The following is a 72,089-nucleotide window of genomic DNA, read 5'->3' as shown; positions in this document are numbered from 1 at the left end:
AGATGGAAGTTCTTCCCTGTCATCTACACCTGCATTGGTCTGTCCCCTCATGAATCCATCGTGGTCTATCCTGCCCTATTGAATATGTCCTCTGTTAGACCTTCCACTCCATCCTCTGTGATCTTCACCTACACTGGTGTGCCCCCGCCCAATTTATTCCTTATGTGTGTCCCCTCCCAACCCATGCTTGTGAGTCCCCACATGTGTGTGTCTTGTACCTTTGTCATTTTGCCTCTGAAGAAGAACTTGTTAAGTTCGCTACCTCAGGCCGCGTTAATTTTGTAGATAGAATTTGAAGTTTTTGCATGAAGTAGAATCTACAGGGAAAGGCGTTGCATTTCCCCCCTGTAAAATGACTATGTTCAACAAGAGAAGTAATTCGGAGAATTTGAGCTGTCCATTGTACATTTCGGTCTGCAGGCATGCTCTTCTCTGATCTCAATGTTATATTTTTTTCTGGTGATTTTTGTTTTAAGATCACACTGATTTAGGCGTCCAGCTGTCACCTTTGGTTTTCTAGCCTTCTACTTTCAGATACAGTCAATCCACGATCATATTGTATCCTCAAAAATCTCTCCCGGTTGATTTTAATATTTCGCAGAATCACAGATCGACTATACAACAACACTTCATTCCTACATTGATCCATTAAGTGTTCGTGTCATCTCGGTAAATACTGATTTTTTTTTCCCCACCTCAAGCGGTATAGCATTCAAACCAACAATACTTGAGATATCGGATTTCTGCTTTCATCAGCCGTTACCATCAGACCGTGTCACTCGCAGATTTGTCTGGATTCCAAACCCATTAACCGTCCATCCTTCTCCCTTTAGCCACTGCTTCTAAAAACGCCGTTTAAGCTGCATACGTGCACGAGTTGTTTTTTCGAGGAATCAGATTTCTGAATGTTGTGGTACGCTTTGCCACGGCTCTTGCCGGCCGGCCCGCAGCGCGCGCGCGCGCTTACCGATGCATTTCCCGCCTTGCGACCTGAGTGTTCTCCATACAGAGGCACCCTGACCTATATTCTCTCGAGTATTTATAGAAGAGATGCACATAGGACGAATATTAGCACCAAAGTTAATCAGTATTGCCCCTGTTGCGGAATGCATGACGAGACAGATATGTGACTTTTTTGAGTCACAGTCTTGTTGAATTGAATTTAACTAATCATGAAGATGATTTTATTGTTCAAGTGAAATAATGGTGTGTGGTTTTGTGACGTCACATGGATTGAGTGCGCATGCGCCAACCTCCTATAGAGGTTTCATGTTTGGTGCAGTCACGGAGCATTTAAGAGTAATTTGACATTTTTAAATGTTGTCGGCGAAACCTCGATGTTAAATACATGTACATGATACCAAAGACATTTCAAACACAGATAGCAGTATAGGCCTAGTTCTGATATATATGGAAATAAAACCGTTTGACACATCATTAACAATCATGTATGTGTTACGACTGTATAACATCAGACAAACAGAAGACAGAATTTAGGTCCGGGCATAAAATGCAGAAATTACTTTCGAATTACTAATTCCTTTCAGTACAAACTGATCAGAACATGCATTACACGATACTATCAGACCCCCAAAATAGCAAGATTTGATATACAAAGGCCATGTATTAATATAGTCTGGAGTTACCTGCTCTGCTTAAAAATGACTGAGAGCCCACGCAATCCTACATTAGTTGCAATTATTGTGCCTATTTCTTATCTTTTTCTTTCTTATTTCAGTCCCATTCAGTGTGGAATGCACTTCGTAAATTATACAACCTAATAGCTTGCCTCCCTCGGCGAAAGTATTCCCGTAATGTCGGTCGCAATGGGAGGACTACGTATCAGTTATCGCTTCGATCAAAACTACTTATCCAAAAAAAACAGCCAGTGAGTTATTGCAACAGTTGAAAATGTCTAAATGGATGCCAGTAAATTGATACATTATACGATCGATGTGTTTCAGTGTAGGAGGCGGTAACGCGGATGAAATTCCCGTAGGCAATAAATATTATCTCAATCGACTTTAAAGTAAGATATTGCACTTGTGTGAAATGTAATGCTCAGCCCTACTCAATACAGAAGTATACCGATATCTTTTTGACGATTCCATTACTTTCATGGCTCACAATCCATGGTATGCATTTATAAAACAACGGTGCCTGCTCTTACTGTTTACACTGCACTGCGTTGTGAATAATGTGTCCCCGTGCGGTGCTGGAGTTTTAACAAATTCAACACAAGACCGTTGAACTAACACCAATGTCAGTATTCTACCAATTAAGATTTCCAACTTTAGTGCCATCGTTCCACAAAAGTCAGGAAGTATCTTCACAATTTGTCGACATTAAAGGGTCCATTAATTTGTTTAATGCAATTCCTTTATGTCCCATTAAACCTCATTTTCAATTTTCGTTTTGCCATTTTCAAGGGTATTTTGGCGGTTTTTGTTTTTTATGTTAATACCAATTTCGATATTCATGAACAAAAGTGTGATGTCATTTCAGGAAGAAACCTAAATGTTACAGCTATTTCAGCACCAAAAGTTGCCAGGATTTTGTAATTCGTTGTTGTGTCAGTACATGGCAGTAATCCATGAGCAAACTTTGCTCACAAATGTTATCAATGAGCAAATTGTGGGTTTACAAATGGAACAGAAAACCCCTAAACTGAACAGTGTCCTCCTGAAATGACATCACAGAAACAGCGCCATCGGTTGTCAGGAAAAGTACGGAAATTTTTCAATAACGAAGTGCACGCTTCAATAAAATTAACTGAAAAGAGGTTTCAAATAGATTTCTTAAAGAGGAGTAGAAGGTTGCACAAAATATGTTCCTAAATTCATGTCATGGGCCCTTTAAAGGGTCGCAGATTTTTTATCCAACGTTTCAGTCACCATCCTCGGATTATGTTCACAAGAATAGCCCTATCGGAGACATCACACGCCTATACTTCCGTATAATCAACAATCCTGTTCATTCCAGAGTCGTTTACCACGCATTAAATCTCATGTTACATCGTTGGATTTAGTGGGTAAAGCAAAGCGAAAAGGTCGGACGGAGTTCAAATGGTTGAGAGATTGCAATCTGGCATAAACACACGCAAGGCGAGTAAACACCAGCACGGCCTGCGAGCGTCTAAATTTTGGAATGATTGTGATGTTGTCGCCCCAACTAATACCTTTTTTTTTTAGGATGCACATTAATGTTCTGAAAGCTTTCAGTTATGATGCGGACAGTTTGGAGCGCTTTTCCGCGGTTTGTCGCGGCTGACTAAATTAAGGGAGCATTGTCGCTCAAAGCAGCCGGCTTTTAGCCGCGAACGACTGATTGCACAGCATAATTCAATAGTTACTGCCAGTTATTGCTGAAATGTCCTTGCATTATTTTAGCAAACACTGCACATTCAGGTTTTGGCCTCAATAGGCCGCTGCTCCTCTGAGTCGTTAAGGCAACTCATCAGCCGAATTAAGACCATCATCAAGGCTGATTTTTTTTTGGGGGGGGATTTTTGGTTTTTGTTTGTTTTACAATTTTCATGTTGATGTTTGGTAGCTCATTTGTATAGTACTTTTCACTGGTAGTAGGCCTATCAAGTGTTGTGCAAGGAGCAAACGTGGTTCTTACATTTGTACGGTCGTTGGTAAGAACAAAGAATAATAATTTTACAATATGGCATTTTTCAATTTAACTTCAAGCTTGAAACGGTACAAATCCCGTCAGTTTTACCTTATTGTGTCCTTGATCAATAATTGAATCACTTCAACCTTGAGAACTATTGATGGATTTTTATAGAAGTAGGGCATTACATGGCAACTAATGCAGTCGTGTTTATCTCACTTCAAATTCACAATCACTGCCGCCAATGCGGTGAAGCTTTAGATGTGGAGCAGAACCAATTTGCAATTAATTTTTTAGGTCTTTCCTTGTAACCGTGTCACAATAGTGTTTGATTAAAAATGTATTTATTTTATATATCACCTTACCTGCTTCACTTGGAATCTGTAGATCTGTTCTTGTATCCAGTATTGTACTTCGTGCCAACTAAACCTGGCCACAAGTATAAGTCCAAGTCCATCGAGAGATCAGCTTTCCAGACTAATCTTGTGTGACATAATAGTCGTTCTGTTTTAGTCGGCAACCAAGCTGAAAGTGGTAGAAATTCTCCAGGCATCTGTCTTTTAAAGGTAAAAGGAATTACCAGCCTTGCTCCAGTGCTGTCTAACCCGTTTAAAAACCCTTTGTCCCGTCACGATTATAACTAAATAGTCACCATCATTTCTGCCCATTACGTGGCACCAATTTCGTTGTGTTCACATAAAAAATCTCAATTACATCTCTGTAAAGAGAACACTTATCTTACACAGCGTGCATTTACAATGTAAACAAGGGTCCACCCTTCCTATAATTTTCTCTCAAACAAATGAAAGCCAAAAAAAAAAATAAGTACTCGATGTTGAAAGCATCCATTAGTCCGGGCGAGTTCTACAGACTGAAATCAAATGCTCGTGTTAATCAAATAAAAACCGTTTTTCAACCGTAGCCCATTTTGATTATGTCGCATTGCCTTTTGTATTGTCACGAAAGATATGGGTCGCGAGAGATTCACTTTAAGATGGTATCTAAGTTCTGGAACCAGTGTAAAATGCTACGTTACCTCATAGCTAAATATCGATATCAATACCACTCCCTGGTATTATGCCCTAAGAGCACTAGGTCCAGTTTTCGAAAAGTTACACACCCGCAAAATGTGTCAAGAACAATTTGGAGCAACTGTGAGCTATACAACTAAAAAGGGATGAGGACGGCGTTGTACTGTTAAAAATTTGTAGCTCACGATCGATAGAAGCTACTCGACCAGGAAATAGTTTTTCCCGCAAGATATGGCTGTCCAGGTGTTCCCAACAGAAGACCTGAAGGGTTTACACGCACCGTTCTTGTCAACATCTTCAACCCTTGCCTTTACCAAGTAAATTTATTTCATACTTACTACTGACCAGTATTATCTTGTTTCATCGTGTTTAGCTTTTGCCCATTCGGATGAAAATATAACACCATTGAACTCAGACACCTTACACCTGTTTTCTTTTCATCAGTATGGATAAAAAGCTATAGCCTTTTTTTTAAATTCCAATTATAAAACGTACTTTGGGAGTTACGTCTTGACTATGCCTATACATGTCTAAATTGACTGTATTAAATATTTGGTGAAGGAATCATGGGTCATATATGGGCTTGAGTAAGGACTTCGTCATTGTCCTCAGTTGGCCTTGACCAATTTGGACCCAAGTAGACTTCCTTTATTTTATTGCCTGTCACTCGACAACAGCATTAACTGTTATATGACTTGATAATTACTGTTTTGGGGGGTCAGGCTTTTGTAGAGTGATGAAGGTTTAGCAATCATCAAGCCGTACGTCATTCAATCTGGCATCTAGGATCCTCTTCTGCTCAAGGTTTCAAGTCATTGAACTGTCAAGTCGTATTAATAGGGTCCATTCCTTGTACATCAATTACATCTTCGATCCATCGTACGTTCTGCAGCGCGCGCAGTTATTCGAACAACCCCAGGAATGGCCTGTGAATCTCCGAAAGCTGTTGTCCATCAGACTGCTCAGAAAGTGCGGCCTAGTAGTAACCGCCGGTCAAGCAGTCGCGAATGAAGTGTTACGTGCTAAAGTTCACATCCCCAAGGTACCTAAGCATGGGCTATTTGCCAGTTCCAGCGCGTCAAGACGACATTCTATATACCCTGCAAACCCGCAATATACTCTATCGAATATCCACGTCATTAGCTTCTGACGAGAACGGTTTTTCTCGAGCAGATCTGCTCGACGAGCCGCGCGGAATCGTAAGAGTCGGATCCGAATTAATTCCGCAGCGAGCAGACAGTAACATTTAACATGAAATCATTCGCCTCGCATACTGTAACCGCAGTTGTCCGTTTGCAAGCGAAGCGTGTTTCCCGTAGACGTGAAGCTTTCGCTATTATTAAGCATGAGTAGCTTAATAAAAGGCGATTTAAAAGTCGTTCATGTTTTTTTTTATGCACATTTTGCCCTGAACAAGGCTAAAAAACCACTCCAAGTACAGGGCTGTACAAGAGAAATTATACGAGGAGAATAGGTACTTAGGAAAACTGAATGTATGAATTAACATTCCTCTTAAAACAGGACAGATCATAGGTTGGAGGCAAACAAGCACCAGGCAAGGAATTCCAAAGAGATGCAGCACGTGGAACAAACCCAGAACAACCAGAGAAGTTGTTTTGTGCCGTTCTGAGATAAAAAAAAAAAAAACGGTGCTAGAGCACCAATGACGCCAACAGCCTTTCCCCTTTATATTTGGAGTCACATGGACATCAAGTCCATAGTTTTGGCTATTATTTTAGCAAATATAATTAGCCACGTGGATCTCCCAAAGGGACAAGTCCCGGAGCTGCATCAAATGGGACTTGTTTCCTTGCATAAAGCTATTCAATTCAAATATCATTAGTTGTGCAGATTAGTGGATGAATAATTGACACAAGGATTTTTTTATTAGCTACAAGTCATGCAAACAAGTGCACTGATTTGTGTTGACCAACGCCTCCGCAACAAGACCCATCGCCCCATGCGGCTGAAGGCTGCCCTTTGCAAGTTTGCAGTGAGTTATCACCCAATCAGACCTAGTTGCTCAGCTTAAATTCATCCCACCGCCGACCTGCATCCTCATGCATTTGTTTTACCGGCTGAGTTCCTAATGGGTCACCCATGGGAGGTAGATCCTCGAGAAATTAGGGCGTGACCAAAGCACCTGTCCATAATGCCAGCATTATAATGTACACGTCACGATATGAAATTCATGAATTACTTTCCGAATCTACAGACCTGATTTCTATATTTTCTATGAATAATTGACCTGAAAGTGCAAGAGGAATGGGATTTATTTTTCATTTTGAAGTGAACGACAAACATATTTGTAAAGGGCTTTTACGAAAAAGCCCATAGATCATGTAAATAGGACGTGAGCGACCCTCGTTCGTTTATCAAACTGATTAAAGATTATACAGGGTCTAAGTGCGTTAGCGTTGCTTGGTTCGATATAGGACAATTGTACAATAAGGTACACAATATTTGGCACAGATCGAGTGCGTGTTTTAGAAGAAAAGAATCTCCACGTTGAGGCAAAAAGTATCGAGTTCTGGATGCAAGTTATGTGACGTGCCGATTACTTTAGTGATTTGAAAGAGGAATACAGGTGACGTAATTGATACGCAATGCAGTTTTTATGTGACGTCAATAACTGTCAAAAATTGTCGAGACGATACTTCAGGGTGGTCCCAAAACAAGTTTACACTTTTTCAGAGGCAGATTTCTCACTTGGGGAGGCATGTTGAAATTGTTTTAAGATATTCCTAAACTATACAAGATCTTGGTGATAAATGGTGAACAAGGCGTTGAAAATAAATCCTTAATTAAGAAATGGTCAAAAACAAGTTGCCCACTCCTGTGTTTGTGTACGAGATACCGTCATTGTTATTGCAGTTCTTTGTGCACGCGGTGCCATTGATTGGACCATGTCTCATAGACGTGCGTGTGGACAAAGTGGTTTTTGACCATTTTCTGTAAATGACCGTCATTATTAATTAACGCTGTTTTCACCAAGATCTTGTAGTTTAGGAATATTTTAAAACAATTTCAACATGTTTCCCCAATTTTGAGAAATCTGCATCTAAAGAAGAGTAAACTTGCTTTTGGATCACCCTGTATGCGTTGTTGGCAACAACGGTTGTTACAAACACCCCATATGATCGTTTTGAAAGTCACAGAAATTGCAGTATCCAAGACATGTAACAATGTACGGTATATTAGCCCCTTGGTGTTAATTTGATCGAACCGACCTTAAACGCGGACTGGTACCCGCAGAGTCCCAAAAGTGAAACGGTGTCGGGGGCTATCAACGCCAGGTGCGCCGTCACTAAAGACCGATACGACTTGTCAGAAAGAAGATCTTGCCCATCCTTCCGCCGAGCGGTACGGCTTACGGCACCGCCTTAAACAAGACTACGCCACGGTCTTCTCTCCGTACGATATCTAATCCGTCTGGACGATGAAAGATATCCCCCTAACGCTCTCGTGATGGGAGCCTTTCACCTGGTTGGAGGATCAATTTTCATTCCCGCTCCTTTCTCCCACTTGTATCATTTTGAGGCCTGTTTGGACAGCGAAAAACTTATCTGGGCCAATTATTCTCACCGCGTCCGCGGACGGAAAGGAGGAAATTGAATTTTGCGAGGGAGATCTTGTCAAATTTAGGCTAAGGAGTTTTGTTTGGTTTTGGTTAAATCTTTCCTGGTTATTTGAGAGTCGTCTAAGCTTTGTGGGTCTTGCGTCGCGCTCGGTGTGTTTGTCCAGTGCTTGTATTTTGTGCACAGGCCGGTGAATATCAAGTGTGTATCTAGCCAAGAGTAACACAATGAATTGCAGGTCCATTACATTTGTGCACAATAATGCTCCGCAAATGTTAAATAATTGTTCAGTGACAACAGCCTGGTAAAGTTATTCAGAAAAAGCTAAGTAACAACACATACGACGCACAAGTTCACAAATGCCTAGTTTTGAAAAGAAAGGAAACTGCAACTCACCTCTTGAATATCTTGCTTGCGGGCTTCCTGGCGTTATGTTTCGTGCGATATTAGTTTGGTTTTATTAATATTCTTGATTCAAAACAGTGTGTCGTGATATCCAGGCAACAGATAGGTATTTTTAGATGTTATTTCAGATGTGCTTTCCCAGACAAATGTACTTCACCATCGAACCTATATGCCATCGCACACCATGAGACATTGGCATGTCATTCAGTGTTCATCATTCGTCTTTTTCCGCCAAATAACTCGTGAAGCATAGTGGTACACCTAGTTCTATGACTGATACAATGTTTTGAGGTTGTTTTTTTTTTCCTACAGCGATTGCCGCCTCCTTCAATCAAATTTGTCACCCGTGACGGAATCACTGTTTGGGGAGCAATTTCGGCGAGTTTACCGAGACTGTTTCTTCATTTTCTGGGGTTGACTGCGAAAATAACGAGCCTCTTTGACAAAAGACCCTCATATCCCGGGGATTGTTTGCCCATTCGCCGGTGGAGTGACCGGGGACCACGGCCAAACACCTCGAGTGTTTTCCCCGGTCAAACATCATCAACTCCGCTTCAACAAGCCGGGGGAAATGTTAGTCATCTTTTATTACTTTTACGGGTTTTTTTCCCCCTCGTCTCTCGAAAAGAAAATCAACATGTTTTTCTTATTTCGTTTTCCAAACAAACGTCCATTGTCTATTTTGGGATACGACATCCAATCACTGTTATTCACATTAATTTGTAATCCCAAAAAACAACACATACGCGATTTACGAAAACATGTTTTATTTGACTCATCGTAGCAAACAACATACCAATTATTTTTCGCGCGGTGCCAGGCATCTGTCATTTTCAACACATCTCTTTAGGGGTTTGAGTTACAAATAATTACATTTTAATATATCTGCGTTTGTGATTTGAGTTAAGTGAGAGTCATTGTAAACCTTGTATATACGCATATCCGTCACCAACTGAGCCTCGTGAAAACATGTTTTTGAAATTTGAAAAGCTGTGTGTTTTTAATGTATGAGGAACGTTTTTTTTATGCTTCACCTATCATAATCCCTTAGCGCAGCAAACAAAACAGGGAATGTTTTGAACCATAGATAAATTAGCAACTAACATCTTCAGGGAAAGAAATTTGGGTTTCTTAATTGATGGGGCCCTGAAACCCTGTTGAAAATACCAGTGAATGTTGACGAATTCGAAGAGTTCTCCATAAAAATCAGTTTATGTAAATCAGCAGAAAGCTCACCCATTCCTCACGAAAGCATGCAAACTTTGCACCTATCACAATTCGTCCTTGCCTAGGCATCCCCAACTCCCAAATCGTCCGATAAGATAACCCTCACCTTTCGAGAAAAAACCTCCCTTTTATTTCATCCGGTTCCAAATTCCACCAAAGTTAATCAATCTTATCCATTTTATGTGTGTGGGCCCGAGCTTTCCTTGTGTCCAATCCTGAATAGTCCACCGTCCCCCGGAGACATTTTGTGTTTGTGCAATTTCATGGCCACGCTTCGATGGCGATATAGGTGTGCCCCAGGGCACGAGGTTGAAATTACGCGCCTTCTCGTCGTCTCGGTTTTCTGTCCGATGAATTGGAAGCAGTTCCCGCGGGATCTCGTCTCCCAACAGCCCCAATTCCCGGCTAATTTCGTTACTGGGTTCATTATTAGTTTAGCGAGCGAATTAGCATGCATCTCAATAGCCTCATCAGAATGTATCCTTGGCTTTTCAGGGGATATGACTTGCTAAGGTTTTTCTGAATTTCTTAATGACTATCTTGCGTTGATTTCGCCTGATTGGGTAAATCGAACTCCCACCTTGAAGGTCGCCGGTTCAAATCCACATTCCCAGCGGCCATTTGATGTGTACGTTACGTTTCATCTGTCACGCCAGGCAACTTTATTAAATAGATACCAATGCTGTTCTTTTCTAAGTACCAAACAACTGAAAGGGGGAATAGACTTTCAGTGAAAACAGTTCAGTGCCTGAAATTCTTTACTTCATTTTTGAAGAAAAAAAATCCACCAGACAATTTTCAGATAACCGCATTATAAAAAAAGATATACTACTTACATTCCTTAAAAGCTTGCTCATGTTTTGTTTTCTTGGAGATTGCTTCGATCAAGCTGCTTTGAAACACATGAGGACAGAATAGTTCATTAGAGTGTGTACGTCCAAGGGAAAACGCGTACGCTTGATATGTCGCGTTGATAACGTACCCAAGCTTTGATGCGTCGGTTTGGCTGGACATTTATGACTTTTTCCCTCGACCCTGAAAGCTTCATTTTGGCTTGAGGTAATTAAGTGAAGGTTCCGTCGCCCGCTACGGTCAACGCTTTCCGTAAGTACCCCTTCCGCCCGCCCGGCTTGCGAGTCCGTATCAAACACGTCGTAGACGTAGGGCGCATAACTCAACACGTTGTTTTGTCGCTCATCACAGGGCGATGTGTGTCAGAGCGCGTTAAACACTGATGTCCACGTTTTAAGGGAGTCATCTCCTGTAATTGCCCGGCTGTCTGACCTGCTAAAGTGGCAATTTTCCCGGCTGCTTGAGGAAAAAGACCTGCTTGGGGCTACCTTAAGACTATCAACACCCCGCCCGTTATTGCCTTGATGAATTCGCAGACAACGAACTTTAGGAATAGATTGCGACGTTCATTCTGTTTTGACGTAGGTAGATCTGGCATTACAGACCGATCGACACTAAAGGCGATGTAACATGTGTTTCCCCTTCACTGCACCACTTTACACCATATCATTCCACCTGTGGAGCCTATATGCGCTCATTGTTTACCTGGTAATTTGCATTATTTAAATTTAGATAAAATTTGCCACAGCTAGAAACTGTCGCCCTTCGACACAGCTACCAGCAGAACACTGCCTTAAGCGTCAAAATGACGAATTTAATTTTCATGCCCACTTTGAGGTAGAAATTGCACCATTTCTTGCCCGAACAGCCCACTTTTCCTTCCAATTGTGCAGTTTTTCGTAGTGAGCCGATGATCCAGATTTACAATATCGATTTACAAAAATATCACCGGCTTTCGAGCCCAAACCGTGTGCGTCATTTTGCTCTACCGCCGTCCACTTTCTTGTATGCATTTCGTCCGCAGGTTCCGCTAAGCGCAATTTGATACCAAGTCTGTGGAACGGTGTTGACCTTTGCTGAGGCAACATTGCCATTTATACCTCTGCGCCGAAACGTGAAAAAGTGATGGACTTAATTGCATTATTCTCTTCTCTGATGGTTGTCTTTGAATATGCAATAGCTTAAATTAATGCGACTGTTTGTCATACTATCCTGGTGTACAAAGTCCATTACCACACAGTCATGAAGCAGCAACATGTCAATGACAACCGTAAGAGTGATCGTCCTTTGCTTCGGGTGCAGGTGTGAAGTGTACGAGATTATATTAAACGCTTATGATATAATGCTTCGTCTGTGTTTGTCGTCTGGCTGTGTAAAGTCCTCAAGAGAGACGCTCCTGGCGGCTGTTCAAATTGACTAATTTCGGTTCAGTTGATCTTGCACGATGCTTTTAATTAGTGATGTCGCCATCAGCGATGTTTATTTTACAAGTGCACATCTTGTGCTTTGTTCCCACGCGGTTCCTCTTGTTGAATATTCCTCCAGCTTATCAACAACAGGGCGCCGTTTTTTGGGTGATACATGGCTGAATTCGCATTTTTCAACTTAGCTGCTCACTTGTCCTTTTAGGTAACTTTAGCCTAAATACTTTGCTCCAACAGATTTCTTGCAGGCCAAACGTTGTAATATAAACCAAAAAAATCAAAAGCTACCTTTATGTAAATATTAAAATCTTGATTCCCTTTAGCTTTGCATTGCTATAGTAACACACGTACCAAACCAACCTGTCTTCATGTGAGCTCACACGGTGCCTTACATAGTGTGATCTGAAACCATCGAGTCGATGCTGTAAATATGTCTTGTTTAAAAGTTAGGTGACGGGCAGTTGGCAAAGGGCCAACGTCGTGCAGCTCTTCCGCACATGAACCTGCTAGCTCAGAAATGCTCGGCACCATTCATTAAGTAAATACGTTAATTGCTTATTACAAGACTTGTGGCATGCTCCCTGACGTTTTGCTAATCACATGATCTTGCTAAGCATGTTTTTTAATCGTTTAGCAGTGGCTAGAACTTAAACCTACTAGTAGATTATCTGTAAGAACTTAGAAAACAAAACCAGGTTGCTTGTAAGAGAAAAAGTGAACGGATATACTACGACGTATGGATAACCCATTGAGAAGGTTTCATGGCCTTTAATTAACTGGGTGGATTGACATGTACCTAACTGATCCGGCAATTTCAGCGAGGCTTTTCCTTTGTCAGGAACGCGTCCGGTCCGTCGCTTTCAAATCCTATTTGATCGTATTTAAGCTTTGTCTTTTATACTTCAATACTGTTTGATTACATCGCGCCTCGGCCGAGGATTTCTACAAGACATTGTCTGATCGTCCTCTTTGATTGCCGTGTCTCTTAAATTACGAGAGCCGCGAACCAAGGGACTGTTCGCCCGGATATGCCGTCTCAAAGTCCTCGCTAGCTCGTTGTCTGGGGACGAAGAAACTCCCAAACTCGCGGCCGCCACGCTCGACAGTTTTTTTTCTTCGTTCACAGTTGTCATAAAAATCTCGATGGTTATCGGCGATGAAACCATGAGACACCCGTCTAGTGACGGGACAACAATCCCGGGCATGATCGTAAGGGACTCACAAACATCAGATGGTTGTCACGTTGATTTTGGCGTGATTAAATTGACGCAAAGAACATTCAGGCGCAATCAGAAAAGCCAATTACCTCCAGTTGCACTGTGTTATTAATAACAACCGCAAAGACAGTTTGTGGCATTTCCATAGACCTGTGTAACTTCACAACATAACTTCACGAAATTAGCGACTCTGCTGTGCTGTGATGGAATCCACACTCGAGAGTTGGCTCGTTACCCTATCAACATTTGGCGATCATGAGGGACATGCGGTATCCTCCTTCAAACCAGGAAGATGAAAAAGATAAAGTTATGAAATGAGCACGAGTAATATGTAAGGGAATAAATGTGTGCTTGGCCGGTTTTAAACACTCTGTTTAAAACCGGTTGAAGTCTGGATGATGATAATCACCCGAGCCGAATGCAAGGTACATTATCAGCATCCAGACTTCAACCGGTCTCAAATATAGTGTTTAATACCGGCCAAGCACATATTTATTCCCATTCACGAAGACCTTTTCGGTCAAAAAAAATCAAAACATTTCGGTCCAAAAAGTCAAAACAAATCAAAAATTATAAAATTCCAACGATTTTGTTATAACACTTGCACGATGCGGCGCAGAACGCAGCTGTGCGGTATATTGTGAATTTAGGACTATGAAATACTGACTCACTTGTAGTGTTGTGCAGTTCATGTTACACTGGAAAAGTGTTTAAGACCAGCCAGTGGTCTTTATCAACCATTTCAAACCGGCCACGTGACGGGCTCTCGAGCAATAGGAATGGGTGAACTGTCAAAGGCATTTATGAATATAAGATAACAATGTATATTTTCGTCCAGAAATTTGCCATCCATTATTTTCCAGTTTCCCTTATAGAACCTCCTCCCTGTCTTATCTGTCCGATTTCTTGATTTGAAATTATCCTGGCTTGGCAATGTTCATTAGCCGTACGTAACAAAGTCCAATCATTCTTTGCAATGGTTGAGCTAAAACGCCGGTGATAAATCGTCTTCAATTGACTGCTTCCTATACAAATAGAAAGTTTTACTCTACCAATTAATTTATTTGGGCTCATCAATTACAATTTATCTTCGTTTCACAACACTGCGGATGGCACCCTGGTGTTGAAATTGATAATATCTTGCTGGTTCCCGCGTAGGGGTTTATTTATCTTGAGGCGGACGTCATGCAGGGGGGATCCGCATTTCAGCACGCAGTCACAGCTGCTGTGTGTTCCAGGGAGAGGGTAGATAGTAGTTGGGCAGAAAGTAATCGAGCAAATCGCATCCATCCACAAGATTTCCCAGCCCAAATTCGACCAGTTTCACTTCGACGTGTAAATATTTGTAGAATCGATTCTGGTGATCGATGACGATGTTTTCAGTGGAGACTTTTTTGGGGGCCCGCTGGGAGTGTATTTTGGTAACAGCTTCAGTATCGACTCCACCCGCGCCTAAATGGACGAGCTTATGCTGAAGGAAAACACAGTGTATCGAACGATTCGACTAGAATTGAAATAGCGCAGCTCGGTGAAATGTTTGACAGGCGTATACAGGTGAAACTGCCGAACTGCGCATCGCAGAGATGAATTTGGCATCCTTCGATACCGACCTCCGAAGACACGCTAATTGACGCCAATTAGTCGATTACTTATCAAGTGTGACATATCGCGCATGCCAGGTTTGAGCTGTTGTCCGTACCCTAAGTGTCTCTGTCAGACATTGCAGCTGAGGGAAAGGTTACAGTGTAAAGCATTTGGTTCGCTAAACATTTTAAAGGTAAGATGAGTTTGCAATATTTATTTCTGCTTTAAGAGTACTGTAGAGGGAATTCCGTTTTGCCCTAAAGAATCTGCATCATTTTCAAAATTTTGTAAGACATTTCTTAAAATTGTGTGAGCCATATCAGTAAAAGATACTTCACCCGCACAGACAGTGAAATTGTCATATGTATCGCTATTCTTTCATTAGAAACTTTGAGAGCAATAGTGAATTCTAAAGATGTTTTGTCATAAAATTATGAATTAATTTACTTGAAGTTGTCTGCTTTAATCTCCGTATCTTCATCTTACCTTTTAACTGGGATTCTTCTTGGACTTTGTAGTCTCTGAAATCTTGTGTTTTGATATTAATATCCTAGGTCTTTTACACATGCCTTTAATATCCAGTAAAGATATGAATGAATATTAAAAAAAAAAAAATTGATTTTCACTTCGCCTCTGTCGATTCACGGTGTAACAAGACGTTTGCACCTTTGCGCAATATGAATTGTAAAGATAATCTAATTCGTGTGAAACTATAAATGAGCACTGGAGGATTGGATTAGAATTATTCTACCAAACCCGTCAACGTGTAATTGCAATGTGTGGGAGGTATTTAAGCGTGCAGGCTGCAAAAAAGTGAGTTGACTGCGGCGTAGTGTCAATTCGCCCTGTTGGTTGCATAAAGGTGTGAACATTTCATATCAGCAGGTCCGACTTGTTGAATATTTTATAAGGTGTGCACTTGTTCCCTTGTCATTGGCTCTGGTGGTATTAAAAGGCCCCGGAAACTCGTCATTTATTATCCCATTGCAAAATTGATCGCAGTGCCGTTTGGCTAATATGCCCTCGTTGTCATTGCTTCTAATGTGATTAATGACGGTTATTTTGTACGTCTGGTAATGAGTCTACTTCTCACTGAAATGGTTCATGAGGTATCATTCCGTTGTGACGATGTAATAAGGACTAATGGATCTTCTCATTATTCGTGATTATGACCTGTTAAGAGTAACGTGGCGCTGTTATTACTCATTTTATGAAAGGATTGCAAGGTAAGAATGTTTTTATGACTTCGTATGGATTCAAGGCACATTTGTCTTGCTCGTCTTCCTACCTTGCGATCACTTGTGCCTGTCGCCCTCTTCTAACCTTACATTTGCCCTTTATTTCAGCATTTCCTGAACAAACGGAAGTCTCAGAAGTAAACTTTGTTTCATATTTGAAATGACTAGACTAATTTTGTAGTGGAGGTATACAATAATTTACGGCAACACTGCAGTTCCCTCCGAGTTTGTTCTGTATTGTTTTAAGGTGGCAGCAAGCTTGTTTCTCCTAGTATTCCCGGCAATTCCTGCATGTGTTTGGCCTTTTCCAAGTATACATTTTAAACTTCTTGGCCACAACATCCGTGTAGGCCTGTTTGGTGATTGGCTCCATCACCGATTTCAGTTCGCAGTATTTATGGCTCGCTAACGTTGTTATGACGACACCAATTGCCTCCCTTCTCTCTCCCCTCCCGGCTTCTTTCTAGCAAGGTGGGACCAAATGTCGTCAATTGAGACTTTTTGAACCTTGCAGATCATGGACTGCGAGAAAAGGGGGCTAATGGCCCAGACGCCCTGGGCCATATGCCTCCTCGGTGCGCGGTATTAAAAGTCACAATGGTGGAAAGGCCGTAGATCGATCTACCTAGATCCCTAGATTCTGCACCAAAGGGGACTTGTTCTATTTCTTTTTTGTTTGCTCCAATTCAACCGAAAACCAGATAACATATTCAGCCAGATACCTGCAGGTGTCGATGTAATAACAAGGTGTTAGTGCAGTGAAGATCTTGTACTATTCGATACAGCCCTTTTCTATGTGTGACATTGCGATTTATGTGATGGCTCCCTTGAGGAATTTGACACCATCCGATACTTTTTACCTGGATAGATATAAAATGCTAGTTAAAGGTTCATATTTTTTTTCACGGCTTTGCATCTGCCGTTATATTGTGTATGCGCTGCTTTAATAGTTTAGGCGAGACCGCAAGTTCTCTTAAATCGTGGTAGCCGGAAAAGGCATTGGGAGATCATGTGGTCGAGTTCCGAGGAGTCGATTGTCGTACACTCTTAATTTGCTTGTAAATAGTGTGTCTTATATTTCGGCGCCCAATACGGTGTGACATTTTAGCCAAATGTAATTTTACAAACCAATCGTATATTTGTGAGTCATTGGCGGAGATTTAAATCATCATTCTGCAATCTGTCATCATCTTAAGTTTTTTAGTCATCTTGGTGAAAAATTTAAATCTGTCAGACGTACAGCTATGTGCATTCTAAAATGAAATTCCTGGTTTGATTGTTCTCGGTCATAATGTGGCAATTATGGAATCGAATGTGTTGCGGTGAGGCTCAAAACAATTAAAGAGAAGCATTTGGCCTTGGGGTAGATAATTGAATCATCTGCTCAAATCACCTGCTGAATGGTTTACAGCAGTGATACAATGAGTCAATAATTGAGTTTTAGACGACAGGTGGAGGAAACAATATCATTCCGACCATTATATAACACTGGCCATCGATGAAACGTCTCGCGACTGCGATGTCATTGACCTTTCAAGTGAGACCTGAAGAACACAATTCTCGCGAACATTTTCACGAGAAAGCCGGTGCAACTTTTTTTTTTCAGCAAAACAACCAAACATTTCATTGTGAATTTAACGTGTTTGTTTTCATCTATCGGACATTTTTAGTATCTTCTGTTCTGCAAGCGAGCGTATCCAAATTTAGCGGAACAGCGTAGCATTTCAGAGCTTATAAAGAATATCGGATTATTTCATAAATCCACTATATATGAATGTCTTAATCCGGCCGGATCAGCTACCGTGCCCGTCATCCGTGTTTGTTTACAAATGTCATGGTGTTTGATCCCTGGAGACTGCACCTTATGGAGTAAAATGCCTCGGGCATGGTCCCTGGATACGTCAAGAGCACAAAGCTTATTATCCGCTAATGCGATTAAAGTTGTTCCAAACAAGACGCCTGTAGACTCAAATCATTTTTTTGGGCATCTCTCAGAAGCTTCAAAAGTTAAGTGCATCGTGTGTACGCTATGTCAATCGGGACAGACTCTCATGTGATAAATGAATCGTAGTTGTTTTGGAAAGGAAACGATAGTGTTATGATGCTGGGAATTCGAGAGTATTGTCATGGGCGAATGAAAATGTGTTTTGTCAGTGGCGATAGGTAGGATTTGTTTTCCTTGTGGAAACTTGGGTTGTGTAGAAGTGCTTGGATACTCCCCAGCTATCAGAAGTATTCCATCCTTTCGATGAGGCAAAGGAAGTTGTGAAGCGAAGAGCTGAACCGAGACTACGCAGGAGATTGAACTGGAGGCAAGTAAGAAGGCAAAATTTTCTCCTAGGATGCGTGGATTGAGCTGTGTTGTTTAGAGGAACATGTTTGTTTCTACAACAGTCGCACTTGATTAAGCAGAAGAAACCGGGAGGTAAATTAGCGAAGGGCTCATACACTTCGGTAGATAGTGGCGGGATTCGAAGCCGCAGATGCGGGATGTTTCTCCTGTAAATGTATGAGTTGGTCTCTCTGGATTCTCCAGACGTATGTGACCTGAACCAACATCAAGCGATCGGAAATCAATCGAGTACAGTCAGGATTGAGACGCACTATCCATGGCATTTACCTTGACTTTGTGACCTTTAGGTATCACATCTAACCATTCTTCACATGGTTTAACTATACAACCCTTTCAGACCTGGTACATCTCACTACTTCAAGTCATGTATGTTGCCCGCAGGCGGGATCTCCTACGGCGACTCCAGTCTCTCTTAGCCATTTATGCCGGCAGCCAGCTCTGCCGTGGTCTCCACCCCAGCATCCCTCTTACTGACGTAGCTCGGCCTCTATCTCGTATCTCAGCTTTTACATTTTACTGAGCATTTTGCTCAGCTCAAATAGGTAACCATTGCAAAACCGGTGTTGGTAGTGTTTGCACGCGACTGGTTCTCAGCCAGATGCTCTCCTACAAAACGGCTAAGCATTTAGTCCTAAGCTGAAGGAGGCTGTTAATAGTATCACCAAGGCTATGGCTAAGATGTCCCTGGCTACAAGGAGGTAAATTAACCTTGGTCAGGGATGCTGCTTAACAGGCGAGATTGATGACATCGGGTGCGAAGATTTCGTCCGGCCAATACCTCCCTTTCTCCTTATATACTTTAAGTTGATCCTTTCCACCTCGTTGCATGCCGCCTTTTCCCAGCAAATCCGGGGTGAGTTCTTGGCCTTCTTCGTGAAGTACGGGCAGCTGTGATGTGAGTTATCAGCAGAAGGTGAAGATACCCTGATTAGAAGGGGACAAGGTCGGGTCTGGTGCAATGCAGAATGTGTTAAGGGGAGGATTTCAGATTTGTGAGGTGTAATTCGATGTCGTCGTTGATGCGGGATTTGCTGATTTGAACTTTTCCCCCGCTATTGTTGTTGTTGTTGCTTTTTTTGCGGTTGCCACACCCTTATATGCAGCTTCTGATGTTGCTACAAGTGTCACTAAACAAGAGCCTTTGATGTTTTGTTTATTTGATATTCCTGCACAGTTTTTTTCTAGCTTCAGCTGCTGCTGTTGCTGCTTCTGTTGCTGCTTCTGTTGTTATTGCTGTTGTTGCTGCTGCTGATTTGATGCTGTTGTTCTTGTTGTTGTTGTTGCTGCTGTTGCTGCTGTATATACGCTGTAAGTTTGTGTGCTGCTGCCGCTTCGGCTGCTGTTGTTGTTGCTATACAGCAGATTAAGCTTAATCTGCTGTTAAGTTTTACCCTATTACAGCAAACAAACTAATTGCTGCTTCGTCCGTCTTTTCAGAGCTCTTTTGGGTTTCACTGTGCTCCTAATGTGAAAAACTGCGATGTGATTATTTTTGTTGGCGCTATTTAAAAAAAATACTCCCGTCTGCCAGCCCCTCACTGAGTAAATAAGCCGACTGCCTGATCCTGTTATCAACTTACCAGCTCTGCGCACAATATAATATCACCATATGCATCGCTGATCTGACCTGACTGTGAACTAAGCCAACTCAAACAGATCGATGTAGCCGGGGACGTATGGCACCCGTCTGATGGCGTCTGGCACCCCACCTCAACTGACCCAGCTCCAAATCGTTTTCCGTAAAAGCCGTATCATATTCATATCATATTCAATTCGGGTTTTTTTCTCATACAAAAATAAGTGGAGCTGGATAGATGCATATTTTAAAAGGAATTGGCAGTTGGACCCATGCCCGATCATGTCGGTGTGAAATGCGGTGAAAAGGTTTAAAGAGTGCACGTATTACGTTATAACTCAGATAAAAAGGGATGCTTCAGTGCTGCACGCCATTTTATGCACATGCATATCGGAAGTGTGCAGTAAAGATATGCATGGGTGAAGACCTGCAAATCGACTCCCATCGATCTCAGTGATTCATTACGCGTAATTCCGAAAATTATTAAAAACACTCACAACTCTCCAAGGTATTTGAGACACCCATCAAATTAAAGCTTAATTTATCATCTTTCATGTTCTGTTAAATTTTTGTTCAATTACCCGATGGCTAATTTTGAGAGAAAATTCCATCCAGAGGTGATCACCCCGAAAAGTAGTCCTAGTGGCCCATCGCCATTTTGAAAAATTATGCATGTGCTCTATTGCAAAAAAAGAGCAAATTATATGGCCTAATTTCATCCGAATTTCACAGAAATACGAGCTCGAACTCCTGTGCACGGCTTCTGGCACAGGAGTGTTTTTTTTTTTTTTTTTTTTTACAAACCCTCAAGTTCATGACCCACAGAATAGCAAAGAATTCGAGGGCATACAAATCGTGATTTGGCAGGCGTAGGAAATTCTGGGCCTATTTACAGGTCCGCACCCACATGTGTATATAATTGCAATGCATGCATTGTAGGAAATTTTGCGCCGACAGACAGATTATGCGCAATGTAAACTCCCACAATGCATAGAGCAATTAACATACTCCCTCTCTAAACATTTCCGGTGTCGTATAAAAATCGGACCCCTGTGAAAACCGGACTCCTTTACCCTATTATTGGTTAAAGTCTCTCACGTGACCGGCCCTCTCCTACTTATCATACTTACGCATGCGCAATACTACCAATGAGTCCGTATTTTCATAGAGTCCTAAATTCACGCTACATCGGTGAACATTAACGCCATCTGTTACTATAGTGTGTGAATTCTCCCTTCGAGTCCTTGCATTGTCGTCATTTACCATATCAGATTTATCGCTTATAGGTCCACGCGGGAGGCGACGGTCGAAATGCACAAGCACGTGTCCACTCGAGGCAAATATCTGGCATTTTGTAGAAGACGAAGAGAAAAAAATGAAATCCTGAGGCTATCGCGTAAACGTCGATGATAAAGTTTTAGCTAATATTGGCTGTTTGCGCGTTTAAATGAACACACTCTGGCGCGACTAATATGCAATTGCTTAAGGGGATAAAGACAATTTATGCCTGGCAAAAAAGAGGACGGCAATATTTCCGTCTCGATCGATAAGCTCTTACGCAAAATTGATCCGCGTAGAGGAGACAAAATCACTGCAGGTAGTGAGGCTGTTTCCTGGGGTTGTTCAAAGTATGAATAGTTAATTTAATTTAAGTGGCTATAATAAGCTGCATGGACTGTGCATTTATGCCTCATGACCAAAACTTCAAACACTCAACGAGGTATCGTTCGAAATATTACTCCAGAAATATTACTCCAGAAGTGATGAAATTTACTTTAAATACAGCAATTCCGGCAGTCATGGATGACTGAACAAGGCTAATCACCTCTTTCCAACTTAGAGTTGTTGTAACGGATGTATTCTTATTACATGTATGTAAACACCGCAAAAAAGTCCACACTCATTGGAGGGGTCATAGTTTTGAATCTGGTCGTCTTATGATGACGTCATTTATATAGACCTTTAGGGAATTTAGTTAGCTACATTTTGATACCCCGTTTGCTACCAAAGACTGTAAATCGTCTGAGATTGACAACGGTTTATGAAAACAGAGTGATGCAGTTTGAAATGTTGCAAATTGAAAGAGTACGCGAGGAGAAATTGATAAGCGCAAACACACACGCCCGTAACTGGTCCCCATCGGGGACCACAGTCACTGTGCCCGAACGAAGCGCGGGTAATTCAATTCACGTGCTCCCATGCATTCAAGCACTGTGCGATCGGTATTCCCTGCCGTTCGTTTCGGGCAGTGTATAACATTGTCACGCAACAATTTCCACTCGCGTACTCTTTAAGTTTCAATTGTAACTTTTGAAAGTGCATTATTGTTCATAAGCCGTTGTCAAGGTTGGACGATATACAGTCTTAGGTAAAAAACGGGGTATAATGTAGCTAACAAAATGCCCCAAAGGTCTATATACATGACGCTAACATGAGACGATCAGATTGAAAATTATGACCCCTCCAATTCGTGTGGACTTTCTTTTACGCGGTGTTTACACACATTGTAATGTTAACGACTGCAAAGCCATTCCCATACAAACAGCTTCAGCCTGCCTCTTCTTTTTGATGCTCATTGACAACGCCAAAGCCAGTTCTCTCAGATGCCGAATGGGGATTCAATTGGTATCGATTGTAAGACATGATAGACATTTCATTCATTTAATACTTCCACTGCATTGTCAATGCAAACATATTGCCAAACCCGTCCAAAATGCACAGCTAACGTTGGAGCTGTATCTAGCATTGATCGTTGGTGGATGCCCCGCCGGAGCTTCCCACGCCGAATCGATCAGTTGAAAATCAAAATTTCAAGCAGAGGTAATTTCATTTACCTGTGAATCGATACATGAACATCCAAGACATGGGTCATTGTCATTCAGCGAAGCACGCACATTGCAGGCAGTGCCGTTTAATAACAGTGGTGTGACCACGCCTGCCACATAGCTTGCGCTGTTTTCCACATCTCGCCTGAAACCGAAAAGTACAAAAAGGCACAACTTAATCTGATAATCTCCCGTCTAAATTGTTGATTCAGACAACGTTACTTTTTCCCTCCTCCAAAACAGGCGGGAAAATTAGACACGTGTACACCTCCCAGATCTGATCAAACATGGAGATTTGTTAATGTGGCCTGTCCCTTGCGACGAATAACTCAATTTCTGATCGCAGGGCGTTACGGGTAGGCATGTCTTTAATAGAAACCAAATTGGATTGTTGTCCGAACGCTCTGCGGCGGGCTAAGATGCAATCAATGCTGGCCCGTGCTCATTTGCAAGGCATTGATTAAATTATCTGATTTAAGCAGACAGCGTCATGCTTATGGTTATCACTACAAAGACACTAACACGCAACACGATAAGGAAACCAGTCTCCTAAAGTTTGATTTTGCAAAAGAGAAAGAACTTTTCGTATGATTCTTCAGAAGGAATGCCAAAAGTTTAATTAAAAAAAAAAAATTACAAAAATACATTCTATAAGAAGGAATTTTGTTTTGGCATTTGTATTTTCACATTTCTGACAACGACTTGCCAAAAACACGATAGGCTAACTCGCCTGTAGAAACCTCTTGAGAGAAGTCGAAGTAGAAAGAACCAATTTGACAGGTGTTGGGAGCTGGCTCCCTTGATACGTATTCCAGTGTGTACAGAAACGGAAATTACTGAGGAAAGAACTGAATACCCAATACATGCGGCAGCACTAATCGAAAGAACTGAATACCTGATACATGTTGCAGGAAGGAACTGAATACCCGACATGTGGCAGGAAAGAACTGAATACCCAATAGGGCCTACATGTGGCAGCCCTAAGCGAACAAACTAAATACCCAATACACGTGGCAGCACTAAGCGAAAGAACTGAATACCCATACATGTCGCAGGAAAGAACTGAATACTCAATACATGTGGCAGCCCTGAGCGAAAGAACTGAATACCCAATACATGTGGCAGCCCTAAGCGAAAGAACTGAATACCCAATACATGTGGCAGCCCTAAGCGGAATTCTGTAAAGTTGAGTGGCAAACGTTCTTTCAAACTACCGCGATAGTACAGTCTTCAGTCACTCGGAAGTGTTTCTTTTTAACTGTAACGAAATCTAGTATGACACAATTTTTTTTTTTAAATTCCGCCATGCTTAATTGCAGTCATAAAGGGATGTGTTTATGCCATCACGGTGAATTGATCGTTACCACAAATTAAGCTTCTAAGAAATTAATGACTATTTGCATACAGTGCAATGATCTTTCTACCTAAACGTGTAGTTCGTTATTGATTGCAACCTCCTCTACGCTGATGACTAGGCTATATACATGCACATGGTTAACTCCTTAATTGTGGACACCCGGATTAAAGAGATGTTAGTGGGATAGTTTAGCATGGTAATTATTTGAAATAAATAGTAAACTATAAGATTGCTTTGTATCCAAGGGTGTAATTTACTTTTAATGGTTGTAAAGGCATATTACTGACTTTATTTCAACGCGGCAATTGGTATAAAAAAGGACAAAAGTCGTAAATACGTTAAGGTCGACTTGTATCACAAACGATTCCGCTGATAAGACCATCAAGTGCTGTTATTATTAAGACATCGACTCCCCAACATGTTTCATGTTAAGTACAAATCCATTATTTAATGTTGAATACAGCATTGTAAGCAATCAAACAATTTTTTTGTAAATATGGAACAACTTACGTCACAAAACCAAATCGCATTATTTACCATGACAACGGCTTTATCGATGATATCAATTGGACATGTTTACATGTCCAATTGTTTACATGTTCAATAGTGATTTACATGTCCTGAATAGAAGATGATTCTTCTAAGGTTAGGCCTACCTAGTAAAAAAAAAAGACGTATGCTTTTCTAGGGAGGAGAATATTAAACTGTGTTTCCGGTCAAAAAATATTTCAGAAACAGAGCAAAGTTTCTCCTACCATATGTTTACCGAATCGTGTTCACGGATCGCCAAAAAGTCCTACGAAATCGAAGAGGACTCGAGTCAAATCTTGTTTGCTCGTTGTCCAAACATCAGCTGTTGACACTCAATGGTGCGACCGACGAGCACGTAGCCATATGAGCGTCATTACCGAACATACCAAGTGTGCCTCGAACCCGTACGTTTACGCTGGAGCCCCTGGAGGTTGCCTTACCAGCTGATTGGAAAACTGCCAAATTATGTTGGCTTGTGATTCGCAATGGGGTTGTACTTTTTGGGGAACATATTTGTTTGTGTCTATTGACAAAGTGAAGGTTTTTTTTTAATATAGTCTACGACGCAGACAGGTGGTAACTGATGGTTGCAGACATTCCCCGACCGTCGCAAGCGGTATTTGGGATAGCTTGCAACAGTCTGCGACTACGTGATCTTTTTCTGAGACGGCATGGACTTGATATAGATTAAAATAACTTGGCTTCAGTAGTCATCGGAAGTATTATTTCTGGAACAGTGAAACTAAAGAGATAAGATAATACAAGAGAAGACACTCAAGGATCATAAAAAAAACGTTATACGGGACATGGGTATAAGCAACCATTTGCCTATATATTATTGAATGAGCAACTCAGTGACGTCACAATCAAAGCCTCCGTTAATTGAGTTCTGCATTCAGCCTAAAGTGGCACCAACACATCATCCCATTGGTCAGCGTTGCGGTCCAATAAGATTCATCCGTTTTTTGTTTGGTATCCCATTGAAATAAATTGATACCTTGGTAAATAATCTTCTAAAATAATAATCCGGTATTTGTCTGAAAGTGTTGCAGGCCTACACCGGGGAAAAAAAACAAGAGAATATTTTAAGAGTATTTTGTGAGAGTGTAGAGACACCGGATTAAGTAAGCTCTATGAGGGAAGTTGAGAACTTAAACCCGGACAAACATGGAATTACGCCGTAGGCTCTGGCTGACTTACCCGGGAGCACGCACTAGGGTTTTATCGAAGCTCAACGGCGATATGTTTGCATATACCTTTCTCGTCGCATACGTGTCTTAAGAAAACAGTCACTATACCAAGTGAAGAATATGGAAGGTAGAAGGTTTTGGAGAGAGAGAGTAAAGAAGATCTGTCAAGGGGATTACTGTATCAACACCTGATTTTCCACTAAAACAGAACTGTCAACTTTGACATTAAATGTGGGACTAGATTGTAGATCAGCTACTCCCTCTCATACCTCTATGCATATATAGATACATCCTCCGTTGTTGTGCAAGGCTGCTGACGTGGTCGCTGTTCTAGTGGATAGCACTATTTTCAAGCGCGAGATATTTAAATGTATTCAACTTGATAAGCGCGAGATATTTAAATGTATTTAACTTGATGTTTACTTCTATATACGCTGCAATCTCAACCGATTTAAATTGTGTCCCCTGTTTAAAAATTCTATATGCTGCAATCTCAAATATTTTAAATTGTGTCCCTTATTCCCCCCCCCCCCAAAAAAAAAAGATTTATCGAAAACGAGAATAACTTGCCGGGGAAAAAAATACAAGAGGCCCACTTTGACGCACTCTTGCGACTGGCTCTTGCCTATACCGCACATTAGATATAAGATAACCTACATTCGCGCATAAGATATAAGATAACCTACATTCGCGCATACATCAGCCTTTTCACTGTGATTTCATCTTTAAAATAAGCTTGGCCTTGGCGAGGGATGAACGAGCACAGATTGATCCTTCGTCGATTGAGATTATCATGGTACCTTAATCTATCTCCTAAGGGCAATGTAACGTGTGTAGCTTAATTTGAATTTCTGGTTTGCTCATCATTAGGTTATGTGAACTAGGAGGGATACAAAAGGTGAATATTTTAGTCATTTTTGTTCACTTTTTTTTTTAAATTAAAATGGCATTGGTGTGCTCACTTAGTAACAGAATAGGAAGTGATTTTCGAGATTGTTTGAAGTTGTAAGGGTTACCTATTCCCTGTACATGTAATCAGAATAAAGAAAACATTATTGAAAAATATTTATAAACACGAAGGGAAATGAAATAAATAGGTACTACGGTGCAGCATGTTGGAAGCAGCTTTTTACAGGGGCCGTGAAGTGAATTTTTCTTAGGAACATATCGTGTGCAACATTCTACTCCTCTTACATGTATGAAAATATTTGACTTCCTTTTCGGTGGATTTTATGGAAAGTGCACTTCTTTAAGCATCTAAAAAAATGTTCCATGCTTTTTCGGATAACTGAGGGCGCTTTTGCTTGCTATGATGTCATTTCAGGAACACACTGTTCAGTATTGGGTTTTCTGTTCAAATTGTGAACTCATGCACTGACACAACAACGAATCACCAAAGAAAAGAAAAAAAATATTAAATATCAAAATCTGGCAACTTTTGGTGTTGAAATAGCTGTAACATTGAGGTTTCTGCCTGAAATGACATCACACTTTTGCCCATGAATATAGAAATTCACATCAGCATAAAAGCCAAACGTCACCAAAATACCCATGAAAATGGCATCAAGACGAACATTGAAAAGAGGGTTTAATGGGACACAAAGTCGCATTTACAAGGATTGCACCTTGCATGGGTCCTTTAAACATGTAGTTCATCATGTGAGTTGAACGAATGACATGAACACGCCTTCACATTATGAGAACTGCATGAAAAGAGACACGGTATAAAACTGGGGGAAAAATCGATAGCTCGACATTTTACTAACAATTGTCATGGCCACCGAGTCAGGTAGGGACCTCTCATCGGGCCGTCTCTGCCAACACAAAATCAATACATGTACATCACCAGTCAACGGTTTACCACAGTTGTGACATTAATTTCATTTTTTTCCCGTCAAATTTTGTTTTTCTTGGAACACTACATGATATAATCAGTTTACCCTTAAGCTTGAAGGCATGCATGTGACGCATATGGATTTCAGGGTGAAGATGGATATGAATAGCTGTCTCGGTTACCAGTCAATATTACTGTTTATTTTGAAGATTGCTTGCATTGTAATATCACAAACAATTTTCCTTTTTCCAATTTTCCAAGCTATTATTTTTTATATTTTGGTAATAGTGGTGCTTTGACGTGGGTCATTGTCACCTTGCAATTTTGGAAAATGCCCTTGTTTCATTTCGAGTTCTGACGTCAGTGATTTCTTTGGTCTGGTAGCCTAGACGCCATCCAGTGATTGGAAGTAATAGGAGCATAGACGAGAAGTCCGGCCAGCCTAATGAAAGCAAACGAGCTCCGTTTATTGAAGGGGGTTTTGCAGCTAAATGTCTTGATTTGGACACAGAGGTAAACGGAGAGCTTATTTTTGCCCAATATTATTTTTTGGCAGCGGGCTTAGTGTAAGATTAGAAGAAGGGGAAGAGCACTTAAATGGTTGTCAGCGGAAGGAAATTATTTGTAGAAGACCTATAAAAGCTATCAAATGTCCGTGATGCAGTCAGAGGGTTAATAACCCCGTCATCGTCTTGGGAAATAACAATTTCGATTTTGCCTCATTTTTTAGTTGTCCCAAGCGCTGAAGTTTCAAGTTCTCTTACAGACACCTGAAGCTTTTCTGGTTGTATCAACTTCATCCAATAAATCAAAAGTCTGGTGTTTTTGCCTCCTTGCTGTTATTTTGCTAAGGATATTGATTCCTCCCCATGTCTCGTCTGAGTTTGCATCCTCCTGTTTTTACAGTAAGATCCCTGTGGGGAGTAAGATTTCAACAAAATAATGCGCTTTAATCAATATCAACCTGTCTCGAGCGGAACGGCACGGTACTCCGCGGTCGCTCAGAACACAGAAAGGGCTGAAATAGGTAGGGCCTGAACGAAAATAGGATAACTAAAAAGAAAAAAAACAAGTCTTCCCCACCGGTAATAGTTACCATCTCTGTATCCAATTTTTCAGGGACATGACATACCCTGGGGAGAATGTTCTGAGGGTATTTGCAAGTTCTTTGTATACGAGTGCCGTCTGCTCGCATCGTGCTTAGAATTTCTCGTACGAACCTGTGGGGCTGTAATTGCAAGACATGCTGATATCGACCCCAGTTGATATTTGATATGGATTCTGAATATCCGTTTTTAATGGTTTCAAAATAGGGTGGCAAAGAGTTCTTTGTGAAAGAAACTTTAAATTTTTCGTCACCAGGATCCTTTAGATTACGTCAAAAGAAAGCTGATAAAAAAAATCCACCAAATACTTTCTGGACATTAACAAGAATATTGGGTTGAAGTAACATGTCCTGAAAAACATTATTATATTCAAGCTATAACAATTATTCAAGTTTCTTATCTTGTCTACGACTGTAAAGATAAGACTTATACGTGCGTTTTACTGGCCAAGTACCTTGTGACGTCATGTCACAGGCAACCGACGGGCAACTAACACATTTCATAATATTTTACATGTTTTTAATTTTTAAACAATTAATGTCACATGGTCTATAGGTTTACAATGTTTTGTAAAGTTAAGATTTTTTGCCTATTCATCTGACAAGTAATTCATATCATCTGCATTAGGTTTTACTTAAAATGCACCATAACACATGGTTTTGTAATTACAAAGTAACTTTTTAATCAGTCAATATTCCCCATCATCGAGAATCGAAGATGTCGTCACGTCGTTAAATTATTGCCTGCATTATAGTTTTTGTACTTGTTTTTCCAGCAATTAGTCCGTCACAGGTCGGTTTTGGGTTGCAATTAAGCCCAGGAAATACTTCACAAGACGGGCTTGTTACAGAACAATATTGGGTTTTAATGACTTCCCCCGGACCTCGTATACCGAAATAGCAGGCCATCATTAAGTGTGACCTCGGTCAATCAGGACCAAAGTGTGCCTATTTGTTGCGCAACGTGAACTAATAGCTAGTTTCGTAAGCCTCTCTGGACACATTTACTACCGGTATTCCTTGCACTAATGAGAGTTTTGGATCGTTGTTGTTCTATTTGCGTCGACATTTCAAGGGAAAATACGTCAGACTGGTTTATTTGCTTCTTGGATTTGATTTGACTGACATGTCCTGCGGAAATGACAGGTGGCGTGTGTGACGCGCACAGTGTCGTAGCCACGAGGGGGGGGGGAACCTGGAGGCATGTGCCCCCCCCCCCACACACCCACACACATTTTCCGTGCCCCAATACCCCCCCCCCTCAACATTCTGATAATGCCCCTTTTTCTTCCCCAACTAAAAAGTGTTTTTGTAAGTTGGATTTTTTCAGTTAGCCAAAGGCTTACTGTTTACAATTTCTTATGTCAATGGATATCGCGAGGCATTATGGGGCCCAAACTGCAATAGGATGTTTGCGCGGCGATGTGTGCCCATCATGATATTCTGATTACCCCCCCCCCCCCCGTGCTCAACCCCCCCCCCCCCCCCCCCCTCATTAAAAAAATCCTAGCTACGCCACTGGACGTACAGTTGCTTTGGGGATTTACTATAGGAGTCTAATTAATATTGTGAAAAGTTTGTACAGAGGACGGTTTTGGTAGAAGTTTGTACAGAGGACGGTTTTGGTAGATAAGATTTTGTTGCCATATTTAGCTTTCTCAATGATGCAGTGTTTTCTTTCATAATCATGGAATATCATGTAAAATCTGAATGTTACAAAAGAACAACAAAACGTTTGGTTAATGCCATGCTAAAAGTACAAGAGCAAACAGCGGTTTGATTTTTTACAAAAACCTCCGGGACATTATTTTGAAAGGGTTACTCCTCGATAGTCCGAAGGCTCGATGGTCCGAAGGTTTGTTAGTCCGAAGGTTCGATTTCCGAAGCGTTCAGTTAGTCTGAAAACAGACTAGATAAAATAATCCGAAGGTTCGAAGTCCGAATAGACGATAAAGTCCGATAGTAAGTCCGAATCGACAAAAGGTTCAACAGTTCGAATTGGCAACATTGAACATTATTGCAAATTCTGACTATTGAGCCTAGTGTGCTTTCGGATTAACGAATCTTCGAACTATGGCACCTTATTCTAAATTTGGACTATCGAATCTTCGGACTATCGAACCTTCGACGAACCATCGAACCTTCGACGAACCTTCGGACTATCGCATCAAATGCTCAAACTGAACCTTGCATAATTTTCGGACCAATGAACCCCGTGTATGGGAAATTTGTGCGTTCGGATTATTGAACCTTCGGAACAATAAACCTTCGGACTATTGAACCTTTGGAGTATTGAGCGGACCCCTTTGAATGAAGTTGAGGCAATCCTGTAATGGTCGTACCGTCAATTTTCGAGAGAGAAAAAAAAACATTATTTCGCCGTGATTATAAACTGAACGATTGCAGAGCGCGCTGTAGAACATAATTAGCCGCTTGTAATAATAAAACAGGAAAGTAGATTCCCCTTCTCTGATAATTCTACCCTGGATTTATCGGTTCAGCTGTAAAAACCCAATAACGCGATTCGCCGATTGGCCCAATAATGTAAACAGACGCAAGGAAATGTTGGTGCCAGTTGAACGCGACTGTTTTTACTCAAAACAAGATCTTCGAGAATTTCAAGGCAATTAGATTTCACGAAACCCACGTGGCGGCTTGGGGCAAAATCGAGTTACATTTTAAATTGTATCTAAATGGTCTATTTATAGTGATTTATGTTTTTGTAATGTTTTTAAAATTGTTCAATCTTCCCGAACTCCGTATTCATTCTTCCTTTTCTTTCAGAAATAATTTCAACTGCAAAGAAATGCTGTTGAAATGCCAATATGGATATGGAAATGGATAAATCAGGAATAAACCACTCTTGAATCTACGCCAATTTGCGTGTTAATTGAGAATAAGAACTTGTGGCAAAATAATGACGAAATTTGAAATGCATCCACTGTCTCCTGCTTATCTAAAAAAAAAACAAATTAAAATAATTATAATCCTGTACTTGTCTCCATTATCTATCGGGACATATTTTAAAATTGGATCTCTAGGACAACACGATTTCCAAACGAACTCCAAGACGCGTACTTTGGGGGAAAATATCCGTAAGAAATATGCATCAAGAAAAAAATCTTGAAAAATCCAACACCAAAGAAACTGAAATTTAAAATGTTTTTCAGGAATACAGTCTCCCTGACCTCGCCGACATCACCCCGCCCTCTACCGAACAGAATCCCCGCTTACGTCGCCGCTGATTACAAATAATCCCATCCAATTATTTCCACAAATCCGGCGGGAAATCACCAAAAACACACACACAAATATGCCATGATCTCCAATACCAGCTCTACATAATTTATTTCATACCAATTTAAAGAAGACATCGCGCACGCCAAAGAAGAGATACAAGTCTCGTTCCAGATGAGATTCCCCGGGGATGAGGATTTTATTCGCTCTCACCTCCTCGACAGTTATACAAGACAGTCACTGTAAAAGCCTCATCGATCAAGCGAATTCCGCGTTTCTGGCATCGCTATACGTCTTGAACAACCTTTGCATTTTCAAAACAACATGCATGCATAATTCATTGTATTCTACAATCCCCCTCAATCATGATCACGTTGTCATAAAAGTCAAGATATCTCGAAGACATGATTTTTAATCCTTGCATTACGACACAAGCCGTTATGTTTCTTATAGAAAAATTTAGATGAAACATTGCGTGTATAATAGGAACTTCAGGTAAATTACTTATGTTTCATCTATCACGAAAGATTAAACGGTGGTTTAATTCCAGTTGATTAGTAACGAATTTCAGAAAAAGATACAGTTGCTCTAACGTATTGGCCCGAATGGTTTTCTAAATTTCTAGACTACATTAATCGGCTTACTCTGATGAAATGGGTCCTGATACTTTAGGGTGGGGGAGTGCCCCAATGGAATATATATAATACGTCTGCTACGACACTTTCTATTAGATCATTTTACAACTTGTAAAACAAAAGTGAAAATCAACGGACAGAATTGATTGCAAAAAAAAAATCTACAAGTGAACATTACTACTCCCTTTTTTAAACAAGTATTGAAATCAACAGAGCATCTTGTTTAAACTCCATTATCGCTCCACAACTACTGTCAGCCAGGATCATCCGTACAATTTATTTTCCCCGTGACATCTCCGACAAACAACGTCCCAATCGGCATATCTCGATCCGATTTTGTTCCCCACGGTTGCACGTACCCGGTGATATTTTTCTTCCGATGATCCGGTTTCACCTTTTTTGTGATTGGGAGCACGTTCGGCTCACTTTTATGTCGCCATTTTAATTTGATTCGGCCGGGAGAACAAATCCTTTTTTATTTCTGCCTGGTCGTGTTGAGATCATGTGAAGACATGTCATCTTCGCACGGGTAGTGGATTACGGTCCATGGGTTCTCCAGATGGGAAAAAAAGATGTGGATTACAGCCCTGGAATTGTCCAGTGGAAAACAAAATGCAAAATGTGTCCTGTCGATTGTTGAACAGGGTATAAGTCTCACTCAAGGTTTGGGTGTCTCGTTCTTTCTATTTTGCACCGTCACCGTTTTTTTGTTTTTTGGTTTTTTTTGACAATTTCAAAGAGCGGCATCGTCACATCGTCGGTTGTAGAGTACAGTTTAGGAATTGTGCAGATGGAAATATGTGTTATGCGTCATGTTGAATGTTGAATTTAAATGAGAAGTCTCGGTCTAAATTTTGTTGGTGTCTTGTTTTGTCTATTTTGCGTTGTCGTTCATACCGACAAGAACACTGCTTTAACTGTTACTTTAAAGAGGTTGTATGGCCACTGGAGGGCGCCCTCCTTCCGATAAAATTTGCATTATATCCTGTTTTAATGCGATGCATACGATGCATAACGTGAGATTAGCGATTATGACACCGCGTACTGACTCGGTACAGCGGTCTGGTTTGACCTCAGAAACACCTCCAGGGCTCGGACAGGCTGACCAGGATCACTGCCCGTTTGCACTTTTCTACTACAAGTATCTCTAAATTGGTTTGAGCAAAATTACCTAATCTGGTACTAGCTTCAGCTTGTATCTTTACAGTGTCACTAAATTTCCTGCGGCAATAGTCCTCGCTCTATCTAAACGAAGAATAAGTTGCCTGTTGCCTTATCAAGCAAATTGTTTTCCGAATTCTTCTCTGTCATGGACCTTTCTCAGGCAGTCGATTTGTAATGAATGCGACGCGCTCTGTCAAACTGAGGTCTAATTCAGTTAGGATCTCGTCATTTTTTAATTTAATAAAGATCTCTTTTATTCCAAAGTTTGTTTACTTCTATCATAGAGCTATGCTTCTATCCCGTTGTAATGGCATGTTTGCCTACGCAGAGGAATCCAATGACGTGACGACAAAAGAATGATGCATGATTTCTGTCTTTCAACCTCGGAAAACGCATCCGTCAAAATGGCTTTTGGTTGAGGCCTGTCTTCGGTCTCAACTGGCTCCAATTAATATGAAATCATAGATCACACTATTGCATAAAGTGGATTCCATACCGGCAGGGGATACGTCCTATTACACTCGATCAATCTTATTTTACGACTGCCCCATTTACCCCTATTTGTCCCACGTCATTCAACGGGGCTGGCGCCTCTTTTTCCCCCGGTTACAGTCGGCATGTGCTTGGTGAATCTATCCGGAAGACCGATACGTTTTTCGTTGAGCCGTTCATTCAACTTTCTGGCACGTCGGCGGAATGGGTTGTCATTTCTAATCTTCATTTACCCAAAGCGATTAATCACTCTGACAGTGCAGGGTCGTATCTCACAATACCCGTTGGGTTCTTACACTTGTCCTTCCTGTATCGTATGGGTTCTGGGAAAGGAATACATACGCACGCGCACCCACTTTTGTTTATGGTGTAAATCGAGGAATTTCTTGTTCCTCTTCCCTTTTCCTTTGTTTATACTCTTTTTGCAACAGCTCTCATTGATTTTGTACACGATTTACACCCTTAATAAACGCACTTCGTATGAGAACCCGTCGTTTCTCAGCTTGCTAGGAGGAAAGTTAGTTTTTTTCAGTTACGATATATCATTTTGTTTGCGCGTTCACTCGTACGAGATTTAAAAGACAAGATGCTCTTCGGTGAACTTTAAAGCAGGAAATTAAATCTGAGATGCAGTGACCGAATTGAATACAATTCGCATTTGTGGGTACAACAATTATGCAATCAGAATTTCTTACCCATGTCTCGCTTGAAAAGCAGCGTGTAGTGTGTGAACCGAGCCTACTTTTTTTGTCCTAACCGGCATGACCCAAGCCGATCTGTACGGAGCTAACTCAAACATTGAGGTGTTGCATTACATTGGATGTCCCTTCCAAAAAATAATACGGTCCATATTGACACTAAGGTCAGTGCTTTAATAGAAAAATCTCTTATTTGCAATTTAAAGGGATATCGAAGATCCTCTCTTAGATTTGCAATAGTCAGAAACATGATGACCCCAGAGGGTGAACAACGGTAAGTAAATAGGCCTAAATCCATTCGCCGAGCTCATGAATAAAAGTTATACCTTCAAAATATTCTATCTAGGCCTAAGAGAGTTCTGAGAGCCATAAAATTGGAGAATTGAAGATGTACGGCAATGAACCTCTGGCCCCGGACTTGGGGCTCTAATGCTGAGCATTTTGGATGCAGTTGGGCTCGAAAGTGGCGCTATTTTGCCATGTTGTGAAGGGATCGTTTTTCAAGATGGCTGCTTTTCCGCTTTGGGGAAAATAGGGGTCGTCATCTTTGGATGAGATTATCTCGATAAGTCAATGGTCGATCAACCCACCAAAAAATGAAAAGAAATTGAAAGATGACATGTCATGTTGATCATCATTTTTCTGTGCAGCTTAAATTGCTGTGAGAGTTCTGAGTATTTTTAAAAGAATTTTGAAGTATGGGCATTTAGCACTGGTGTCTATGGAAATTTTACTACAGGGTTGCATCCCTGAAGTTAGATACAAACGTGCAACAACACTGATATTCACGTCAGGATACCTGACGTTCAATTTATGAGATGCTAATTGGACAGTTGTATGCACGTTACACTGACTGCGCATGCGGATTATCTATTATTCCGTGCGCCCTCTAATGGTCCGAATCTAGGCTTAAACAAATTCTACCACGTGATCTATGTAGTTTTTGTCCGTAACACTATGACAGCTTCAATTGACCAAAAGCCACAATGACACAGCAAAATTGCCGTGTCCTCAGTCCTCACCTTATACAACCATGATGACTGTGATCGATTGCGTAAAAGTATACTTGTTTTACTTTGTCTTTGAACCAGACCCTTATAGGGACAGGGCCTATTGGAGAATTTAAGGCAAAATTATTTTGAAAGTCACGGTATTCCGTCTGAAAGGGAGTAAAATTCAAACTCCGGACGAGATTGCGCCTATGCCAGTTCCTGTCCCTCAGGGATTATAGGGCATTGTACGGCCGCACAAGCTTCATTTGCTGTACGGTATTTCGAGAGGACACTTATGAAAGAACTAATCGCGTTGACAATTACTGCCTTTGTGGCGTCCCACCGTTGTACCAATCGTCATTTTTAAGGTGTCTCACCCGCAGTCGAAAAAGGGAGCGATTTATAATGTTGATTTGGCAGCCCGTTTAGGAACCTTGGATGTTTACATGGTCTGTTTCAGATGATTTGTGTTGGACGCCGTGCATTATATTCCAAGGAAGAGTTGAAATCAATTAGCCCAGTGAAGCATGTGTGGTTCCTTCTTGCGCTTTTCGTGTATTGATTCCCATCGATTCGACCCCCGACACCCAGAAAGAAACTTCTAAAGGCCGCACTCAGACTTCGCCTGTCCGACTCAAATTGGAATCGATTTTATTATGCGCACTTCAAAGAAATTAATAGCCGCTTATTTGATGGCCTAAAAGATGTACACCACTTTGTGGATTTTTATTGACATGTATGGATGGGAGGCAATACATGTAACAACATTGGGTGGGTGTTAAACCAAATATACAGCTTTTACGTTAAAACAAGGTTTCTGTGCGACCATTACTATACTTACTCATTACGGAGGAAAGTTCAAAATTCAGGAAAAGATCATGTTGTTTTTCTTGCGTGTGAAAAAGCTTGAGCTTTGCTGTTGTTTCTTTGAGTTCATAGAATATTATGCTCATAAATTAATGAAGACCTTTTTGAACAGTATTCATGTAGTGTACAATAATAACTGAGGACTCTAGTTACAAAACCGGAAGCCATTCTTTTGTTTTTAAAATGGACTTTTAATTTGATGTCACGATGTTAAGTTACCATTTTGTTGGTTGCAATAATGTGCAGATCATCAGAAAGATAGTTTCGAACTGCTGTCAAGATGGATGACATGTTGTCATCTTTCATTCGGGGCTTCATCGCCAAGCTTCCGTTCAGGTAAACATTCTGTTATGTTAACCTTTCGGTGCAAGGAGGTGTGAATTTCTGAGTAGTCGAAGCGGCCTGAACTTTCACTGCTAATAAACTGTAAAGTGTTCCCGTCACTTGACATTTTGGTCGTGCCGACACATGCACACTCTGATTCGTTTTGTATTCTTCACCTCATTCGAAGAGAGTAGTTTACCCGTTCTGACTGTTGACACTCGTTTTGTCATGCTATTTTTTTGTGTAAGCGGGCAGTACACCCGAGTATTGGCGTCGGGTTTTGTTGATTTAGTTCAACGAACCAGCCTGGTTCCCTGGCAAAACAGAAAGCCGGAGTGAAAAGACTGGACGCCTGAGGGCCGTTTTTACAAAACCTTGGTTTTATCTCTCCGACTTTAGAAGATTTAAGAGCCTTTAGTGCTGGAACCACGACATGCTGTACAATTTGCCGTCATTTTATCATAATTTCATGGTTTTTAGATAGAAAACTGAGCTTGAGTTGGCATATCAGAACTGAGAATGGTGCACTTTAGAGCCGGTTCCGAGGACAGAGCCGAGATTTGAAAAACAGAAATCGGTCACAATCGCTACAGCTACAGCAGGAAAGGCTCTAACCGTTAAGTATTTCCTGTGTTTTTTATCATCTGTTCTGCTTTGGTTCCGTTTTTTTTTCTTTGTGTGCATCTTTCCTCTGCTTCTTCGCTGTTTTTCCCGGGGTAAACCAGAATGATAAGAAGGGCTAGTAGTTAAGCAGTGGATTACGGCCCAGGTCATCCCGCATCACGTCAAGCGATTTAAGGCGATTCAGCGGCACTTGCGCGGTTTCCGCAACCCGAGGGGCTCGCTCTAAATACCCTAAGACTAAACCTCTTGTTTCGTGCATGGGCCTTGTAAACTCCCCGACAATCGATGTCCTAGATCAATATAGATCGCGGTAAACACGCCTTCTTCAACCCCCCCCCCCCCTTCCCCCCTTTAACTTCTGCACCGTCTCAGCCGGTCCACTTCGGTTGTCGTTTCACGCATCCGTGCTTTCCCAACATCTTGAATATTTTTTTCGTCTTCACCTTGTGGTTATTTTTTTTTCTGTTGCACTCAGAATCGTTCATCGGCATCTTCGTCACCAACCACGCGCACGCAGCACGTACGTGCAGGAACGTACAGCAAAAGAAGCACGGCACATCGTACATTGCATGTAAGCGCTCTGTGTGCGCAGTGCTAGTAGCTCGCTGCTTGTGTGTGGTCGTCATTCAGCGAACAGACAGACATCTGAAAGGTTGCTCTTAAAGATGCTGCGTCATACTCACCAACTTCCCCTGCTATCCTCCACTTTATGAGAAGACTCGCTGATTTGTCACGACCAGAACATTCCGTCTGGAGTATTCGGTACTTGGTGATTGTGAATATTAACGATTTAATAGAGAATTCGTCAAGTTTTGAAGACGGAAAATGGACATCGAGATCAACAGAGAGGGTATGTAGATGAAATCATGGAATAATACGTACTGTAACTTGAATCTTGATAATATGCGAAAAGAATAAACGGAAACTTTATAGACTGACCAAGCACTGTGGTGGCTTTTGTGGTCCAATGGTTACGGTGTTCGACTCGTGTGCCGTGGTACATGTGTTCGAATCCTGACCGTGGGAACATGGTACTTGTGCTCTTGAGCAAGGCACTTTACCATTATTGTCCCATCCTTCGGATGGGACGTAAAGCCGTGGGTCCCGTGTGTTTATAATGCACGTTAAAGAACCCAGTGACACTTATCGCTAAGAGAAGGGGTTTGCCCCGGTGTTTCTGGCAGTAATAACCCCTATAATGTGCTCCATAATGGGTATCATATTTCTCATAAACTTTATTTACCTTTCTTTATCAATAGACATAATTTCAAGCGCCTTGAGTACCTAATTGTTGGTAGATACGTGCGCTATATAAGACTCTGATGTTATTATTATTATTATTATTATTATTATTTTCTCAGTTTCAAGCTGCTTCTTCAAATTCCCACAACCCAATCAGTTTCGTACACCACCCTTTCAACGTCCTTCAAAACGTGTATTTACAAGTTATTTCACAACTGTGCAATGCTTGTATGGGATTTGCCCATAGATGTTTCTGCTCCTCCGAAACAAAACACCCGGCAGCATGTATAGAATGAATTATGCTCCCTAGCTTTTTAAAGCCTCAAGTGTCTTGATTGCCACTCTGTTTGCGGTCCGTATTTTCACGGAGTGACGGAGTCCGTTTCTTACAAATCTGAAGTGGGTTGCTCTCCGTAAATAAAGAACAGTCTTGGATTGTCTTATTGAGCCATCACGGCTGCCCGTCGCCTGAATTAAATCCCTTCAAACTCGCATTCTTTTTCGTTTTCCAAAGACGAGATTCTTGGCAGATTCTCACTGTGCCCACAATTCGTAATTTGTCCTTGGTTTGTCAATTATCGTGGGCGGTCTCAAACTCAACCTGCAAATTTCTGACTTGCACCCTTTCCCAAAATTCGCCATTGTGTCACTATTTCTTATCCGCTCCCGCCTTTACTCGGTAGCAGCTTTGCTAAGACTTCTTAATTGCTGGAAAAGGGGGCACATTCCCCTGGTCCATTCTTGAAACTTGGACATCCAAAGCTCTTGAGTATTTGGCCCTTTTTACTCTAAAACCGCCGAAGGCCGACATTTACCACCACTCTTCTCCGATGTAGCCATCACGTCGTTTTCACCCGAGCCGAGCTATGTAGCCTCAACAAGATTTCTTTGAGACAAAATCTTCTAGTATACACTTTTGAGATTTTTTTTCTTCATCAACTTTATCAACGAATGTCAAATTTCACAAAATATTGTGTAATGTTAAGGTTCACTCCGACACCGCAAAAGAAAGCGCAAACTTAAAGATTGTAATGTCATTTATTACCCTGACTGCAATAGGTTTTTTATCTTTGGGACTAAACTGTGTACTAAGCATTGATATCAAATTAATTTTGTTATTGTATGTCGGAGATCTGAAGAGGCGGAATCAATCGCCCCGCCTCCTTCAGCTTTGGAAAGCTCGAAATGCCTCGGTGTTTAAAAAGTATACGACAAAGTTTATTCTGACCTTTTTTTTTATTCCACCAATTTTATGGCTCCACATGTTTGATTTGTAGTCGTCGGTATGTACTCATCGCGCCTTGGGCATGCACCTCGTTCCCAAAGACCCCAGATTAGTTTCTTCACCCTTCGCCCAGCCGAGGTGTCTCTTGATTTCCCCTGGGGACGGGAATCCCTCACGCCGATGTTTTCTGAATAAACACGGCTCGCTTGTGTCAATGAGTGTCGTGGGAGCCGAGAAATTTACTCAAGTATGATGCAAAAATCATGGGTCGGAAATTGGTGAAAGGATTGGAGACATCATTGCAGACAGCCTTCGTCTTTTGGAATTTTAGGAAACGAATTTGTGGTTGTGCGACAGGGAAGCGTCACAAAAATATGTCACCCAAACATTTTTGGGAACCATCCATGTTTTTAATTTCCGTAACGTAATTGCTATCGGCCTAGGGCAGATGTCCGAATTTTAGTGAGGATAAATTGGGACAGCAAAAGTGAATGTGATCCAGATTCCCTCTTCACAAAGACCAGTGCCATTTTTCAAACCTCGGCTTGAAAGTCAACTTCGGGCACCGGCGTCATGATGTTAATCTCACCATCTGGTTTCTCAGACTCGACGCAGCTTTTCAGTCAGAGCTGGAGCCACAGATCCCAAAATGGCCTTAGGCCGATGTATAATGGTAAAATTTGGTCAACATGGGAACAGGCTTCTTGCAAATACTGCGCATGTCTCAATATAGTCCGTAATGTAGGTAAAATGATGGTAGTCCTATAACCTATTTTATACACAGATCCGTTTTTCCTACGAAACCATTAATTTTTATTATGAGAATCAAAATCATTAGCAGCCAGCGTAATTCCGAAGCTTTTCGCACTGTTGGGTGTGCTACATAAAATTGTTCACGTATAAAAGTAATAACCTGGATCTCTGTGCAAACATACCATTGTGAAAACAAGTGTGCCGAACGCACAGTATCCATACATCTCTCTCTATCAACGCGGATCTCAAAACATCGAAACAACATATCACTGAAGACACAATTCAGTGCGAAAAATTCGTACGCACGCAGAGTCAATATTGGGCCGCAGTTCCATTTCGTCGAGAATCACCACAAAGTCCAATAGTTCAATCTTGATTTAGTTGGAGAAAGAGAAAAAATACAGCTACAAATAATCATTGCAGTTTGTTTGATGTGCCGGCCCGAGGCAGAACTCAATAAACGAAAGGTTCTGATCTTCTGTGTGTGACTGGTAATACAGGTCAGCACTCATACAATCATTGTTTGATTTGGTATGGCGCTTCATTCAAAGTATATCAATTACTTTTTTTTGTAAAGGGACGAGATTGTGTTTTTCCCCCCAAGTTCTGACTGCGCGATAAATCATTTTAAAATTACAGGAGCGGATCTAGTTTTCAGCTAGGAAACGGGAGAGGGGGTTGAGTGAAGTGCTGAAGGCACGCTTTGCAATTGGGGTCCGGGGACATGCCCCTGGAAAAGTTTGAAATCTAGGATGCTTTCTCGTGCATTCTACGGCAATTCGAGAATATATTTAGGAACTATAGCATTCCATGTATTATTTTTGGCCCCATTTTACTGGCATATCATGACATAAGTCAGCGGCTAAATGGGGGGGGGGGGTGTTGAACCCCCTAACCACCCCACCCCTGGTCCGCCACTAAAATGACACAAAAACTGTTGAGATCAATCGTGAAAATAATTTTTAAAAATTGACTCTTGAGCTCTCGAAACACACTTGGTCATCTTTAGGTAAGAGTGTTCCCTTCTTTAAAAAAAAAAAAAAAAAAGGGTAAAAAAGAACAGTTAAGAAATCGATATGATGAAAGTGTTGGGCTGCACAGACTATAAAGCTTGCTCGTGTGGTGTCGTGTTGTTTATTTTATGAACCAGACTTATTTTGATCCGTATTTGAATTCTCCCCGGCCCTTAATGTTCACTCACCAATCCATGACTGTAGATGTAACATCCACCCCTTCGTAAGTAACACCATTCTCCCTATCAGCCGAAATCCCATCCTCACGACGCAACGCATGACTCCCTACTATCCACAAGCAAATAACATTTACGTCTGATTTAATAATATTTGATTGTATTGGCTTTCCCGTCTCCAACAGTGTGCACTTTCATCGGATTACTTTTAAATGCTAGTTTAGATTACTTAGTATTAAGAAAAACAATATTTGAACCAGCGCACAGCAAATTTAAAGAGTGGGAGAGATAAAATGTTCCTTTTTTAATTTAACAGATTTGGAAAATTCAGATTGCTATTGAGACCAAACACGACCGGGCATGCAAGTTTGTTTTTCTGAAAGCCCCTTCCATCCTGAAACTCAGATTACCTTCTTTGGATTCTGAAATCAGAGAAGTTGCAAATTTGCGAATGGATGTTTGAGTGGTTTGGGGAGTATTTGAATTTCAGTAATTAATCTTGTCGCTGATGATTCGTCTCTTTCATGACCCGAGTTCACTCCACGGCTAAGTTGTTGAAGGAAGAAGTTTCTCTTTTCAATCTGTCCCGATACTCGACAGAAAATTTCCAATTGTAAGATAATTTTTAGGAAATGTTTCAGTGTTTTGTATTTCAGGAAATGTGATTGATTGGATTTACTAATTCCAGTTAACGCTGCAATGTCCACCCTCGACTAACAAAAGGGGGCGCTGTAACTACTCGACGAGAGCTTGTGAAGGACGGTTGGCGGCGCTGTTGATCGATTTTAACAATTGTTTTCTCCCAGATGAAGCATGTCCAAGATAAAGTAAAATTGAGAAATAAAAAAAATACTTTGTTCTTTTTCAGAGATTTCGAATGCCAGCATGGACACCAACAACTCCAGCTCCATGGTTGACCTGTATGTCTTACATCCGGTCAAGGACATCCTGATTGCGACCTTTGTCCCCGTGTTCGTCATTAGTCTGACCGGTAACCTCTTGGTCATCTACGTCATTGTGCGCAACCGCAGTATGCACACTGTCACCAACTTCTTCCTGCTGAACCTGGCTGTCTCCGATCTCCTGGTGACGCTCTGTTGTATCATCCCCACCCTGATGTACTTCATTCAAGTCTCCTGGACGTTGGGGGCGTTCATCTGCAAAGCTCACAAGGCAACCATCACCATGACGACCACAGCTTCGGTGTTTATGCTGACTGCCATCTCCATGGAGCGCTACATCGTCATCCTGTACCCCTTTCAGACCAAGAGGGTTCTGACAGTCCAGCGTCTGGTTGGCGTCGTGGGGGTGATCTGGTGGCTGAGTATCATCATCAGCCTACCCATGTTCTTATCCTACGACCTGGTTCCCGCCTACGAGGAGAACGTCTACTGCGGGGCCCACTACCACTTTGTAGAAAATGGCGCCCAAGCTCACGGGATTGTCATGGTGGTTGTCTGCTACTTGGTGCCATTGCTGATCATGCTGGTGCTGTATACGAGAATCGGTAAGGGTCTGTGGCAGCGAAGCCGAACAGGCAACGGCCCTCTTACTGCCCTACCAGGGCAAGGCAGCAAAAAGACCAAAGCTTATCTGAAAGTGACCTACAAAGGGAATAAAGCTGTCTCGAGCGTGGAAGACAAAAGCCCCGTGCCTCCTGAGGAAGGTCTGAGGATACACATCGGTCGACAGATCTCCCCACCCCCTGGGGACAGCACCAGTGGTTACAGTGACAGTGAGGACACACCTCGGAGAACGTTGCTCCGTCATAACAACAACAGTGAGCCAATGAGTTCAAGCAGCAGCAGCGACGCCCCAGATAAGATTGGCCCCTTCTTTGTCGACTACCCGGACGAAACCGAGATCCTGCAAACTGAAACCGAGGAATCGAATAACACGACGGTGCTGTGGAACTCCTGCAACGACATACTGCTGTGCTCCGGCGCCGGCGGCGACAAATCGATACCGACTCGCGAAGACGCGCTCAGAATCGAAACCGAGAAACCCGGTAGCGACTCCAACGGAATCGGATCCCATCGGGAAATCTCGAAATCCGAGACTGTGCTGAACTCTCATCAGACTACATCAAACGGTGGTGATCATAGCCCAAGCGCCGGCGACGGTAGAGGAGCCTCAGGCAATTCAGATACCGACAAAGAGCCTTCTCAGTATCTGAACCCTGGGAGGATTTGCGGTGGTGTCAAGTCTCGCCTGAATAGCAAGTCTGAAGGGGATAAGCGGCCGGTGAATCGGAAGTACGAGCCGGCGGCGGTCAGCGCGCAGGGCTCGCCAGGCTACCCCCGGGCTAACCCCCACGCCGTCTCCCGCCAATGCATGAAGAAGACTCCCAGTAAGCGCAAGAAGAACGCCGAAGCCGTCATTCAAGCCCGACGCAAGGTCATCCGTCTCCTGGTCATCATGGTGGTCTGCTTCGCTCTCTGTCTTTTCCCGCTCCAACTCATGTTTGTCTGGAGCATTTTTGCCGTCTTCAGTGACCAGACCGTAGCGGGCGCCCTAATCACAGCTTTCACCTATCTCGCCTACTTCTTAAACAGCGCCATCAATCCGTTCCTCTACGCCTTCCTCTCGGACAATTTCCGCTCCAAGATGCGCGAGACGCTCCACTGCGGCTCCAGCCGAGCACGCAGGCAAGTCAGCTTGAGGCAGGCCCGACTGAAGAGCGTCACATCAGACGCTTACACCGAATCAGAACTCATGCCTAGCTGACTATCATCCAAATAAACCAAGAACACTTGCTAGTGCGCAAACTGGGTCAATCTCTGGTCTGGTATCCACATTAGTGCCACCCTGACTAAGCCCCGTCTTACCAATAACTCCCACAAGACACCGAGTAGAATGTGATGAGGAACATCAGCGATGCATATCTTTCCGCAGACGGTGATTGTTTTATCAGCTTCTGGGAGGAGTTGGGAGGATTTTGAAGTGCAGACACTTTGGCCGTCATCACTTCCCAATATAAGATTTTCTTTGGATTATTGGATTCAGTCCCTAATCCCGGATAATGATCTGCCATGCTGTTATAGCCGTAAGCTGAACAACAGGCTTCTAAGCCAAAATCCACATTGGTTTTGAGTCAGGAAATACGGATGGGCTTCTTTGAAGGAGACCAAAGACGTAGAAAATTGATTCCCGGCGCTCGGACACAAAATGGCTTCCGTGAATCATGTCGCGTGTATACTGTTATCACTCTGACGTGCTCTGCTGGCCAAAAAAATGCATGTCGGTGATCACAACTTGTTGTCTAGCAATGTGAAAGGCGCCCTCTTTCTGTGAAAGTAGGACAGTGTTAATCTCAGAGCTACCATGCACATTATGGATTGTTCATGTGCATTTGCGACAACATCATTTTGGCTCAAACTTTATGTAAAAACAAAATTGTCAGCTGCATTTTTGAACCTTATTTAAGATTTGCGTTTTCCTAGGCACGAAACACTCGATTTATTCTTTCACAAATCTTGCCTGGCACTGCCCCCTGGATTCCAAACACGGAGGAGACACTTTGAACCTCGTCTTGAGATGCTGTGCTGTGCATGTCGTCTTCTTTTTCTTCTTTTTCTGAAACCTGTACCCTCAGGCAGAGGCAGGAAGCAGGTCAAGACAACTTGATTACTAACAATTACCCTGAAACTTTTATTCATCTTCAAAGAAAGCTCTGCAACCAGACTGTTTGACCTCATAGCAGCTTAATGCACTCCCGTGGTGTAAACCTATTAAAGAATGTTAAAGTAGATATCACAGGCTTTTTCAAGATTTAAACTGGGTGACGTTGGGGGCGCTGTTGCGCTCTTCAATGTTTTTTTCGGGTAAAGAAGAAAGATTGAACGTGTTTATTCTAATTCTTGCAATTTTTTGATGACCTGAATCATTCAGTCTTTATTTTAAGAAAATATCAAAGAGAACGGTGATTTAATTTAAAACTTTTATCGTGAAAAATGGGAATGACAGCGCCCTCTGCCTTTTTTTTCAGGCGGTACGTTTAGGTTTGCACGATAATAAAAAATAATTTCCTCACTACGTATCTTACAGTTCTTTTTTGAGTAAAGTTATTAGTTTTGAACCGTTCCATTCACCTTTAATGAGATGCACTTCTATGGGAAAAAAAATAAACTTTAAAGGCTTGGAAGAATGAGTCATATCCGTATTGCAATAAAAAATGGCCTTCGGGAAAGAGGTTGAGTGACAAAATGGCTGCCACTCTTGTCGTCTGATGAATGACAACTAACTTTTTTTCCCCCTGAACGAAGTCCTTGCATACCTCCACTTCTATAACTTAGTATTATTTCTTGCCCCATTCTTTCATTCGAAATAATGTATCAACTTGTATGAAAGGAATAAAGCTCATTTTTTGTGAAGGGAAAATCCTCTAAAGATTTTGAACAGTAGTTTTTTTGTCCAGGGACAACAAGGCTCGTGTGCATGCAAAATAGCTGTTCTTTCCCTGTGCGCAAGGAAGGAGCTTGCTTTGAATATTAAAAAAAACGCCCTCATGTGGTTACGACTTGCATTTTCAAGGCTGCGCTTTAGATCATTGACCCTTGACCTCAAAAATCTTAAATAATAATCAGGGAATCTCGTTTAATAACACTATTCCCAACTTACTTCGAATTACCGACTCTTTGCATGTCACGTGCACAGCGCCCTCTTGTGACATTTAGCTGACTGTCATTACTTTTCAAAATAACAGGTGTATTAATTAATTATTTTTTTTACACTAAACTCTTAATCTGCCAGTTGGATGTATTGCATGCCGCGGGCAAATTGGATCCATCCTGTAATCATGAAATTCAAGCTTGACTGAAGTTTCTCGGCCAAAGAAAAAGTATATATCTTCGCTTTCGAAATAAAACGAAGTCGAAATTGTTTTGTCGCCAAGACAAGATCACTCGATATTCCAAAAAAAAAAGTAAAACGAGAAGAGAAATTTTGCTAGCAGGCACGGTGCAGTGACACATACGCGACCTGGAACATAGTTTCAAGGGGAAAGGGACATGGGTGTGCAGTAGCTGTGACTAATATTTTTTTGTCCAAGACTAAGGGTATAACTCACTCATACGGTGTAACTCGGCACAGCGATCATAATGTCCAGCAGCGGTCGAGTGCGTTGCACGATATGGATAATAAAAGCATGAATCCGGAGGGTAAAAACATGTGTTGGACTGATTGATCGAGCCGGTGCTTTACGGCAACTGGTCTGTGAGATTGCTATTCGCAGAGCTGCCGAACAAATTTGATCTTCTATCTGCGATGTGATTTTCGGATACGCTTGAGTTTTCATCATGGACTCGAGACACGTTTGGCTCATCGTCTGGGCTGTACTAAGGGCGTTGGATCAGCAATATTGCCAGGGCGTGGAGACAAGTAAGTAGAATTGTTTAACAAATTTGAAAGAGAAAAATATAGTTAGTTCACTGCATGCTTGTTTTCTGTTTCCTTGTTAGAAAAGTTTCGGTTTACAAAGACTATTAAACTGTTGGTGTTATCTTGTACTTTATTATTCCGCAGTTTTAGATTGAACTAATAAACAGTTCAACCACAAATTCAGTTTTGTTAAGCCTGTATCCTTCCTCACAACTCTCCGGCCCCTCAATTTTCATAAGGTTTTCCCCTAAAGCTCTGTGTACTTAAAGTTTTAGTAAGAATCACTTTATACTCCTCCGGGGCTGTTTGGTTTGGGGAACGGTGTGTCTTTTTGCCCGTTTGCTCCCGGTGTCATGGGTGCCAAGCCGGACACATTTTAATGTTGCGTGGCTCGTAATAGTCGCGCGGGATTCAGCTCATTCCCCCCCCCCCCCCCCCCCGGAATCTAAACCATCATTTCCTACAGTGCCATCTCCCTGGATTAGCGGTCGCATCGCGAAGCGATCCTTGCCAATTACTCCAGAAATAACTGCACATATACCACCAATAAGTTCGCAGACTCGACGGGACTTCGTTAATTGATTGCATTTCGATATAAGGACAGCGCTGAAAACATCCAATCTTTTAATATTTTGTTGCTCTTAATTTTGCGTGTGTCGATCTGGTCTCTTCATCTCACAGCCTTCAATATCCCGAAGCTACGCATAGCCTAATTTCACAGCGTAACTCGCCCCTGTCTTGAGCGCGTCTGGCCGGCGGAGTGAGCCAAGCGTCTCGTCTTAATCCTCGGGTCAGTTCGGGGTCAGTGATGCGCTAGTAATTCATATTTCCGTATATAGCTCTCGTGGTAAACATGACAAGGATGATATCATCCAGACTTACTGTCGCTTTGAAGAAGCTGTAATCTCTTACCGAAGAAACCATGATTGAGTCGGGGTGACCCTCCCCTTTCTCCTCCTTTCTCCACGCCCCCGTAACTTCCAATATTCTACGCTTTGATGTTATCCTACGCTTTGACGTTAATACGGAGACATTGTACATGGGTGTACACTGCTAGCAGAAAACTAGCTTCCATATCAGCATTCTGGAATTGGTTTGGGGTTGCGACCAGGGATAAAGTCGTGTACATCACATGTCCTTGCAATTTCATCACAAGTGTTGAACTCACCTGACTTGCGCTTCACTTGCGACTGGACTTGTGATGGACTTGTGACTGGACCCGACCACATCCTGTGTTGCGACTTTCCCAAGAGACTATCTGAACTTAAAAATAGGAACTTACAGCTATTATTTTTCCCTTTTTTTCCAAAACAGAGGCATTATTGTCGGCGGCTTTAAATCGTCTGCGGGCGAAAAACATGCTCCCACAGAAATACGCACAACTCGACTTTGATGTTAATCTTCACAATCAGAAATCCCTAATTTCTTAGGATGACTACTGTCATATACTACTTTGACAAAACTTTTGTATGACCTTCAAAAACCCATTTCGGTTAAAAAAGGGTGTCCCCTTAATTTCCAATCGGCTCCAGGGGTGTTGGTAATCGGTCTCTGAGTGGGTGGGATTCGGAAACATGACGGATTGTCCTCTTGGCAGAATTATGTTATCGTGACTCGTCAGCTGCTTATCTCGGACATGTTCATGTTTTGCCTGGAGCCATCAACGCCTTGAGGGATGAGTTCGATAGTCCCCAAAAATTGCCAACAAATTGGGTATTAAACGATTCCTACCAGCTTCATCGAAACTAGGATAAGTTAATAACTTAAAACACTTGATGCGTTTCGACGAAACCGAAGCTTGCAACCTCCGGGTATGTAGTCTCCGATTCGTGAGCAATCTTGTTAATTTTCTGAGTTCCAGTAACAATTTTAGACAACATTTTAAGGACATCATTTTCAGAGAGTCGATCCAAGAGTTAACGGATCTGGTTCTCCTCTGGGCCACTTCTCTAGTCACCTCACTTCTCTGTGTATCAAAAAAAATGCATCCCAAGGTGTGTTCGCCATCAATCAAAGCGTCATACCTGTACTCGCGTGTCGCATTAGTAAGGGAGGATTTTCGTTGAAGATGAGAATATCAAAGACTTATGACGGCGATATCTTGAATTTTAAAACCCTTGAATGGTGGACTACTGTGCATGAGATCAGAAACACGTGTCCATGACAGGGGCGTAGCACGGTCGTTTTTATTGGGGGTAAATTTTTTTGAAAAGGGCACTTGTACATCCATTGTGAAATGTAGACAGGTTTTTTTCTCCGGACACTTGGCCTCTGTAACATCAATTTCAGGGCGATACATGTGCGAAATTCTGAAAAAGGCACCCAAAACGGCAGATGCCACAAAAAAGGCACCACTTCTTTTTGGAAAAGGGCACTTGTTCAGACAAAAGGCACTTCGTAAAAAAAGGGCACTCTTTACAAATTATAGGGGGGGGGGGTAAGCCCGTTAAAAAAAAGGGCATTTGAATGGAAAAAGGCAGCCTTTACAAAATATTGGGGGGGGGGGGGTTAAATACTCCCCTTACCCCCCGCTGGCTACGCCTATGCATGAGGGGGGAGGAGGGTCTAGCCCTTGAATAGTGGACTACTGTACATGAGATCAGAAACACGTGTCCGTGAGGGGGGGGGGGGGGTGTGGGGGGGGGGTGTGGGGGGGTCTGTGGCGAGGGTTGAATCATACCTTCCGGTGGTACTGTAATATCTCCTGCAGCGCAATGCATAACGATCTCTTCATGACGCGACCTTGGAGTTGGACTTGAAGGGGAGGCCTCGCCGGGGGCGATGAAATACGAGGCACGGTACTGGGTGATGGGGGTAAGCCGGGGGCCGGGAATCGTTGCCCAAAATTTGTATTTTTTAGGCAAAATTAAGATGAAGACGGAGTCAAGAATATTCTTGTCTGGTCACTGTTTTGATTGTATGTACAGTACAAAACATGTCCGGTAGTTCTACCGGCTACTTTGACTCTCAAGAAAAACAGTCTCCCGAATCTTGATGCACACTTTGGAATCGTTGGCGGCAGCAGATGAGTTAGGCATAAATTCCAATATTTTGGACAAGGACCGATGCAATCGTTTGCCAATTTTACACATTATCCAGTTACGTCAGTTCAAATTTGCGTATCGGTTAAAATTTCGGTTTACATCGAAAAGTCGGGCCTTTTCAGTCAAGATATCAACATTTCTTTTTCACCACTGTCATGTTTATTTAAATAAATGGGTCAAAATGTCTGATTGTACGTTAACAAGCACTAAAAATGCTGAGTTGTCTTTTAAAGGAACAGAGGATTGACCTCAGGAAAACCAACCTTGGGAACTTGTTTCCTCAAATCAAGGAGGACGCTAATAAAGGGCCTCGTGGCATCACAGCTAATGAATATTCATTAAGTGTGAACTTCAAAAACAAAAGAGCGCTGAAAGATCTTTGGCCTCCATCAAAATGGCACATTGTAACAGAAATGTTCTATTTTCTTAAAAAGAAACTTCTGATCAGTGATACATGTGTTATTCATGTACAACCCTACCGGTTATACACTTCGGAGTTTTCTTGACTTTTCCCCCTTTTTCCCCCACGTAACTGAGTCTAGTACCTGTTAGATGGCGGAAGGCACCCTAATCGCTAATCATGAATCACAGGAAATCTGACAAATTCACTAGACTTTGTCCCAGTCCTCCTCTTAACCAGATGATCGGATTTCTGTCCCTGGGGAGCGTGGGTCAAAATAACAGTAGGGGGTTATTCCCAGCTCGATAACATCTTGGAACAAAAATAGCCCGTTTGGGGATAGACAACAAAGTTCATTATATACTTTTGGCACATAACTATGTTTGGTTTATTTGAAAGAAGAGAGCTGTATAAATAACACCCTCCGTTTTGGGTATTAAAAAGAAATGGCCCGATTGGACGTTTCGGTTTGAGGTACAATTCCTTGGCAAGGTGGAGTTGGTTTAGTTCATGGCGCACCGGTTTGGGTCTAACCGGAACTGTAATTGAGTCCTTGATGCATTATTAGTCCCCTGGATTTATACGCGGGATCGAGGTTGGATGGATTAACTGCAGCAGGGCGGCTTGACAGCAAGATGACAACTTCGGATACTTTTGGCGTTGTTGCCCCGACGAGAAGTGAATTTAACTTTGCCGAACTAGCGAGCAATGCCGTAGTGAAAACCCTCAAAAGATATCCGATGCTGTTTCAAAATGGCTGCCCCTGAAACTCTGGCTTATATTAGGGCGCTTCTTAAATTGCTTCTTGTCAGAAGAGATTAAAGGCTTATTTTACTCTCGTAAAATTACAATCATGCACACTGTATCACCTAATAGTGTACAAATTCCCCCCTCTCACTAATGGTTATGCGGACGTGCGTTTTTATTATCAATACAATGTCAACAGTTTTCAACGGGGGGGGGGGGGTTGACACAAAAACCACCACCCTCCTGATCCGCGCCTGGCCGGCCATAGCGAATATGTGACGTCACGTTGCTATCTTTTTCCTTCCGTTTTTTTTGCATTTTTTTAGAGGGGGGCTAAAAAAAGGTGTCTTTTGGGGGGGCTAAAGAAAAACCTAGCCCCCCCCCCCCCCCCTCCCGTAGAACCGCGTCTGAATAAAAGCATTATTACCGTGTGTCTTGCTAGGCTTTGGACGAACTTTAGTTCTGAAATCGCGAGACGGGTCAAATTGTACCTCTTCTCCGTGTAAGGTTGTAAGCTCATGTGTATTGACGTTTTGTCTCTGTACATTTAGAAAATTATTCATTTCAAAGTGACTCATGATTAATTGAAGCTGCATTTCGATTGAATATATGACCAGCATGTCTGAAAAAGGTTGGTAAAAACGAAGCCGCCTCTTTCTACTTTGTATCTTACTTCGTTTATTTACAAATTAATATTTCTAACGATCTCATCCATGCTTCTTTTCTTTTTCCTGCAGAGAGTGTAGTCTGCAAGTTCCAGCGCGACTTCTGCGGCTACCGGCAAGATGCTACCGACGATTTCGATTGGTCCATGGCCCGCGAGGAAGCTTCTCTATCTCCGCTATACAAACCAAGTATGTGAATGTGTCACTGTATTCCTGATCGACCTAGGGGGGAAAAACGCGCCAAATTGACAGCGAGAGGCTATTTTTGGCGCCAAACGATCCACGTGGGGGGTAACAATTACCTGGGCCATTTTCATTTCCAGGCCATGGGTGTGTGGGTTTTGCTTGGCTCTTTGCCAAAGTAAAAAATAGACAGAACAATTTAACTTGGTTGGAAACCTATATAATTATTTGTATCAGAACAGCAAACGAAACGATAATTCTGTACAGGGCGCCCTTGCAGCCCTTCTGACCATTGAATGTGTATTTCGATAGAGAGGGCATTGCGTAACGTATAGCAACAGGAGCTTGTGGAAAATTATTTTGAATTCATTGATGGTAGAGAATTTAATGCACGCGTTCATACAGTATATAACTATAGTTTAGAGAAAAGATACAAATTCATGGTGTTTTTTTTTTCAGTCTTAAAATGTATGTTCTTGGCGTCGCAAAATGGTATAACATTCTGCTGAACAACAAACGGTTCTTTTATCCAATCATGCAGTGACAACCATAACATTGATGCATTTTTCAAAGTTCGGTGGTTGTTGTTTTCCTTATCAAGATAATTACATTCGCGCTTACCGGAACACAACCCGCCTAAGGCCCGGCAGCCTGGCACGTCTAGTCTCGCCCATCTATGAGGTCATGACCCCGTCCCTGCTTAGTCTCCAATTCAAGCATTTTAAAACGGAAGGAGACGGCAGCCGCCTTCGCATCAGCGTGCATAGCGCCACCAGGGTGTTTGGGAGTAGACGCGACGACCAGCCGTTCTTTCGACATGTTGGCGAGCGGCTGAAGGCTGAACTACCTTGGACCACGCTTGAGGGAAAGACTGATGTTTTCGCGCCATTTCAGGTATCGATAGGGGTCGTTGGGCGTGCGTGACATTGGACATCGTATTATTTTTGTCTCTTTACTTGTCATTCTCAAAGATCTAATAACTTAGATGTTCTTGATTCTCACACACACACAAAATTAAATCCTAAAATCCTAACAATATTTTGAAAACATATGTTGCAGCGAAACAGTTCCTTATCTCATATTAAGACTCAATTAAAAGTTTAGTAAAGAATCATTTAATGACTCACAAGCTTTGACATAATGTGTTTAGAATGGAACATCAAGCAATCTATGGTTTAGAAATCGCATTGTTAGTCTTAATCGTATTTTTATTTATTTAATTAACGCGTGTAGTTGGTGATAGAGGCTGAGGTTGGGTACTTCGCAAAGAGCAGTGTAGCAGTCGATGACATCATCCTCACGTTAGACTCCTATCCAGCTCATCCTCCAACCACAGTGAACGGTAAGTGACAAGAGCATGTCAAACTGAAGTTTATAGGCTCGTCCTTGTAAAGGTTCTTAGCCTGTCTCTCATCACTCCGTTTAAACGCCTGGATTTTTTCCCAGGTTTTCTTCCCGCAGGTTCCGCACTGACGAATTCGTCCGCAATCCAACATGGCGAGGCGAGTGATGCTCTGACGTCAGGGTCCGGTGTGACGCCGCCATACGACGCAGGGGGCCAGCAGAATAGCAAAGATGGCGTGCACGCTAAGGGTAATCAAATTCATATTAAAACTTTTTAAAGGACTTCACACTTTCTCCAAATGTCCTAAACTCCTATTTCATTGGGGTCCGTCTTCTAAGCAGATTTTGTCCTCAAGTTGTCCTCCGTGCTAGCAACATGTTTTTTTAGCCCCATTATCCCTCAGCCTGGCACTTTTACACCACCTGTTTGACTTTCTCGCCGTTGATGGCGTTTATTGTTTCCTGTGCAGAGTCGGAAGATGAGGGCGTCTCACTATGCTTCATTCTGGCACTGACGTCATCCAGCCTGCTTGTCATTGTTCTCGTCATCTTCATGCTTGTCATCCTGTCGCTTAACAGAAAGAGGAGGCGGTAAGAGACTCTAGCCCTGGAAAGTGTGAAGTTTCTCGTCTCAAACATGAGAGCATGACCCTTGACCTGACTCTTATCACTCTTTTACTTTTGGGAAACCTTCCTTCAAGTTGGTCTTTTTATTTTCCGCAGATACCGCAGGTTCAATTTTAGCCACGACTACGAGGAAATCAAAAACAAAGAGGCCTACAACAAAACCACTTCCGTGTCGGCAATGGCCATCATGAAAGAGCGCCCTCAACCCCGCCTGGCCTACCACAACCGACACACCAGCTTCTCGCGCATCCAGAGCCTGTCCAGCTGTCTGTCCCGACTGAGCATGCGCGACAGTAGTCTCCACTCCAGCATCTACGCCGAGATCACCGAGGCGGACCTGGACATGGACGGCGACATGTCGGACGGGGGTATCGGCAACTGTACGACACTGACCACGACATGCACGGGGACATGGGACATCTGTGACAGCAGCAGCAGCAGTGGCAGTGACATCACGCTCGCCGGGGGGTCTTACGTCACAGCGTCCTCCATTAACAAACTCTACCCAAGTCTGAGCGATGAGGGCAGCATAAGCCAGAACGACAGCGGCTGGGTCGAGAACATCATCTACGAGCGGACCTCCGATATAAGTAGTCTTGGCTCGACCTGCGAACGTTTCGGCACGGGCAGTGCCTTGAAAGAACTCGGCTGCCACAAAACGGCGGCTGGTTTCAAGTCTAGACAGCGAGTGCACACGCTATAGCCGTCATGGTTTCCTGTGTTAATTGTGAACATAACAAAACTTTGTAAAAATGAAAATATGAGATTTATTGTATAATACATAATGCTCTTTAAAAAGAGCTTGGACTATTTCCAAGTTTTACTTGATAAATTGGAATTAACGTTGTAAATGTTTGCATGTCGCTGAAAAACGTCCTTTGCACACATGAGACCTTTTAAAAATTAAATTGATTATAAAGACTACACACCCCTATGTTAGAGGGCGATGTCACTCTAAAGTGATCAGTATATATCAGTGTATATGCAATCCTTAAGACTTGTATTTCAAAACGAAACAGCATTGTGATTCATTAATAAATAAATGGAATTTTAAATAAGGTCATTTTCAGGGGGTTTTCGGTGACAGATCTATCTTTTCAATTGGAACAAAAACCACAACCAAATGAAAACATAATTGATGTTAACTTTCGATGGAGACTAAAAACGTGTAATGTCTGAATTCCAATCCCGTTGGCGACATAGTTTCCTTTTGGCAAACGGGAAACTCAACAGATATTTTTGTCGAAAACCTGTGCGCGGTTCTAAAGCATCAGGGTTTACCAAAGGCCACGACATATTTCTCTTTCTTTGTAATCCGACAAAAAGCCATTCCGAATAACAAAAGGCGCCCGCCACAAAGGAATGTATTTTTTAACTTTTGCGTTTCCGCGTTGTGTAGTACGCTGGTGGCGCTCCCACGCTAGCTTAGCTTGGGGAAGCGTTGGATCTGCACGGCTCGATGAGTTCCCAACGCGGGGAGGTGAGCCCACGCTAGCATGCTCTACGCGAACTGCAGAAATGTGTACGTGAAACAGACTGCTCTTGCACTAGTACTTTATGTTCCTCTTGCTTTTAATGAAGAGGTTAAATGACAAGGAAGTTTGAGGTGCAGTTCTCGTATATAACCCTACCGCACCTTCCAACACCTGTAACCCACGGGGGACTCACCGGTAAGTAGTCATTGTAATTCTCGCTTCTAAAATTACCCTGTCATTTTCTCAATAAACACGCACACATTTTCTGTTAGCTGTTATATTCCTTTACAGATTTCGACAATCAGGAAACTATATATAGTTGTTGTAATGAAACTCCAAAAGTGAGCATACATTACAACGGAATTCAACTTCCGGGTTGGTTAGCGCTGGTTACATACATGTAGGCAGCTAGGTCTGGCTAGCCACAATGTTTTCAAAGGTTCTATAACATACAGTGCAGTCTGTACTGGTTGGTATTTAACTTTCATTTTATTCACGAATCTAAACAATTGGGTTTAATATAATGTCGGTTTTGTTTGGAGTATACGATTTGGAAGATATTTGGATAGATCGATCGATCGATTAACTGATTGAATGATCAACCAATCACTCGATCAATCGATTATTATTGACTTAGGATCGGTCAGTCGACCAATCATCAATACACTAGTCATCATACGTTAGTCAATTTTCAGACGAATCGATCAATAAACCCAATCGCTCGGTTGATCAGATGGGTGATCGATCGGCAATCAATCCATGTATTAGCACATCAACTTACCGTCAAATCAATCATTAATTCAAGCAATCGGTCGATAAGATGGAAGATTATTAAATTGGTAATAGATCAAATATCAGTGGATAAGTCAATTCGTCACCGGTCTGTAAGTCACAACCGCATAATCAATGAACCGATCGATTGGACAATCAATCAATTATCAATCGATTTCCGATCAATTAACCACTTAAATATGCACATTTTATAGCCAATCGTTTGACACAATCCGCTTTTTAAAACCAGTCATTCCCATTTTGTCACATTAGACAGCAGTTTTTGTTTCGCGTAAAAATAACAAACCACATGACAATGCACTGCGGTATAAGCGCAGCTGCCATTTCCTGTGTTTATTTTGAACTTCGAAATATCGAAACCAATAATAGTTTTGGTTGAGCAATCTTGTTGACAGCGCCTTCAGATTTGTTTTGTTGTTGCGAAATATTTTGCTTTTAAAACAAAATGAGCATAAGCATCAATTGCAACGTGTATTTTTTTTCGGCCTCGGGTAATTTTTCGCAGAGTTGGTGAAGGACTTTTCTTTCTTTCTTTTTTTTTAACCTGGGAATCGAACATGTAGATCAAGATGGCGATGATTGCTCAACTTGTGTTACTTAGTCTCTCCGTCCAGTCGCTTCTTGCGACAAATGGAACACTGAGTCCGGCAGTCAGTGCCAGCATGTCGACACCGACCACAGTTACAGGAGTAATGGGTTCAGCTGAGCCTATCGAACCGTCGACAGTGTCGAACGTGAACACAGAAGCACCTGCCACATCCAATCACACCAATCCGATTATGTCGACACCAGTGTCAACAGCATCAACATTGAGTCCTGCTGCCACCGGATCGACAGCAGCAGCCCCTGGTGCGACAGCAACAGAACCTGGGTCGACAACTGCATTAGTACCTTCAGGGTCGACAGTGTCATTGACGGCTCCGCCGAGCCAAATGCCGACCGAATCAGGAACTACCACGCCTGCTGGAGGCGGCACACCTACAGAGATGTCTAGAACTGCAGGAATGACGTCATCAATGACGCAAGCTGTGACGTCAGAGCCGACAAGCGGGCTAATGACGACGTTGGCGACGATAATGAAGACTACCAAGGGAGGTAAAACCTGAATTGTTTTTGTTCAATAGAAAGTTCAGCATCCAAAGCCGTAGAGAGAGGGCGCCTGTCATCCATTGATAAAAGTTTGGAAAAGTAAAGTGTCCCATTGTGTCGATCATTGTATTGTAATACGGTGCAGAGTTACTCCAATTTGTGTGTGTGCTTCTTCATCACTATACTCTGTTTTTGTTCTCGTTATTATGAGTCTCTTCTTAGCCCATTTATAGACGTTGACCTATTTGGGGTATTTTTGGGGAAGTTCTTCACCGAATAAGGCGTGTTACGTGCTAGCACCAAAGAGAAGAATAATATGTGGCGCCCTTTAAGACACAATTATGCTTACAAGCAAATCATATACCAAATGGTAACGACCAAAAGACCAAAGAAAGAATTGTGACTGGTTTGATGTTAATCATTGCCTGTCAAAACAAACAGAGTCTGAAAACCCTTGTTGTGTCCCTTCATGTTTTTTCCAGGATCGGGATCAGAAGGAGTCAGCCTGGCCGTGTACATTGCCGCTGGCGTCGTGTCGGGCCTGGTCGTGTTGGTGATCATCTTCGCCATCGGTGTTTGGTGCCTTCGAAGGTAAGATCTACAATTCCATTGTGCCATATTTGATTAAGGGTGCTCTAATAGTACGCCGTCTCCTGTAGAATTCCCATATTTTATTGAAATTTCAGGTGTCCACTTCAATTTAAAATGTGATGATTTTAAACTGTCATTTTTAAGCTCTGGCAGGAGCTTCTACATGTCACTTGGTGGTCGGTCGGTCCGATGGTCTGTCTGTTTGTCTATATATCTGTCACCGGAAAATTGATCAAAAGTATGGTGTTCCACATGTGCCATCGGCGTCGCATTTTTCGGCGTCGCATTTTTTTAGCTCTGGCAGGGAACATTTGATCGATTCCATGCACGACGGGGCGCTGTTCTTTGTTCAGTTCTCGAGGAGCTCATCCACGGCGGAATAACTTGTTTTCTAGGATTATTAACTATTTTCGTTATTTTCATGTCCTGCCATACACAGCCGCAAGTCCCAAGATGGCCGCGGCACTAGGAATCCCTTCGGCCCGGACGAAATGGACAAACTGGACCCCAAGGCTAGGATGTCCATGCATCGTCCAGCCTCGGCAAGCGTCAACGCCGATGACGACCTAGCCTTCGTCACATTCAGCACAGGGCCCGGGACCGCCAGCGCCGAGTACCACGTGGGCGGCATCGAGAACCCCACGTACGCCCTCAGCAACGTCAGCGACGGGGAGGAACCAACGGCTGGAGAAGGAGGCCAGGACCAGAACGGCGCCGCCACTATGCCCTCACCGGCTCGCCTGAGCATCGCTGAGCCGACTGAGGGCGCTGCGGAGGGTGAAAGTGAGGGCGGTAAGGGGCGCAACATCAGGCCACAAAGTGGGGTGTCGTATACGAGTAATGACATCGACGGAGCCCTTGAGACTCTAGAGATAGGCACAGTATGAGTACGGTGTCAGGGCGTCAGATGTTTGGCAGGAGAAGGCCCCATGTTGCCACATTCTCGTGGTGGACATGATCTTGGCCAAGTTAATTATCGCTGGCATGGCAAAGCACACGATATCCTCTACACAGCAAAGAGCAGCATGCTAAAAAAAAATCACAACAACGCAAAATTTGAAAGTCATAAAAGATCGTTTGCTTTTCATGCATTGTGTTCGTTTCCAATATTAACACCACTCAAAATCCAAAGAATGTTCAAGGCCTACCCTGTTGAAGTTTAAGCGCAGTGGATATTACACATTTCGAGAAAAAACAGCGAATCAGCGAAACCATGTAGGCCTACAACAACCTTTAGATCACAAAACACGATTTCGTCCACAGCAATCTGAATTAGTTTCCGAAAATGCAGTCAATTGACTGATCATTGAATTCATCTACAGTTCTTGATTTCTTCTTAATGACAGCAAGCCAGATGGAATAATTTCACGGGGTGTTTAGTACCAGTACGATCTTTAAGCTTTCTGGATTCGGTTTTTTGCTTTCTCGATTCGGTATTTTGTGGGATGAATGCAAATGATCCATTACTAACGCGCGCGCATGCGCAAACACTGGCACGACACTGCACTCAATGTTACTTTTGTTTTATTGTTAAGACATTGTTTCTGCTTAGCATTTCACTAAATAATTATCATATCATGTCAGAAGACTAGCAGGCATTATTTAACAAGTCGCCAATTTCGTTTTTAGCATTGTTTGGGTTTGCAGTGTAAATGTTTGTTCAAATAAGGAATTGCTTTCGCGTATATCTGTTTTTCAGTACTTTCCTAAAGATGCAATGTTTGTATTATTATTTGCCGATATTAATCGCATATTTCTAGAAATGCATTATGTATCCGTCTTTCTTAAAGTTTTAATTGCTTTCAGTAATAAATGTAGTAAACAGTTAAGCTTTGTGCTTAATTTCACGCCACCAATAGTGTTCTTTTTTTTCTGAAAAACATTATTATTTAAACAGAATAAAACTTTATCAATCAATAATAATTAAATTCCGATTAAGCATATTAAAATAAAAGGTGTTAAAATGTGAATAATTATTCGGATAAGGATTTAATCATTTTTTTAAAATAAAATCAACTTGCATTATCTTGAAACGAAAATAGATAAATTAATGTGAATTTATTAGGAAGCATGTTTTCCGCAATTTCCAATGTGAAAAAGTTGCAGTGAATCTATTAAAATGGATCTGTGGTTTATTTTCAACCGGTTGTTAAATAAAACTGTATTTTTCGACCAAAAAAAAACACGATTGGCACATGTTGCTCTCTGATTGAACTCAAAGTTGGCCATTGTATTCATTTAGTACTTGTACTTTAATTGCCCACCAAAACTAATCAAACATTTGTTCCTTTTCCTGACTTTCTTTGTCCAACACATCGAACGACTCTCAATCGAAATCTTAAATGAGCTGTTTAATTTGACAATGTAGTTTCGCCCGTAAAGTGCGCCAAAATTATCCTTTACATTTTTGCATTACTAAGAATATAATTTTTAATTGATAGGACAATAGCTTTTTTAAGAGGCTTCTTGTGAGGAGTTATTACGTAATTGCTAAAAACTTGCACAGCAACGACTTGAAAGAGTCTATTTTGCATGTGTAGTCTGGCTTTGGTTTCAACATGGCGGTCCCGTGCCAAAAGGCAAAATAGATACGACGTTGCATCTTGAAAGTTGGTAGTTTGTTCGCGCAATGCAGTAAAGCATTCTCAGCTGTTGCCAATGCTAACACAAGTCCCTGGGGTTAAGCCTTGACTTTATCTACCACTTCTCGATGTGGGATAGGCACCATAACCTGTACGTGGCCGTGGACATGGGCTCAATACAATTCATGCAATGAAAGGTTGGCGTCAAGGTCTCTGCCTCGGGGCGATTTGGAAAACAAAAAAAGCAATGGAAAGTGTATACATGGCGATCACAATGAATGTAGTAGTTGGTGATGGAGATGTCAGAGTTGTCCTTTTCAGTTTCTCATCAGATGCTTTGTGAAACCATGGCGGAAGAGTTGGGATTATTCCAAGTCGGGTCATAACCCCTTTAAAACACTTTGAAGACGCGTTGCCCAATTAAGAACACAAAATCACAATCCCTATGCTTGACAAGCACGCGGTTAGCCCAACTGGTACCCTTCGTTTATGACCTAATTCAATTTTCACCGCCCGGAAACAGTTACGAGGCCGAGGCATTATGAGTAAATCTCATGTTGACAAATGAACAAACAGTGTCAAGTGCGATTTACTCGCCGTGTAGTTCACCACGTTGAGCACATCATCCGAAGCTGCTGACACGAGCTGCACGCTCTGCGGAGTTGAACAAAATCTGCAATGAGAGGAGCACTGATTGAATTGCGAGCACTTTGCACTAAGTTCACGGAGGTTATCGGAATCCAGTACGACTGTGTTACATGCAGACCCAACATCACCTGGAGAAATAGCAGCACACGGATGCAAAAACACATCGGCAGCCGGGAGCTGAATTTCACACATCCATTGTGATTCTGAAACGGCATGAAAAAAAGTATCTGAATGGAAAACATCGGCAACTGTTTACACAGACTTTAATATCGGTGGCCGTGCGTAGGATAAGACCCAGAGCACGTAGGCAGGCAGGTAGGCAGGGTGACTAGCTCCATGATTGAACAGTATGTGCACATGACCAAGTAGTGTAGCATGGGCCAAGGTTTTGCAGTGACGGTACATCACAGCTGAACAAAATCTGCATGTTCTGAGTTCGCCGGGGAGTAGCTGAAGCCACGTTCAACGCAGTACCATCACCGAGTACGAGAAGCGAGGATGGAGCAGCGGGCACGCGGAGCGCACCACCGGGAACGCCTCGGGAGGGGCTTGGCATGTGTCCTGGTGCTCTGGACATGTAAGTACGGAGTCATACGAGAGGCCTAATATGGTCAATAATTTGACATTATTCACAACAGGAGAATGTTACCACTGATATTCTATTTTTATCTTAATGTCAGTCAATCTGTTTTCGTAATGCAATTATTGACTTCAAACTTTAAAAATACATTGGCAGCCCGAATAATTTCGACAATCAAAGAAAATATAAATTTATTGTCGTCATTTTATGTATACTTTATCAGAATTACATCACTTCACAACGAATCCTTTACCCTCCAAACTCATCATTTTATAGTGTGGTGTTCGTATTTGTATACTTTTGGGCCGATATGGAAAAAAAAACTTAACATAAACCTTAAACAGTATTATACGTATTTGACTTGACCAGTTCCAAGTTATTGTCTGGTTGGTGCAGTAAAAACGGAAAATTTACGGTTTTTTGGAAACCAATTTCTTTTAAGTCGGATAATTTTAATAAGGGTACCGATTTTGTATTTGTGTATTTCCCTTTGTTTACACACAAAAGAGCCCCATCATTGTCTGTCCCCCGTGGGACTCGCAGAACGAGGGAACAGACAAAATATAAGTCTTTTGTTAAACCATAGGCTCGATACAATTGCAAATACACCTCACCGGAGCGTAAAGGGAAACAAGGTGTTCTCTATACGGAGTAGTTAAAGTGTAAGCCAAAAACCAAAATCAGCCGACGAAAATCAGCAGAGCATGTCAATAGGTACACTTGTCACCGGTACATTTGCATGTACATGTACGTACAAGCCATGGCTGACAATTTGGAATAGAAACTCTAAATCCGTACATGCCCTTAGTGCCCTGACGGGCCCAAAATCATCCAGCTCTCTTGGTTTTGAAGTATTGTGTACTTGTGCATTTGCCTATAGATGAAAATTGTCAAAAATGTGCTGTTGTCCTGGTCTACGAGGGAATTAACGTATTGTGCGCAAGCTTTTGGGGTTCCATTTTTGCCGGGAGTGGAGAATTATTGGAAAAGGAGGGCCGAATAAGTTTGTCCTCAAAGCTCTTCAAAATACATTAGAACTCTCATAAAACTACCACGTAGCTCACAATACGGTACCCACACAATATTTTCAGGGTTAAAACAAACACAACACCTGCCAAAAAGGCACCTGTTATTGAACAAGAACCCGAACGCCGGCAACCCGTGATGAACGGGACAAGATTAACTCATCATCCCACACAGGACCGCAACGCGGAAACCATCGTTGATTAATTAACAAGTATCTTCCTGACTTGTTGATCTCAAGAGGAGGAAATTCGTATAGTCCAATGGCCTTCCTGTAAGATACGCAAACAGCTTTGCCTCGTTGATTATGATAAATCATCTGCCTATTGAGGGTAATTTCATATCATTTTAGACAGTGTGCTCCAGGGTATATTCTTAGCCCTATGCTCCCCGCTGATGAGTCAGATTCTGGCGAACGCCTTTCCTTCGTGCTACTTACGTAAGGACATATTTGACGTCAAGTTTACCCTTTTGAAAAGAGTATTTTTGTTCCCAGTCTCAACTTGACGGTTGTATAACCATTGGCAGCTATATAATTTGTTTTTAAAAATATACTGGTGTCCACGTTCTTCGGTTTGCATTATCTATTGGTCTATTTGTTTGCTTCTTTGTTGATTAGAGTGTTACTGTACATGTAAAACTGTAAATGACATAACGCTGATGTTTTTCCACTTCTTTACCAACCGAATCCCATCCCAACACTCTTTACACAGCCATAAAATATAACCGAAAGTTAGTTGAACTTAGTGTGTTATTATTCTGTTTTGTTTTAAATGAAGTATTTTTATTAAAAGTCTTGAACAAAGGCAATCACTTACTTTGCTTAATTAAGTTTTTAAAAATGCAAAATACAGAACGCACGGAATTCCTTAAGATTGTAGAAATTGGTTTCTGGTTTCTTTCGATATTTGATAAATGATCATTTCTTTTGATACCAGAATTTACATTTCCGTAATTTAAACGACATTACGACTGTTTACTGTATCCATTTTAATGTGTATAAATCCAGTGCAACAAGATCATAACGAACAGGTCAAAGGTCACAAAAACGCATTGTTGTTGAAAACGATCCGTCGCTTTGACGGGCAACAAGCTCTGTTTGCACAAAAATGTTTTGATAAGATAACCTTGTGTTCCTTTCGGCATTGTAACTTATCAATGGTTCATATGAGCAGACAGCTAAATGTAACGCGCTGTAGCAGTGGTTGCCATAGTAACGACTATGTAGTAGCATAGTAGACGTCAGGAAATAAGTAGCACAGGAAATTCAACTTTAAAAAAAATTGTATTATGTCTTGTTTTAATTTCGAAAATTGTCAATTTACCCATAGCAGTCAAAACATGAACATTCATATTAAATTGATAAAACAATTTCTCTTGTGAAAAGTGATTATTTTTTTAAAAAATGATGGCAAAATGATATGAAGTTTTATCAAAATGTTTTGCGTTAGGGGTTGCTTTTGTTTTGATTCTTTTATTGTCGAATTGATAATTTTTCTTTCTGTTGTTTGAAATGGCAGGTGCCAATTTTATAATACACGTATCGGCTGACACAACTGCGGCGCTGACTGCTACCACCCAACCACCAAACGCTGATAGATCGACATCTTCAGGAACACTAAAGCCCCAAACATCGAGTTCTGGAAGCGACAGCCCCGCTACAACGCTCCCAGAACCCAATAGCCTACCCCCAGAAACTCCTAGTCCTGCAAACTTGGGCACGACAGTTTCTGTGCCATCAACCATAATTCCTACAAAGTCTTCATCAGACTTTCCTACAACTAGGTTACCTGCAACGCAAAGCAGCGCAACAGCTGTAGACAGACTTTCTACAACAACATCAACATTTGCAACAACTATTGGTCCCTCAAAAGCACCCACCACGCCCCTGAATACTACCACCAATTCAACTAGTTTGAAAACTGTTACACCTGCCGATTACGTCATCCACGATGTTACCTGGAACCCTGCTCCCACGCCGGAAACAACACGCGTCGCCACCACGCCGCAAGGGGACCAAACTAGTAGCGCCGTTTTAGGAAGCACTTCCGGGTCAGTGAACGCAGTGACAACAGCGGCACCGACGGTGACCTCCACCGAGTTTGAAACAAGTGTGGTCGTCGTCTTGGAAACGGTTGTTCTTGAGATTACGGACGGGCAAGAAACGGTTGAATATGTTACGCCAAATGGAAACACGACTATCGGTGGTGGTCCTGGTTTGGACCCAGACCGTGAGAAAGGTAAGTGTGTGTGACTTCAAATACGTCCGCAATAAATGTCTTTCTCGCCTTTAAAGTCAATACCGGGAAATAGTTGTGTAAAGTTTCAAACATTAAATGAGAAATGTTTCGTTTTTGACTTTTGAATTTTTTTCAGATGAATTAAAGAAGCTTCTTTTCATCGTCGGGGGCTCTATCGGGGGAGCTTTAGTAGCCATCCTCATCATCTTTGCCATCGTTTATCGATTCGCTAAAAGGAGGAAACAGAGGGCGAACAGTCGATACTACAACTTCAAGAAAAAGAAGTAAGTCCACCAATTACAGAAACGTTTATGCACCATCGCAAACCCCACTGGCATTAGAAGAGTCATGGATAAACGAGTGTGATTGGTAGTGAGAACTTGCAACTCCTACTCTGATTGGTCAGTTAGAAGATGGGCGTGTCTCTTCTTATTCTAGTGTGGAAATGCAATCATTGATGGATGCCATCTCGAATTTTGGGATAATATCTGCGTCATTCTCATGTTGCATTCGCCCAACTGTACTAAACAGGGTATATAGTGACTCTCGTGCACTTGTATGTAGAATACAACACTTCATAAACGGCACTCCAGTTTTTAGTGCAAATAATTCAGCTTTGTTTACAAAACAGTGTGCAAATAATAAAGTCCATATTTAATCATTAAAATATCATTTATCAAAAATGACAAGGCTAAGTTAGTGAGAGCCACAGGAGAATATCAAACATACTTATCCGTTTTGGGGACAAAGAAAAGCCGACAAAATGAAGGGATAATAATAATGCTACTGAGTTTGTTCACATGGTTGAAAGTTGACACTGTGTGTCACGGAGGGCATTTACGAAAACCTGGCTTTGTATTCGGCTCAAGTGCCCTTTTAGTGCTTTTGACCTCATTTTTCTGTACAAGGTACAACCTTTTCTGTTAATGTTCAGGTCCAGTGGCAGCTTCCCATACAGGGTGAGTCTAAAAGAAAGTTACCCAATTTGAAAAACATTTTAAAATTATTTGGCTTGCTCCATTGCACACAAAAACATAGGGATATAGTACACCTTATTGACTTTTAATTGTGAAAATCTTCACGTAATTTGCATACTCTATTCCCAAGTAATGTCTATTTCAATAAAAAAAAAAGATCACCAAACTCGGCTGTACACCATTTACCGTTAGCATGGATAAATTTCAGTAATACTTTTTAAGATAACAAAAATCGTTAATTTGGGTAACTTTCTTTTTGACTCACCCTGTATAGCCACAAGTCTTTAATCGTTTAGCCAGACTCCAAATCAGGACCGACGTTTCAAAAATGGCCAACGTAGCCTCAGTACGTAAACATTTGGAGAAGTCAGTACAATTTTTCTGTTAACTCCCGCCACTGAATTACATTGCATCTGATCGAATGACGCATAGCACGTCAACTCTAATTTGATTTCACGTTTTCAGGTTAGCGTACCGTAGGCTGTTTGCGCACCGCGTGAGGTGCTCTCAAAATACACGCGGGTAAAGTGGCGACGAACTAACTTGGAATATGATTCTCTTGATGCAAATGGCTGTGATAAAATTCACATCATTTGTTTGTCCATATCAGCCCTGGCGATAATTTTGTCCGTTGAAGAAAACTACACTCAAAATTATCTCATTTATTGAGAAAAAAAGATAAGTGGTGTCGGTTATGATCAGGTAGAAACTAACAAATGAACGACTGGCTTTAAGGCTACAAGATAAAGGTCAGGGGCATGACCCTCATTCATCATTGTTTTGTCGTAGATGGAGTGGCAGTCCAGTTGACGCGTCTCAAGGCTAAACATTTATCAAACACGCATGCAACTCCCTGTACGATACCAGGCAATTCGTTATAATCTAACCCAAGTTCACGTTTGTTGTGAACCACCAGACCGAAAAACGATGGTTGACATTTTTACGCAGGGCCACGTACCCAGTAAATCATATGTTAATGAACAAGAACATAATTCCGTTTAATACATGAGGTCTTGTGTACATTCAACATGACCCAAACAGAAACCTCAATGTTGCAGCTCAGCACATATTGTAAAGTTGCCAGAATTTTAGATTTTTTACTGTCATAAATTTTCTTCTCTTTGGTGATTCGTTGTTGTGTAAATACATGGCAGTAAGCCAATAAGCAAGCCTTTTTTCATTCTCACAAATGTTTTCAATGAGCAAATTTTGGTTTAACAACCAAAAAAAAAAACCTACACTGAACCGTGTCTTCCTGAAATGACATCACAGCAACAGGGCCGTCAGTTGTCCGGAAAAGCATGGAAATGTTTTAATGTTTAAAGAAGTTTAAAAACAAAAACAAAATGTCAAATATTTTCCATATACATTTAAAAGGAGTCGAAAGTTGCACAAAGTGCGTTCCCGAGAAAAAAATCATTGCATGGACCCTTTAATGCTAGCGCGCATGCGCTATTTTAGGTGTCTGATGTCTTTGTTAAAAATGACACCAGCCTGTTTTCTATCGAGAGCAAAAGCAAACTCAATGCGACGTGTAACTTGATAAATCCGGACCGCTCGCATCAGATTTAATATTCCTGTAGTAGGCTGTGCTGTTTATTGCTTTCTCGGTCATAATCTGTGGCGGGGTGCTGACTGAATAATTCCTGTCACAGATTATTTTGTCGCACACTTTCCTTGAAATGCTGATCCGATTTGCGGTTTCAAAATGACAGCATCATCCGTTGGATTATTAGCATTTTTAATTTTAGAAAACATTACAAAACTAGAAAGCACTCAGAGAGCGTAAACCTCCGCCAAGGCTAAACAATTCCCCGCCATATTGTCAGTACACCCCAAAGAAATACTCGCAAAAATGGTGAAAGAATCCTTTAAAAAAAATCCTGGATCCAGACCCAGACCCGTATCACTTCCAAAATATAATCGATTTGTACTTGTACCAAGGACCACCCCTAAACAATTTTTGATGCAAATCCGTCCATAACTTTTTGAGTTATCTTGTTAAAAGACAAACCAACTAACCAACAAACCAGCAAAGTCCAACGAAAACATAATCTCCTTAGCGGAGGTAATTAATTTAGTTTACAGATAGGTCTTTAATGTAAGAATTGTTTTGTATCAAGTATTTACTTTTCTTTTTTCTTGTCTGGCTCTTACCATTGACCCCTCCCCAAAAAGGACCCCCTCCAAAAAAAAAATTAAAATAAGGAAACCATCAATTTGGAAGTACAGTTGCCTAGAGACGAGCTTAAATAGGTTTTTTTTTACTGGCAAAAGGGGGCAAACCTTTCCTTTGAACCAACTAGATTGACACTTAGAATATACGCTCTATTAAGAAAACCTGGAAAGTTGGCTTTAACCGTCAACCGAAACAGCCCCAGTCATTCCCGTGAGAACGATACTGAAGTGAAAACGACATTCTTTTCAAAATAAGTCCCGTTATCTGCTCATCGTCCTTGAAAAAACATCCGTGTTTTGACATTTTTGGTCTTCTCTTGAATTCCTCGGGGGTCGCTCAGTGTCAAAACAACTGTGGGAAATGCTAGGGTCGAGTTGAGGTCAACTTGACTGCCCCAAGTCATGAGACAGTAAAAAAAAAATGTCGAATGAAGTTTTTCGGCCTGAGACCGAAATACTGTAGTGAAAACAAGGTTTAAGCTTAATTGTGAAGAATTCCATTATTAGTGTTATTTATTTATTTATTCAAATTGTGAGTTTTTAATGACGTTGTTAAACAGGATTCTTCTTTTTTTTTATCAAATTTGTGTTGTAATTTACCAGTGAAGCCAGTCGGAAATGTTTTTTTCCCTCCAAACATGACGTTGTTGCTTTTTTTCCCCAAATTGCTCACCCTATTGAACATGTTTATTGAAGTCATGGGGTGTAGAAGTTCTGCTCAATAGCACGGTTGAATTTGCGTTCTCTTTTTAGGTCAAACTACGAGAAAGTTTTACATCTTCAAGAGTACTACGGCGAGGTGGATACGGACAACTCCTCAGCAGGCACCGGCGCCGCCTGGGTGTTCCAAGAGAACGAGGGAGATGCCAGCAAGACAATCACGCTGGAACTAGACCCTAAAGATAAGGAGAAACCGGTAGGCCGATCAGGAAGGAGACACAAGAGCAGGAACAAAAACAAGAATAACCGGAATAAGAGTGGGGTCGGTAGGGGCAACTACCAAGTCCTAGCCGAGATGTTCCCCACGCGGAACATCCCACCTGACGTCCTGCTGTCGGCAGATGGCGCTGTGCATAGCAACAGCGAGGACGAGGAGGGCGCCATCTTGGATACATGTTTTGGTGCGTCGTTGGTGGCGCACTCGCCCGAGGACCGATCGGACGTCGGGTCGGCTGCGGCTTCGGACAGATTGTCGTCCAAGGGTTCCTTCAACAGTGGCGGAAAGTCATCGTGGCCGGCCTGGAATAACAGGCCGTATGTGACGATCAGACCGGAAGATGACACCGTGGTTGAGCTGTAACCTTTGGCTTATGACCTGTTTCTTGCATTTAGTTAAAAATCAGATCAAGGAACTTCTATTTTTCAAATTCAGTGAAGCAGCTTCGGTCAAGTTATTTGAGTTTCATTGTTCTTGATTTCGAAACTAATGCAGTGAAGTGCTTCAAACTTGGACGTGATTTTTTTTTCACGTCAAAATCAGCTCTTTTTTTTTCGCTGCAAAAAAAGAAATGCAAAACTTCAGCTTCGCACGCATGGACCATCACTGATTTCGTGCCAAAAATACAGATTACATGCATGCCAACACTTTGCAGAATTGGCACTAGGGCCTGAACAAAATGTTGTATTCCAAAGCAATGATTTTACTGAATGATGAACAACTTGAGAAACGTGTCGGGAACTCAACTTTAAATACTATTGAAACGGCTAAATGTGTAACTGTAGGCCTATTCTGGAGGAATTTGTTAAAAGGTGCAAAAAGCTACTCACATTTTGTTTACACAAAAAGCACATTTTTTTTAAAGCAAAAATAAACGTAATGTTATTTCTGAAGAAGCGTTCACGCCTAAGCATTATGCAGTTTGCGCATGCGCCTGTTTCAAAATGACCGCCATGTAATGGTGACCTAAGAGGAAAGGAGTGAAAGTGCAATGTCGCTTTAAAGCACAACTCTGGTTCATTTATTTTGTATTGTTGCAAGCAGTGAAAAATTAAGTAATAAGTTTGTTTATAACGAGGCTGTATGATTTCAAACGAATGATCTGTAGGCCTATATTGCAGGATACATTTAAGATTCATGAAACCGAGAATTGACATGGAATGATCTTTAAATAATTTGCCAACAGGGTCAAGATTGTATTCACAATAATTTCTGAAATAAATTGCTGAGCATGATTAATTACTATACTCAGTAATAATTTCTCCTTCATCTTGATAATGATGACATGTCCTTCGTTTTAAGGGCCTCTCCTACCAGTACAACATGATTTAAAATTGAGGATAATTTCAAAATCCATTTGAAGCAATTGGCTCCATGCACCACACAAATCTCAATTCAATATGGCGGGATTTCATTTTGACATCACAAATAATATTCTTCGTAATATAATTTTTTTTGATCGCCAACGCGTGGTTGGCACATTTGTCCAACCACGGGTTGCCAAACTATATGGAAGGCCCAACACTGCAAAAATGAAGCATTGTAATTAATGATTATACAAAAATATCATTTGCTTTGTTGAAATTACGAAATAATTAACAAACCCAACCATATACTTCGTAAGCCTGCCTCTTTTCTAATATGTAATGGGATGCTAGCAGGACTTATTTGGAAACAAAATATGTTGCCAACCACGGCGTCAATTAATGCGCTTGCCGCAGCCCATACAAAATGGCGCTCAATGTTTACAAACCATAAAACGGTCTATAACAGTCATACATAAATAGCGCCACCAACAAGTACATTTTCTCAAAGAAACAGAAATATTTTGAACAGGTGCAAAGTGCTGATTTGAATAACAATAAGAATAGAAAGCTATAAAAAAAGAACGCGGCAGGACTGCAACTCGTTTCACTGACGCTGTTCGCATGCCGCCGCCATGACATCGTTCCATTATACCTGTGATATGCGCCTGTAACCATTCAAACAATTCTTGCCAATGTCCAATTTCTACCTCCCTTTCAGACCATCGGGTCTAACAAGATAGTTGACGGTAGGCTTTCTTCCTTCAAGGAAGAAATAACAGAGGCAATATTCGTCTGTCTAAGAGAAATGATGACTTGGAAGAGCTGACGCGGAGTAACGGTCATCTGAAGCAGTAGCCCCTGCGCAGGAATTATCAATCCACTGCGTCCAAAATC

The 72,089-nt window shown here is 41.8% G+C and overlaps 4 protein-coding genes across 4 annotated transcripts; all 4 read left to right on the top strand.

The window, feature by feature from the left end:
* Positions 1-38,347: 38,347 nt before the first annotated feature.
* LOC119729168 (pyrokinin-1 receptor-like) lies at positions 38,348-46,803 on the top strand. The gene is made up of 2 exons (XM_038201699.1): positions 38,348-38,828; positions 43,256-46,803. The coding sequence occupies exons 1-2, from the start codon at positions 38,804-38,806 to the stop codon at positions 45,112-45,114; spliced, it is 1,884 nt and encodes a 627-aa protein (XP_038057627.1). The 5' UTR covers positions 38,348-38,803; the 3' UTR covers positions 45,115-46,803.
* A 593-nt stretch (positions 46,804-47,396) lies between these two features.
* On the top strand, positions 47,397-56,138 carry LOC119729166. Its single transcript, XM_038201696.1, has 7 exons — positions 47,397-47,766; positions 52,695-52,811; positions 53,407-53,699; positions 54,039-54,147; positions 54,252-54,398; positions 54,620-54,740; positions 54,873-56,138. Exons 1-7 carry the CDS (start codon positions 47,685-47,687, stop codon positions 55,477-55,479), a joined length of 1,476 nt encoding a protein of 491 aa, XP_038057624.1. The 5' UTR covers positions 47,397-47,684; the 3' UTR covers positions 55,480-56,138.
* An 86-nt stretch (positions 56,139-56,224) lies between these two features.
* LOC119729167 lies at positions 56,225-60,762 on the top strand. The gene is made up of 4 exons (XM_038201697.1): positions 56,225-56,446; positions 57,607-58,138; positions 58,615-58,723; positions 59,163-60,762. Exons 2-4 carry the CDS (start codon positions 57,613-57,615, stop codon positions 59,608-59,610), a joined length of 1,083 nt encoding a protein of 360 aa, XP_038057625.1. The 5' UTR covers positions 56,225-56,446; positions 57,607-57,612; the 3' UTR covers positions 59,611-60,762.
* Positions 60,763-61,895: 1,133 nt separating this feature from the next.
* On the top strand, positions 61,896-71,131 carry LOC119729165 (cell wall integrity and stress response component 4-like). The gene is made up of 4 exons (XM_038201695.1): positions 61,896-62,530; positions 65,077-65,796; positions 65,933-66,080; positions 69,705-71,131. The coding sequence occupies exons 1-4, from the start codon at positions 62,452-62,454 to the stop codon at positions 70,249-70,251; spliced, it is 1,494 nt and encodes a 497-aa protein (XP_038057623.1). The 5' UTR covers positions 61,896-62,451; the 3' UTR covers positions 70,252-71,131.
* Positions 71,132-72,089: the final 958 nt, after the last annotated feature.

This window comes from Patiria miniata, unplaced genomic scaffold, assembly GCF_015706575.1.
Source record: "Patiria miniata isolate m_02_andy unplaced genomic scaffold, ASM1570657v1 HiC_scaffold_20, whole genome shotgun sequence".
In the NCBI taxonomy this organism is placed as follows: Eukaryota; Metazoa; Echinodermata; class Asteroidea; order Valvatida; family Asterinidae; genus Patiria; species Patiria miniata.
Note: the sequence above shows the minus strand (reverse complement) of the source record. Positions and strands in the feature narration are given on the sequence as shown.

Bases quoted from the DNA above. Each gene is read 5' to 3' on its own strand.
- LOC119729168 (XM_038201699.1), top strand. From the start codon at position 38,804: ATGGACATCGAGATCAACAGAGAGG. The intron at 38,829-43,255 runs GTATGTAGATGA...GTTCTTTTTCAG, and splicing joins CATCGAGATCAACAGAGAGG to AGATTTCGAATGCCAGCATG.
- LOC119729166 (XM_038201696.1), top strand. From the start codon at position 47,685: ATGGACTCGAGACACGTTTGGCTCATCGTCTGGGCTGTACTAAGGGCG. The intron at 52,812-53,406 runs GTATGTGAATGT...TTCCTTATCAAG, and splicing joins ATCTCCGCTATACAAACCAA to ATAATTACATTCGCGCTTAC. The intron at 54,148-54,251 runs GTAAGTGACAAG...ATTTTTTCCCAG, and splicing joins TCCTCCAACCACAGTGAACG to GTTTTCTTCCCGCAGGTTCC.
- LOC119729167 (XM_038201697.1), top strand. From the start codon at position 57,613: ATGGCGATGATTGCTCAACTTGTGTTACTTAGTCTCTCCGTCCAGTCG. The intron at 58,139-58,614 runs GTAAAACCTGAA...TGTTTTTTCCAG, and splicing joins AATGAAGACTACCAAGGGAG to GATCGGGATCAGAAGGAGTC. The intron at 58,724-59,162 runs GTAAGATCTACA...TGCCATACACAG, and splicing joins GGTGTTTGGTGCCTTCGAAG to CCGCAAGTCCCAAGATGGCC.
- LOC119729165 (XM_038201695.1), top strand. From the start codon at position 62,452: ATGGAGCAGCGGGCACGCGGAGCGCACCACCGGGAACGCCTCGGGAGG. The intron at 62,531-65,076 runs GTAAGTACGGAG...TTGAAATGGCAG, and splicing joins TGTCCTGGTGCTCTGGACAT to GTGCCAATTTTATAATACAC. The intron at 66,081-69,704 runs GTAAGTCCACCA...TTCTCTTTTTAG, and splicing joins TACAACTTCAAGAAAAAGAA to GTCAAACTACGAGAAAGTTT.